Source organism: Corvus brachyrhynchos, unplaced genomic scaffold (genome assembly GCF_000691975.1).
Source record: "Corvus brachyrhynchos isolate BGI_N302 unplaced genomic scaffold, ASM69197v1 scaffold6, whole genome shotgun sequence".
Lineage (NCBI taxonomy): Eukaryota > Metazoa > Chordata > Aves > Passeriformes > Corvidae > Corvus > Corvus brachyrhynchos.
In genome coordinates, this window is record NW_008238632.1 from 2,693,539 (window position 1) to 2,765,627 (window position 72,089).

General features: G+C 36.4%; 1 protein-coding gene across 4 annotated transcripts; it reads right to left on the minus strand.

Annotated features, from left to right (window-relative positions):
* Positions 1-6,220: 6,220 nt before the first annotated feature.
* On the minus strand, positions 6,221-52,093 carry REPS1 (RALBP1 associated Eps domain containing 1). Of its 4 annotated transcripts, none has more exons than XM_017737259.1 (19): positions 51,934-52,093; positions 47,856-48,055; positions 39,264-39,417; positions 33,055-33,182; positions 32,420-32,582; positions 32,049-32,112; positions 31,042-31,196; positions 26,441-26,580; positions 21,680-21,760; positions 18,637-18,724; positions 17,751-17,852; positions 16,192-16,264; positions 13,798-13,916; positions 12,961-13,025; positions 11,736-11,921; positions 10,439-10,534; positions 9,701-9,806; positions 8,890-8,995; positions 6,221-7,841 (listed from the first exon to the last, which is right to left on the minus strand). In XM_017737259.1, exons 1-18 carry the CDS (start codon positions 52,052-52,054, stop codon positions 8,916-8,918), a joined length of 2,121 nt encoding a protein of 706 aa, XP_017592748.1. In that variant the 5' UTR covers positions 52,055-52,093; the 3' UTR covers positions 6,221-7,841; positions 8,890-8,915. The 4 variants fall into 4 exon arrangements, with proteins under 4 accessions (XP_017592748.1, XP_008634201.1, XP_017592747.1 ...); XM_008635979.2 differs by having other exon boundaries at positions 9,658-9,806; positions 16,192-16,261; positions 26,441-26,562; positions 51,934-52,092; XM_017737258.1 differs by having other exon boundaries at positions 9,658-9,806; positions 51,934-52,092.
* Positions 52,094-72,089: the final 19,996 nt, after the last annotated feature.

Consider the following 72,089-nt stretch of genomic DNA (forward strand, 5'->3'; position numbering starts at 1 on the left):
AACTGCTTAGGCTTACTGTTTCAAACACATTTCAAATCACTTACAAACACGTTGGATGTCTTGGATCTCTTGTTTCTGTAGCAATTTATGCAAGGACAGAGCCTTTAATTTGAGATACAGACATAAATACCTTTCTCAAGGAGCTGTTTAGAATTATGTAATAATTAGCCCCTTTTTCTTCAATCTCTTTATACCCATGGGCAATTATAAGTCACAAAGAATGCATTAATTACAAATAATTGAGAAATTAAGAAATTCTTTTTCCCTTACCTCCTCCTGGATACAACTTTGTGTCTTTGACACAGTCCATTAGTGGTGGGTGCTTATTAACTTCTGGATCCATACAAGAAAATTGTGTAGCAAGACTTTCAAGAGACTGAACTCTTTTATGTGGTAATGAACTAATCACATTTCTGGGCTCCTGCAGGAAAAGAAAAAAGTCTACTATAACGTATTTGTGGAAAGTCTTTTGTAAATAGAGAAGTATGTAAGTGGCTGGAGAAAACGAACTCCTTTTCTGTTATGTTGTTTCCTGAGGAGCTGTTTATGGAGATAGAAGTGTATTAACATTAAATGTTTAATATATTTATCAGTGTGAGTTTAGGCCAGTGTTGTGGTTTAAAAACACACTGATAAATGGGTTTGGTGCTTGAAAGAAGTTGCTCTTTGCTGCGTCACTGCGGGGAATCTGGAGCACAAGTTACATTCTCCTCTGCACTTCCAGCTGAAGGCACCAACATTAGAAGAAACAGATGGGCTGAATCATGGCTTCATGGCTGGTGTCACTGCCAGCATTTTGGGGGTTTTGACAATGCAATGGCCTATGCAGCACCAGGCATGCTGGCATTAGATGGGATTCATCCTTCTCAGCAAGGGAGGAGAGTCTTTGCTCAGGAAGTAGCTCACTGGCAGAGCTTTACACTAGATGTGATGGGGGAGAGGTTCAGTACCAGGCTTGTCCCTGGCAAACTGGGATGAGGTGCAAAGGTCAGAGGGACAAGGTGCTGGCAAAGGTCCTCTACTGCTCTCAGCTGTACTGGCCACACTGGAGCACCCTGCAGTCTTACAGAGATGACCCAGGGACTCATCTGGTAGCAGAAGCCAACAGGAAAACACCAAGGAAACATGTCAAAGAAATTAAGGAGTATTCCCTTGGGAAGGATTGAGTCTGCAATGAGACCAGACATGGCAGATTTCTGTATCAGCACTGACCTTTGCTTTACAAAGAAACTTGTGGCACACATCCACAAGAGCTGTAAATTTCTCTAAGTTAAAAAAAAAATCCATATATTTTTAGTAGTTGATGTTAGATATAAATTTTGAATCTTAAAAATTAGTCATTGTAATAGACCATAATTTTCCCACTATTTAAAAATACTAAGATTAATATGAGCCCTCCAACTTACAGCTCTTTAATCATATTAAACCAACAAGAACCAGAACATGAAATAACTAAGAACAAACAATTCCCCACAAACTGGAAGGCTGGGACCAGAGTGAATGAATTATCTTATCACTGATCAGTGCAATATTGTAGCATCAAGCCAAAATACTGGAACAGATACAGTCTAACAGTTAAGCAAGTGCCAATACAAGAAATATTTATATGGAACTCTAAAAATTGCAATGCATATGTGAAACAAAATAGGTGCATGTTAGAATAAAAATCCATGCCATCTTCATGAAAATTTTAAACCCAAAATCCTACCTTACAATCCAAATTACATCTACTTTTGATTTTAGATAGTACTAATTTTGGGTTAATTCAGATCAGGACAGTCTTGAGCTGTGACAGTTGAAATGCAACCTCCCTTACATCAGTATGTAAAATTCTTTTCCACAACTGACAAAAAAAATTCTACTATTCTATATGAAGAGGTATTTGCAAAAATGAAGTTTTAAAACCTGAAAGGAAATCAATGTTCTTAAAAGTTACAGGAAAAAAGGATAAAAAACACTGACAAAATTAGAACTTTTCATGTCAAAAGTACCGAGACATTATCAATTTTAGCATGTTTTTTGGTTAGCAAGTCCACTATGGAAGCAATGTGGTAAAAACCACAGAATCCATCAAAATTACCAGCCTCTTAATTTTGAAAAAAATGACATGTGAGCTAATACTGCTTTCCCACAGGACCATTCTTGCTTTAACACTACTTTACCCCAAAAGACAAAGTGCAGAGTAAACCAGGGGATTTGTTCCTTTTAGGTACCCTTCTACAGCAAAAGGACCTTTTGATTCTTCTATGATCCTTGGTTCCTTCTGATGAGAAGGCAGGTGACCAAGTTCCTTCATGAGGGCAGTGGAAGACAATGGATTGAAGCTCTAGAAGAAAGGCTTGTTATAAACTGAAGCATTCTTCTTCCAAAGGCAAGATACATAACAGAAAAAACAAATGACATGCTCGAGGCATGGCACTTCTGCATTTTCTGATAGAATACAATGAATTACAACTTCCTACAAAACTACTTTCATCTTCTCCTTGAAATACACTCTGAATTTCCATACTTAAACTAACTCAAGCTTCCTATCAGCTCAAGCTATGCAAAATAAGGCACAAAAGCACGTAGTAGAGTGCTGAATTTCACAGCATTTTAATGAAACACACATCTAAGTTACCATAGGGATTCCCAAAGTATTTCCTTTGACTTCTACAGAGAAATCTCATACTGCTGAAGCTCCTTACTATACATAACTTTCTTGCTAACTCTGACACAGCCAGTCAGGTATGCTAGACCTCCAGAAGCCCTTAGGCGAGTGATCACAGCAGCTGTTGTAATGCTTATTCCACTTCCTGCTCCCCCAGCTGTCAGGAAAATAACTGATTTTCAACATGAAATCAATTTATTTTCTCAATATGCAACTGGTCTTTCAAATGTTAGTGTTCCTTACTTGCCTTTTGATTGGATACCAAAACCACAACGTGTTCCACACCATGGAGCATCCCCTCTTCTGTCAGTTTAAATGCAGCTGTACTTGAGCCAAAGAAAGACAAGCAGTCAGACCTCTGAGTTAAGCGACAGAAAGCCAAAGGCACCACTGCAGCTCTAAGGGATACACCAGAGTGTACATGCACTGCAGAGCACGATGTATCTCCGACCTCTGTGAGCTCCTCTGCACACTGGGAAACAATTCAGTCACATATAGTTCAACAGCAGTATTGCCAAAATTTGGGTTTCCCTCAACTTACCACTGAAGTCAGCTTAAATTGCTTTTACTACTTATGTTTTGTTAATTTTGTAGGCCTCTCATAAACAAGATCAGTCAAAACAACAGAGTAATTTCAGCTGCTTCCAGATCAAATGCATCAATGTCTGTAAGAGTGGAAGTGTCAAGAATATATTCTACCAGGGATGAAATTGAATTCATCTAGATTTCTGTAGCCCAGTATGCTGGTGAAGTGTGATAAATAGTACTAAGAGTCTTCTTAAAGCTTTGGATTTAAGCTGTGAGATCACAAACTTTCTATTTCATAGTCACAATTCCAAATTTTTTAGTATTGTAACTTAGCAAAGGCTGTTTTGGACAATAATTTAAATGCAGGACACTGAAGACCTATATACCAGTGTCTTGGGGTGACTGGAAAGAAGTACTGTGAAACCACTTTGAAACACACTAATAGTGTACAACCAGATACAACTAGTGTACAATCAGTATATGCTTTAGATACAAAAATAACATACCATCTACCTTTAAAGGAGAAATTTCACCTTTAAAGTCCATTTTGCCAATTTAAAAGAAATATTACTGAAAGGAATTAAACACAGTATTAAACTTCCCCCATGCCCCCAAACACAAGCAATTAATTCAAAGACTCCTGTGAAGTTAAAATTTTGCTTGTGTACTAATTATCAGGACAACCCTCTATTGTCTCATTTGGTTATTGGTACATAGACATTATTAACATCTTTCCTATACAATCCCTAGTTCGTTAAGACTATTAAGAGAACACAGCATTTAATTTTTTTTGTTTGTTCTTAGATAATGAAGTCCTTGGTTTTCATGCGTTTTCTGCTAGAGCTGTATGATAAATGATTGGTGCATCAATATACACGGCAAGACAAGCTGCATAAGCATGCAAATATATTTAAAATACACAAGTTATTTTTTCATCTTCCACACAGAGTAAGAACTACATTGTTATTACTCACTTGGGAAGTAATGTGCTTTTGCCACACATTACAATTTCAAGAAACTATGTTCCACTAGAAACTAAGACTAGAATGAGCTAGGAGTCAGGAGGCAGTGATTTACTATTCTTTACCGTTTTAGGAAAAAGTGATTAAGGCTAGGCCACCCATAAAGTGACATTTAGAGACAAACTGCACAGCTGAAACCAGAAGAGTAATTCTCAACTCTGCCCTAAATGTAGAGTCAAAACACAGCACACCTCATCCATAAGGGACAGAGACATGTCACACAAGAAACAATGCTGCAAATTTATTTTCTTTAGTTTTACGTTTTTATAACCTCAACTTTGTTTATCCCACATAAGACATTTTCAGAAATACGAGATCATCTAGTTCATCACAATTGCAAGGAAAATGAGGTGCATGTGAAGTACAAAAAAAATCGAAAATACTCGCTTACATTGGATAGACTTAGAATACCGCTCCAAACAAAGCGGCTTTTCAGCTTTTTACCTTTGCATTTTGGAAATCTTCTCTGCAGTCCAAAGATAGGCAATGAATGGAGAAAAAAGCAACTCCAAAGCAGGTGGAATGAAGAAAGAGGCACATTATTAGGAGATACAAAAGAAACACACACCAAACGAGAAGACACATTCTTCCAATGAGAAAGCCCAGAGAAAAACATTTTCCAGGTGTTTCAGAAAGGCATGCTGCTGTCCATCCATCACAGCTGGGTACATGAATCACATTCCATACTATTTAGTAGTCTACATTTATACTTGCCATAGAGAGAGCACCTCTTTTGTACTGTACATAATTCCTTGCCCCAAAGAGCTTACAATCTATGATCATAAAAAAGGATGCATCAAGTAGCTGGATCAAGATCAAACAAATGGAGAAGACAGGGAGATAATTTTATAAGGGATTAAAGTTGGGTTACATTACTAAGTGAGGTAACTTCTGAACATCATTGGCAGTGATGTTCTTAAGACATTAAGTAGCTTTTCAGTTAGAACGTCTTCTGATCATGAAAAACTGGTTTAAAATGTACAGAATGATGCATTAAAAGTAATCCACAAAAATTCTTAAAAATAGACTTGTTGCCAAGACACAAAAATGTTCAGATTGCCGAAGTTCTTCACTTGAGACACTAACTTGTTATTCTACTAGAAAGATATGGATGTTAGAGAAATTCATATGTACATGTAACATTTGAATGTAAAAGGCTTTTTACATTTAAGCTTAAAATGTTAAATTTTGATTTAAGAATCCTGTTGCTATAAACATAGGCTTAATACTTAAATATTAATATGAAAATAGTGCTATTTTAGAAATGTATTTTAAACTTTAAAATAACCTATGGACAAGATACAGTCGGTTCAAAAGATCAACATTCTTTAACTGCAGTGACTCACTTTTCCCACCTTTTAAAAAAGGGAAAAACTTTTTCCCACCCTGTTCCTGCTACTTGTCATTTATAATAGAAGTGATCGGTCCATCAACTTAACGTTTTTTAGTTTACTTTTGGGGGGGTTTATTTGTTTAGCTGGGTTTTTCTTCACATTTCCCTATTTATATATAGTTTTCTGAATTCCAAGCCTTGCACTTTATATATAATTTATACATCACCTTTGTGCCCATTTAGCTATCATTTCTTAATCCCTTTACATGCAAATAGAAACTACCATCTTTCATGCAACTATGACATTCTTTCATACCAGAGAATTTTGCTTTGGACTGTATACATAAACCATCTGCACCACTTCCATGACATCTGAAAAAATGTTGGAATAGTTATAGTAGCAAAAATTCACCCCAATTATCCAGTCTGTTTATGATAACCAAGAAGAGAAATACGTGTTTTTCACCGTAACAGCATAACCAGTGGTAAGTCTGACTTGACCTATCCTTTTGGAAGGGAAGCAGATGTTAAGAGAATTTCATTTATGCACAGAAGTGAGACAGCAGTGTTAAGGACTGCTAACAGAGGATGATTTATCTTTAACTTTTAAAGGCATTCTCAAGAAAATCAAACCAGATATTAAGACTAAACAACTACAAATATATTTGACCCAAGTCAATACTAACATTTACTTTTTAGAAATTACATTTGTATTAAATTTGCTTATAGGAGGATACAAAAGGAGTATAGCCACAGATTACCAAGAGAATCACTTCTGATCAACAGCTAAAAATGAGGGAAGAAAATGGCCAAAAGATTACAATCAATCACTTCTTGTACATGCCACAAATTTACAAAAAATTCCCTGCAAACCTGTAATAAACCCCTCCCCCTTATTTGAATGAGTTTCAATTCCCAGATAAAGATGAATCAACAAAATTAAAATATTGTGCTGTTTTATTGGTGTAAAAATCACACAATTGCTAGTTCTGATTCTGCAGAGATACATCCATGCAGTTAAACATCTATGATCCCACAGCCAGAAGAAGCCATTAAATAGAATATCTGCTGTTAGTCAGCAATTAATGCAAATTTACATATGAGATCAAAATGTGTGTATTGTACAATATACAACAAATCCTAATACAGTACATCAACCTGAATAGCAGGATACACTCAAGGAACTCTGTTAATAGTGAAGCCTGTCTATATGCCAGAGAAGTAAGGCCTGGAAACAAGATGACAGAAGGTACCCCAGAATTCCTAAGAAGCAAAACTGTTCATTTTTTGTTTTTTGGTGTTTTTTTTTTTTTTTTTTTGTGGGAATTAGAAGTTTATAGAGGTATTGACACATTACTTGACAATACAATTTGTTATAGTGAAGACTGGTGGATGTGATCTGCTATTAAAAGGTAATGTGTGAGACATGCAATTACAGGTGGTGCTTAGATAATGTGCAATTAATGTTTGGGATCTACATCCAACTCTTTTCACAAAAGGGAGAACTAAAAAAGACCTGTTTGATAGACTACCAATTGTGCCATAAATGTTTCTATGCATGCGGCTGAATCAAGATCATGAATGGGTAAAACGTGAACACCTGGCAATCTGTGGTTACATACTCTATAATGTATGCAACAAAAATCACAAAATCCAATCCAGCTGATATGGCAAATAACCTGCAAGAACTCTCCCAACCTGAGTAAGGTGGTGAATTGCAAAGGCTTTCTAGAATCGTGAACAACTTTCCAATTGTGAAAGGCAGCTTGGGAAATAACACTGGCTAATGACAGATTAGTAGTTTGTCTCTTTTCTGGCACAGTAAAATAAATGCCATACTGAATGAAGAGTTTATGTGCTTAGAGGTTAAAATCAACTGATGAGCAACCCTCTTCTGCAAAGATGTTTCAACAGGAAAAAAATCCCACGAAAAAATTCCAGTTGGAAATTTTGGCGACAAACTCTGCAAACTCAAGTCCAACAAAGATCACAGATGCCCACAGAAAAAGCTGTGAGAGGCAGTGTCACATTCAAGGAAAAAGTCAGTTGTTTTCTTTTTTTTTTCTCTCTGTACTGAAATTAAAATACTTAAAATACGGAAGTGGACAAACTGACAAAACTGAACCACAACATTTAATGTAGAATAGAGTGCACTGAGCTAGATGCATGGATATTTAAATAGGCCTTGAAACCAATACCCCTTTCAAAATTAGTAAATTCACAGTTAACGGCAGTAGGCTTAGAGGTGAGAGAAGGGTCGAAGTTGTTCCAGTTGGACTTCCAGGGAGATTCTCTCTTCAAGAACATCCTACAAAAGAAAGATTTTCTACTGACTGTCCACAGAAAATGAGAACTAAAAATTTCCTCATGCAATCAAAATCTGCTTCAGTTTGAGAACTAACTTACTTTCTAGAATCTTGATAACTCCTCCCATGATCTGAATAGAAGACTGGCTGGCTAGTAATTAGTAATTGCTTATCATTGAAAATCAATACTTTGCTCCAAGGTGATGCCATTTAATATTTTTTCCTTTCTTTCAAATCACCCAAACCCAAATTTGTAACCAGAAGCAAACCCAACTATAATATTTCCAAATGAAGTGTAAGATGTTAAGGGGGTAAGCTCTCACCTGAAATAAAAGTATTGGAAACTCACAATTTTTTCCCCCAGTTTTTCCTCTTATGTGAATTTTATGCACCTTGACTCTCATAAACAGTAACAAGTGAAATTCAGGCTTGAGTTTTTAAAATGGTCTAACGTCCATTCTGGACAGTATCTTATTAATTTATGTTTACATTTAACATACTTTTTAAAAATTATCTTGATAGCTAAAATTAGATCTCTTAGGCAAGAAAGATGGCAGGCAAAAGACAGTAAGATGATAGCTGACCTAGATAAACAAATGACTATTGTTGCACTAATTATTAAACTGCAAGTTTTGTATTTCAGATTATTGTATTTGTTTAAAAACATTTACAATTTAACTAAGACTTTAAGGCTTGCTTTTTCCTTCAGAAGGACACAAACCGTTTCAGTTGCTCTTTTCGGTACTGCTTTTAAAGTATGTGATGACCACAACAGATAACTTAGTATTAATAATGTGAGGTAAAATTTTAGTGTAGCTAAAAGCAAATCAATACGTTGAAAAATGTGCATTGTAGTAGCGAAAGCGTCATTTGTAATTTCACAAAGCTTGTCACAAATAGGTATATTCTATTATCTACAAAAATAGCTAAATATTTCATATCAATATTCTCTACTACATTTATCATTGGTTTGCAGAGATGCCTGTTACTGTGCATCACTAACATCTTGCTCTCTGAGGCTTTTCTCTTACACAAAGACTAAGGAATTACCTTTAGTTGCTGCTGTAGTTCACTGTTCAATCTGGCCAAAACAGTGTTGGTTTCCTTGTTACGTCTGATTGATGCCTGAATTGCCTTCTTGTCTTTCCCCACTGATCTGAGAATATATTACAAGTACAGTAATAAGTCATTTTGCCACTTAGCTGAACATCTCACTTACAGTCCCCCTTCTTTAAGTGAGCGGAATCCTCTTTTAAAATTTTTTTTACTTGTTACACTGTTAAATTTTTCCTCATCTGTCTGGTTTGATTAACCATGTTTGTTTGCACAGAAACACACATATGTAAGTTTCGTATATGCACACATAGTTGGTTTCAATCAAAGAGCACGCGGTGCATTTTAAAAACTTGTCATGATCAACTTTCTGAAGGCCCAGCACAGCGAACCACATTCATGTGCCTCAAAGTGACTACTGCAACAGAGTACTTCCATGCTAGGACACACAGACTGCACTTTTTGGACTGTTCATAGCAACCATTTAAAATTAAACACCACATCTTAATACTTCCACCACTTATTTCCAACATACTTGCAGAAGTTAAAAAGAGTTCACACTCCAAAATTCAAAATCTCTTAAAAGTCTCCCAGTAGTAGATGCTTTGGGATGACCTTCTTTAAAAACCAAAAACTTTTAAAATTGTTGAATTAATCTAAATTAAACACAATGAAATTTTTTGCAACTCCTGGAACAGAAAGTGTGTATGCTGTTTAAATGTAAATTTTCCAGTAACAGATGTATTTATATACTTCTTGGGTTACCTAGGAATAGATGGCTGTGAAGCAAGAACAGCAGCTATGACACCTGTTTTCTGTGTATGTTCCTCAGCTTCGGGTCTTAGCTCATCTTCTGATTTTAATCTTCTACGAATAGGCTTCGGTGGTGGAGCAAGTGGGGTAGTGCCTTTACCCTGAAGAGGAAAACACAGCCTATAAATTCTCTGAAACTACACTTTATTTGGATTATAACCTGGTAACTTGTGTTTCATATTCAGTTACTAAGGCAACTGAATTTACAACCCATCAGGTATTTGCTGATGGACATCTAGCTGCATTTTCATAGAGTCTGGAAAAAAACTGAAGTACTAAATCCTACCACATGGTGAAAGGCCAGTAAGTTGCTACACACTGACAAATAACTGTGCAAGCAGAAACACCTCCATACAACTGAGTACTGTAAGCACGTACAACTGAGTACTGTAAACACACAGCAACTCAGAGAACACTTTCCCCCCAGTAATTATATGTCTGTAACCAAATAAAAAGCTACTGTTAATCAAGTTCTGCACTAAACATTTTGATCTGTTTAAAAATTCTGAAGTTACAAGTATCTTAATTTTCTGCTGTCTCAAGAATAAATCTAATCATCATCATCTGCTGCTGCAAAAATTTACCATACACATGCCTATTTCAAGCACCTACTGGGCCTAAGATAACTGGGTTCAACTGGACACATATAAAACTGCTGTTGCAAATCAAAACAGACATTTAATGTCATATACATCAGACAACTGCGCTCTTCTTCCAAGGGTACTTTGCATACCGCACTAGTGGGGACATTAGCAGGTGCTTTGTCGTCAACTCTTCCATCTGCTTTGGCAACTCTAAGAGAACTTGCAGATTCAGAGGGCTTTTCAACCTAAAGGAATATAAACTGTATTTAGAAATCTGCTTCTTAACAAATATTTCATTTGGCAACAACTGGAATAAAAAGTATCCTGTGTTTTGATATGTGAATAGAGTTAACACCTAAAACTCTAGTTCAATTCCCGTTTAGAAACACAAGTCCCATGTCCTGAGGCACTGTATAGCACAAAAGAGGCCGTGGCCTGATCACAAACTGCTACAGCTGTTTCTGCTATTACAGTACCACCGTTATCTATCTGTCACTGCCAAAGGTTAATCCCTCCAATGGAACACATTGTGACTGTTCCCCATCCACCTCAATGCAAAACAATCACCAAGCTTAACCTAAGCAGTTTTCAGTGGCAGCTTAAGCTACCACAGCTGGTTTTGCAATGAGGTACATGGAGAGTGCTCAAATGGGTCTGTGTCACTGACCTTCCTGAACACGGGAAGAAAGAACATGCTGCTGACAGCTGGGAGAACTTTAAAGCACCACAAGGACTTTTTCAAGTGAGGATGCAGAAGTGTCCCAGAGAACTTACAATCTGGATAAAAGCTATAAATTATGAAAGGAGAGCAAGAAGTAATTTCTGCAATAGCAGCTAGCTATGACATTAACACTAAGGCTTCCAAACTTTTAAGTCCTATGTCTGTAGCAGAAAACAAGGTTTTGTAAACATCTTTAATGATAGAAGGACGCCAGAGCTCTATTTCCTTTAGCTGTTTGTCCAATGACTTTGAAGAAAAGCAAAGTAATGGAATTTTAGCAGATGTTTACAATACTTGACAGTCATCTCCTTTATTAAGGCGTGTCTTTATTAAGACATGATTTAAAAATTACCAGCTAGTCATTTGGAAGGCTGGCAAGAATGAGCAGAAAGAAGGTTTTGCCTGTGCTAAGTCTCAAATGCACCAATGCAATTATGTTTGTGCCCATGTATGCTAATAAGCACAAAAATCTTTTCAATTATAATCAAGAACTGATACAAAAACAACTCCTTCTACCTAGGTGTTTGGTGATAACTAAGTAAGTGCTGCAGTGTGCAATGTAATTGCTTTCTAGCAATGGATTGAGACATCATAAAAAACCAAAACAGAACAAAAACCCAACAAACAACACACCACTGACACTAAACAGCAGAAATAGGTTTTAACAAAGTCTCATAACTGCTGGTGGTATTAACGAAATTGACAAGATCTTCCTTTCTACTCACCTGCAAGACTTCTGAGTGCGTTTCAATTTCATCTTCTTCCTCTTTGTTTACACCTGAAACAGCAAATGCCTCAAACTGGCTGAAGTCTGCAAAATTTGGCTGTTCTGGTATTTGTTGAGGTGAGGTACTGGTATGAGCTATTAGGCCTTCAGCATCCACTGGGCGATGCACATGAGGACCTGCACCCTGCAATAAAACAACAAAAACATTTAGGGACAGAATGCTAAAGATTATTTGCCTTTTTAGTGGACAAAAATTTATGTCCCATCAGTAGAACAATGTGCATCTCATGCAAGACATACATGGAGAAATACTTAAGAGAAAAGAAAGTTCAGATATGCTATTATCCAGGGAGTAAGACCAAAGAGGGATGTAATGCAGCACCAGCTAGACTCATTGAACAATAGATCCTTCTGCTGTGACAGAGCCAGCTGGGCCCTGAGGGCCTGATACAGACTCTTTTTCTGTCTAGTTTCATAGGGAAGCATGTAATCTTATGTTTGTCCTTGTACCCTCCTTTCATCCCTCCAGATAATTTCTGAACCCTTGTATATGATTTCTGAATCACTGACTGACTTCAATTGCTGGTAACTCAGATTCTAACAAGCAACTGCTGGTGAGAAACAAAAAAGAAAAGAAATTTTATCTGTCCCATGTCAGATCTGCACAGCAGTTGAAGGATTCAGCTGGCTGAGACAAAAACCAAACCTTTTCAAGATGTGCTTTCTACCAAATCAGCTAACTGAAATCACTCAGACTGGGACTGCAAAGATCACCAAGTCTGTGACAAATGAAGAAGTGGAATCACTCCTTTTGGGAGCATGCATGTTACATAAAATTCTACCCTGTGCCAGACAAATAGAAGACAAACCCTTATTTTGCAAAACTCTGGAAGATGGCTTTTGCAGTCTTTGTTATGGTCTATGCACTAAACAGGAATAGATAATGAAATGTGAAAGGGTAACTTTTCTTTCCTTTCTACAATTCAGAGCTCCAGAGGCACTCATTCCTCCTCAGTATCTACTATCTATCTGGTTCAACTAGAAGCATTTTTTTATTCAGGAAATACTAACATTTGGCTATAGTCTAAGTTTTGCCATCATTCACATCCTGGTGCTTTCAAAAATATATCAAGCAATGATACTCATTTTAGAAATAAATTAAAATTCAGTTATATAAAAATAATGCACCAAGTTAGAATATGATTTTTCAGAAGTGAGATCACCTGTGAAGGCTGTGGTCTTGGAGGCACTGCAGGGGGATAGGCAACAACCCCAGCCTGTTGCTGTCCTGTAAAAGATGCATCACATTTGGCCAAGATTGTTACTTTGTACATTACAGTGCTATCAAATTTTCTTAACTGTCAACATGAAGAAATGTTGCATTTTGCCCACATATAACCTGTCACATTGGGGCTCATAACTGTATTGTCACCTCCTTTCCATCTGGCAAACAGACAAAACCAGGATTAATCAGAACATGGATCTTATCCTTCCCTGTGTTCCAGCTCAAAGTACAGACATAGTCACTCTTCTGGTTTTAGTATCTTAGTCTTTTTTTTTTTTTCCCTCTTTATAAGCTCTTAAGATTTTCTCATACTTTGTGATCCTGAATTTAAAAGTACTGACAAGTCAGAAGTCCAATAAAACTCCTTAAGCAGGAGAAGTGACATTTAATCATTTCCTCTGAAGTCAAATACTAAATACCCATCTCTAATACATCTGATTCCAAAAAGACTCCCCTTGAAAATTTACTGGCAGATGCAATTCATTGGATGTGGGTATACAGCCAGAATATTCTTTCTTGACTTTGCTTCCCACATTCATCCAAAAAACTAGAATGCCAAAATTCAGAATTGACTTCTAAATTAGCTACTTAAGTAAAGTGCAATATAAATTTTAATACAAACAATACAGTAAGAGTGACAACATTTTCAAATTTTTATGCAGAAGCAATGCTTTAAAAACCAACTCTAAATTGCTCCTCTGAGAAAAAAAACATTGTCTGCTTCAGGAATACACGTGCTGAAAAATAATATACACTCAGAACACGGCATATGTACCTGGGGTAACTGAAAAGGATCTGTTCATATCTAAAGACGATGACCGAGAATGAGAAGCATGAGGCCTTGGAGGGGGTGGTGGTGGTGCAGCATTATCTGGAGATGTTCCTGAATGTGATCTGCAAAACACATAAGCTTCTGTAGTGATTTTAGGTGGCTACAACAGAACTAAAAATCAAAAGTTCTTCAAAGCATGCAATTAAAAAAACAAATTTGACAGAGGTAAAAAAGCCTGATTGCCACTCATTTTCAAGATTGCCAAATTAGTTTCAAACTTCCAGTATTCTTTGATTTTACAACTGTTTTTATATTTCCATTTACTTAAATATCCCGTATCCAAATTATTCTTGTATTATCACATGTAATTTATGTTTGGGAAACCAACAGCTTGACACTTTCACATCCCAAACAATGATAGTTCAGGAACAGAGAATACTAAATATGGTAATTCCATCCAGATGGTAGTCACTATAATTTTTAAGATGTAGGCAACATCCTGTTTAGGTTAAATGGGGTAAGTTCAATTTCATAAAAGAAGAATATTGAGTTTCTGTTGGACCTGCCTCCATGTATATTGAGCTCAAGAAGTATTTCAGTGTATGAGACAGCAATTCAATTCTCTGCCTGAAATTTTCCAAATCTATGTACTTGGCAGAATCTTCAGAAATTTTGAGTCATTCTTGGGTAGGATCACCATCTAGTGGATACCTGTTGCAAATTCATGGAGAACACATGCAGAAAGGATAGAAGGATAAATTACTGCAGTAAGTGCCATTTAAGTGGGATTTATTGTATACGGAATTTTTGTACAATTCCTTTTAAAATGTTTGCAGAAGCTTCCTAACTACTCTAATTTGAACAAGACAGATTTACTGAATCACTGACATGAATACAGCTGCTTTTCTATTCAACTTGTGATAAAATCTTTTCTATGACTGACCTCTGCAACATTCTTCTGTAACTACTGTTAAGATGTAAACTAGGAGAGGTAAAAGGTACCCAAATTACATGCAAAACCAGGAATTCCTGGATGTTTAAGTCCAGACAGAAAACTGAGTTATCACAACAGAAAAGTTTATTTTCTTAATATATTCTCTATGGCAATGCTTCTGTAACACTGTGTAACTCTCCGGGTGATGAAATTAGAATCTAATTATACTGACTCCTTGGGTCATCCCTCTAGCTACTACAGTAAAAAAAACCACAAGTAGAATTAAAAACAGGAGAAAGTGGTTTAAGGACAATTCTGAAGTATCATTATCTGACACAGCCTTGTCAGTTTTTGCTTATTGAAAATACAAAGAAGTAGTTTTGACTAATGGTAGGAATAAGGACAATGTCATCTCTATACAAAATTGCAATTGGTAGAAGAGATGCCAGTGGAAGGAAGTAGAAGGGTAAGTGGGACAACAAATTTCCTGTGTGCATACTGCCACAACTAACAGGTCAGGACAGAAGCTCCCTGTGCCATAACGTGGGAACTCATCAGAAAGCTTCATTCATCAGCACAAGTTCAGCAAGAGAACCCAACCCAAAGAGGAAAAGAACATGTTGAAACCATCATGTTGATAGTGCAAAAACATACATAAAAGCACAACAGAATCACATTTTCCATTAAGTAACAATGGAGGAAAGAATTTTTCAAGCTGCTGTACTGACAGGCAAATGGAAATCTTTCTTTGCTACTGAAGTCACCCTAATTATTTTTGTTTTGAGACTTACCTCTGAAACTGATTGTAAGATGGTTAATGGCGTAGCTGGTTTTAATCCTATTCAGGCAGATTTAATGGGAACAATTAGCACCAGCTAGTACAGCACATTCTCTTATGTGAAATTATGCAGTTGTTTTGTGCTTGCATAGCTTTCTTCAATCCCTTCATTTGCACTGGGCCTATGACTGCTCTTTATTTTATATAAATCCATTATTAAAAGAGATTGAATCACTGCCATGGTATTCCTAATTTGTGCTTAATTCTTCTTTTAGGCTACAGTGTTATAACATTCTTCTCCAATAATGCCTAATGGATATTTTTAAAAATACAAAAAACTGCTTTCAAGTAACAGCATGGTCTCGTGTACTTACATTCCCTTGTGTTTAAGGGGAAAGTATTAAGATTTCTGACTGAACATGGAGCTTCACATGGAGCACTCGATTGGCCAATCTCAAACAAATTTTTAGACAACTGTCCTTTTTTAATTTTCATTTTACACACTAACAAAAGCAACATACATTGTTAATGCATTAGAAAACAGACTGTCTCCAGATTCCTGAGTGTTAAAGTAAGGAATCTATTTTGCCATCATTTTGTAAGCTAGTTGTCAAATAACCAGGAGCTGAGAACACGCTTCTTTAAACACCTTTTACTTATTTTTTTCAGTTGCTGCTCTACTTACCGTTGCCGTGTTACAGAATTTCCAATTTGCTCTGGATCTGAAGTGTAAGAGTCCGAACTGCTGTAACCATCTGCTGGGAAAAGAAAGTACAGTTTCATATTTGCTTTGCATCATTAGCATACCCTAACAGACAAAAGTAACAAATAATTTCAAATATCCAACTTGTATTGTTAAAGAAAGGTGTATGTCCTTGTATTGCTTCCCTGTAAGGTATCATCTGGTCAAGATTCAAAGTCTTTGAGTCTGAATAGTTGAAGGATGAAATACAAACCAACTCCACTCACCCAACACTATCAGTCGTTGGTTACTACTGGCATGTACTGAAGAATAAACAATGACAGTAACATTGTATTTAAAATAAAAAATACCAGTTTTATAAACGATAAATTTTTAAACACTTGATTCCATCAATTCAACAACCTAGTGAACATGAGTAAGGGACATCCAAGGGAAAAAAAGCAAGGGGTAGGACATGCCTGATTTTAGATGTGCTGGAGGATTGTCACCAACCTTAGAAACCAGAAAAAGGAAAGGGTATGTACAGTACACAGATGAACGCACAGATTAAGCTACATTCGGACAAGGAAAAGAGAGCACCAAAAGACTCTCGAACTTAGATCCTGTACACAGTAGTAGATCCACATTGAAAGACCATGCTTGCTCATTCTTTCTTTTGCAACTGCTTAGTGAAAACAGAACTCTGCTTGAAAAGTGAGCCTCAGACATGGTCAGGACACTGGTCAGAACGAAGTGTGCCACTGAAACACAGTTCACAAGAGAAGCAAAACACTGCAAGAAGGTACTTTCTAAATTCCTCCTGTATTACAAACCAATCAAAATACTTCTGGTCTTACTAATGCAAAGGACTTAAAATAACAAGTTCTTTAAACTTTATTTTTACTGAAGAAAAGTTCCCACCTTGAAGAAAACAAAAAAAAAGAATCTCAGAAACACTCCAGAGATTCATTCAGGCTACATATAATCTTGGACCTCTCTCAGTATTAGACAAGTGGACTAATCAAATCAAAATAATGCAACATGCTTTGGACACAAGAGATACTGAAAATTGAAAAGGCTATTAGAAGGAAATAAACACTTGAAAAGCTGTACTAAAAATAGAATGTAGACGTCTGTTATATTTTCTTAGTAGCTAAACCAGATAATTTTGTGGTCAACACATTTTCACACATTTTCAGAAAACATGTTGTTACATGGTTTGGAGGAAGAACAATCAAATGCTACTTAGTCAATTCCACTTCATGTACATTACATTTTTCATTCTAGGATTAAAAGAGAAAACAGAAAGATGGAAAAGAGCTGACAAAAATGAACTTTCTTGAGCACATAGGGTAGAAAAACAACTCCAGTGACATCAGTAGAACTTTCTTAATTACTAATTCTAATGCATACTTTATATCAGAAATGTTTCTGTTCTTAGGATAAGTTTATCTCATCTTAGAGCCGCTACTGTCCAGCCAGTTTTCATTCACTGAGGGATATATGAGATCTACATTTTGTGTAATGTAAGAAATAAGATCAGAAAGCACTTTGATACTTACTAACTGTATTTCCAGCTGTAAATTTTACAGATGAACTCATTTTACTTTCTTCTGGGAGATCTGATGGTTTCACAAGTAGTGGGCTAGTAGGGTTAGCATGATCTAGATGGGAAACAAATCTAAATAAATGAACTTAATCAATCTAGCCTTTATTTCTGGTGACAAAGCTTTACATTGGTTTTCTGCCCTTTTCTAAGTGCTGCACTTGAGACTAAAATTGGTGTATTTTAACTCAGAAATAACACTATTACAATGTAAAACTTCAATTTCTCAGCATTAAGAGCTGTGAATCTTCAGCTATTTACAAGGCCAAAGAAATGTGTTGTTGATACTATTTATTGTCTTATGCTGAAGACTCTTGCATGAGTTCCATGACTTTAGGAAATACTGGCACAGAACTGTAAATTAAGATCCCTCTATTCCTCAAGAAAATGTATCAAACCACCTTGCTTATTATTGGCCAGAGTATTAAAAAAAGGCCTGCCAATGCTTCCAATAATAAATTCACTACTTCTGACCGCAGTAGAACAAGCTTTATGAATGCAGGCTATGATCTCCATGTTGAGTCTCCTTCAGTATTTAACAAGGTGACCCAGACATTCTCCTGGAGGTCCAAACCCAATTTTTATCATGATGCTCCTGAACTACTCTCCAAGTAACAATCTCCTAGAGATGGTAAAATCCTCACCGTAGCAAATGGCTGATTCAATCTCTGCACTTACCTGAACAGCAATTCTTAACTCTGAGCACCTCAGTAATGATTCTCGTTACAACTCCAGATATATTCATCTTTCGTGAAGAAACAACCTAACTATGTTCAAGGAAGTGAAGCCAACTCTAATTGTACAAAACTTCCCCAAATTAGTAGCAAGAGAAAATATCCTACCACTTCCAGTTCTTTTAAGCTCCATTTCCTGCATGTGGATTTTGCTTGGAGTCATTCTTATAGGAACTGGGTGCACAATTGCAGTGTCCTGTGGAAGAGATCACAGTTATGTTAACCTAGTTTAAATCACTCTATTAGGAGTCTCTGACACCATGTGAAATTTGGATTTTAAACAAAATTTCACAGATTTAGTTTATCTGCACAGTTCCAGGGAATTGAATATACCCATAAAACAAAAACTCCCTAAGCTGTAGTCTCTGTAATGATAACTTAGCTACTTTAAAAGGGCACTAGAATATGTTTCTATAGGTAACTTCAAGTAGGACCTGAATTTTACCAGATTTCCACCATTTTTGGCACATCAGACATCTGGTACTTTGAGCATATCTTCAAAATAATTTTACAATTTAAATACTGACTCCTCAACTTTACTTACAATGCCTCAAAAAATAATGGCCTCTCTAAACAGTATGAGTAATGCCTGATGAAATAGGACTTCATTGTAATTTCAGGTATTTTCTGGAGTCTTTAAAATAGCAAAAATCTTCTAACCTTCAGTATAATAAGCCCTATGGAACATACCTCTAGATGGGCATTAGCCTTACACTTAGGCATTTGTCATTCAGACCAGGGGCTCCATTTAAAGTACTTTATAGACAATAATTTCCATTTGGTTTGGAGACTGACTGCAGACACCTTAAAAAAATCTCAAAACTCAGAAGTAGCCTGAAAATGCTGAGTGGCTCCTCATGGCTGTCTGAGGATTTTTTACTGTCATCTATATTCAGAATATACAAATGGGTAAGCCAATGACAGCGCAAGAACACCCCCAGTTATATTCCATCCTAGAAATAACAAGAAGTTTCAAAACTACCCTTGTATCAGAATTTAATCTGTTCTGACTACTCAAGTAGATCAATTTCACTAGGTGTAATACATCTACATTGGTATTTTCTGCAACTATTTCAATGACTTTCACTACCCTTGTTGCAAACAAACTTAAAACCACTTTCTAGTCACAGCTCAAACACTCTTGTTGCAGGAAGCTTTTAGGAATAGTTACCACTTTAAAATATACTGCTTTTTTCCCCCTCTGTAATGAGATTATCATGCAAAGATCACTTCTGCTGCGGCTACTTCAGACCTCTGCTGCACTCTAATGTGCAGCTGTACAGAAGTCATGCCTGAAATAGTTAAATAGATTTTACATAATGCATTAATTTACATAATTAACCTAATTTTACATAAAACAACATGTTACCAACTTTGACCTACAAAAGGCATATTATGCTCCCCTACTAAGGGATAAATTTACTGTTTTACTCTTTCCACTCACTTTTTACCTCCAAAGCAGCTACTTTTCCAACTAAAAAAGAACTGGTCTGTGAATTTACTCTTTAGATAGTTATTAACAACTGCTCGAGAAAGCTGATTTTCTCTCCTCTTGGGAAGCAGTAGTTCCATAAATCATTTCTATGCATCACTACTGAAAATGCTAAAACAAAAAGTTTGCCTTCAGCTAAATGAAAATTTGTCATGAATTGTTCTTATTTTAATAAGGAAAACAAAGACTCTTACCCCAAAGTCTGTTACCTTAGCAAGTAACAAAGATGCTCACCATTCTTTTCTAGACTATAAGCATTTCAAGAAAAGGACTCAAGAATGTGATTGGCCAGGAAAAAATCTTGCATTCCCAGTGAATTTCTCTTTATACCTACACAGAAGCATATACTCTGTACAAGAGTTTTTCATATACCATCACTGCTCTACTTTTCAGATTATCAACATATGAAAAAATTCAAACCTCAGATTCCTGTCATTTGCTAATTATGTGTGAAAATAAATTACAGTCTTATTGTGGAAACAAGACAGTGATAGCTTGTTACTGTCAAGCATTATACACAGTAAGTAACAACTATAAACTGATTTACATTGTTTACCTCATTAAAACAAAAATACAGTATATTTAAAACAAAATCTCAGATCAAAGAAGGCTGGGTTTTGCTTTACATAGGACATTTTCACTTGTTTTGAAAGTTTGCTAAAGGTTAATTCTGAGCATGGGGAATAGCGCAGTTTGAATTCTAGCTTTCAGCATCTAGAAATGCTATTTCTACATGAACATCAGAGTTAGCTTTGACACTGGAGCTCTGAGGTATTGAAAACGTATGTATATTTATGTATTGTATCTTTTCAGAAGTGACAGGTTTAACAGTAAAAGCAGTTAAATGTGTATTATGTACACCTATAATATTTTGTTACAGAGTCACATGGACACCAACACTGTAATTAATTAAATTAAAATGGACACTCAGTGGTAATTAACGATGTAAAAAAAGCAGGATGAAAGCAGCAGCTAAATACTGCATTTCTAATGCATTTCAGAACTGCTTTAATGTCACATGCTGAAAAGCTTAAAACCAGCAGAACTTGAAACACTGTAGTTTATTTCTGGCTACCAAACTTGGCAAGACACTTAACTACATAATCCTTCAGAGCGCTCCTCACTGAGTAAAGCCTTAGAACACCACAGGTTTAGCTGGAGAACTACTAAAAGCCTTATTAATAAGTAACTTGGTAAAAACATTTGGAATATGAAATACCACACCCATTAAAGCCCAGTAGCTTTTTTTCACAGAAGTTGGCACTGGTTTTGTGCAAATCAGGCTCTGCAACTTGAAAAAACCAAAACAACACCGAAGACAAAATCTACAGCAGAACTGCTTTATCACAGGGCGTGGCCCTTGCATTGACTTACACATTTTTTCAAAAAAACATTATGTTTAAATTATTTGTGTATGACAGATTTTGACAGCAGTGTTGTATTAGGTCAAAATCAACAGGAAAAAAAGTATTCTTTGCAATCAGAGATTAAGCAGTACTAGAAAATTTATGTTCCGAAAATAAGCAAACAAGCTGAGAAGCCTGCCACCATTCCCCAAAATGCAGTCCATGGAATCATGCATAACAGCTAAATACAATGAATGGAAATTCAGTGTTAATAAAATTAATTTCAAACAAGCAAGCTAAGTGATTGACTTACAGGATCAGCTGGTGCAATGTTAGAATCAAATTGGGTCAGAGTTTGTGAGCTTGAAGAGCGTTCGCTAAATGTCTCCCACTGCTGAACAGACAGAGGAGAGAAGTCAGCATGATGAGGAAGATGGGAGTAAAAGATCACTGAGGAGATTTAGCATAGTAGTTCAGAGGTTGCACTGGAAAGTACTGTATTTGCACAGGAGAGTACGTCACTTGGGAAGCACACTAATATATATTAAGCATTTCTATTTCAGTCTGAGATTGTTTCGGAACCAAGTTTGTTATCTGTCAATATTAATCTTTACATCAGATTTTCTAATGAAGATACAGGTGCACAGGCAACCCAGAAGTACCTTCAGAGTTCATGGTTGCCAATGAACACCATACAAGGAAAAGAACTGGTTAAGCCATTCGTATACTTTATTATACTTATTATATTTATACTTTTATTCGTATAAAAATCAGAGACACATTGTGTGCATTTGTAGTCATAAAATCCACAGAAAGGTTCCTCAGCTTTGTTGCTGCCAAGTTTCAAACATATTTGGTAAATGCTGATTTTCTTACAAAATCCCAGACAAATGAACAGTGAGCAGAGTACTCCAATCACACCAGTTTAGCTTGCCAGTGCAACCCCCAAGAAGTGATTCTAAGCTGTAAAAGAGCATTTTCACAAGTCTAAATCACTGACAAGGCAAAGAATTAAATTCAAACATACTGTTGTGATTGCTAAGAGCAAATAAGTCAATTTCTGAACAATTTTATAAGATATGGGCATGCTGTATCAATACATGGCTGTCAAGAATCCTCATGCAAACTGAGTCAAGTTACAGCCACAAGTGGATCAACAAAGCACCAAAATACATTAAATTAGTCTGTGATCTGGAAACCAGATTAAAAATCACACCAGGAATGCTGAACTTGTTATATTTTGGCAAAATAACAAGTAAATATCAAGCATGTTTTAAACACTACAAATACATGTTTCAAAAACTAAAAAAAAAAAAAAAATTTAGCGCTCATAAAATTTGACAAAAGTTATGTTAGTTTAGCTGTGGAAACTACTTGGGTGTTTGACTCTACGACCCTTGTGGGTCCTTTCCAACTCAGAATATTCTGTGTGTGATATTTTTGTCCCATCTCTATAGGTAAATAAATCTAAATGATTCCAGAAGATATAGGACAAACTATATGGTGTTAGCCAACCTAATCTCATGTTCTCCTCTACACCAAACTATATTCACTGAAAAGCCTGTATGTGAACCAAGTATAAAACAGTTATTTCAGAAATAACTTCTTAAGGAAATTCCCAAATAACTGTTTACAATCAGATGAAATTCAGAAAAATATTAACTAAATTTGTAAGTGCTGTCGTGTGGTAAAAATTCTTGTAGAAAAAGAGCCTTATCTCCTCATTTCAAACTTTAAATTAGGGCAAAGATTATGGAATTATTCATATGGGCACAGGTATTTTTTCTGGTTGTTTTTTCTTGTTGTGGTTTTCTCTTGGTTTGAAGTTTTTGTTTGTTTGTATTTAACACAGAAAACTATCCTCTTCATGGACAGAATCTAACAAAACCTTTTTTGTAAGGATTCCAAACTGCTCTGTCCCTGTTTAATACTCCCCATATTAAACAGTTCATCTCTGTGTCACTCCCTCCTTCATGAAGGGGCAGCATTGCAAGTAGTTCGGAGATACACAAAGCGGTTAGTGAGCCAGTTTTTACTAAGTCAGAAATTTAATGGCCAAGTTCTGACAGCCTTTCTCCTGATTTGGCCTCTTGCATTTGCACAGCTGCTCATTTTCATGAAACGTATTAATATTTATTTTAGGTCTACCACTACCCTTTTAAACTTGATTTGGCCAGTGGCTTCACAGTTACTACTGAGACTGGCAAACAGATCATTTGATTACAGAACTATTGTTAATTTTTAAAAAATTCCATAGGGCATACAGCACTTACATTATAGTTAAGATAAATGGTAGAATATTATTTGTTACAGATGGATGCTTAATCTATTTTACTGTACTGCTCTGAAGCCAAACTGCAGGTACCTTTATTACTTGTCCTTGGGCTCCCTAGCTGGACACAGACAGATAAACACCAACTGACTGCTCTAGGAAATGTGCTGTTGTGCTCCATCCTGAAATACTACCAGAAGCCAGCTACTGCTAATTCCCTTGTTAAAAGAAAGCTAGATATATTAAGAATCTACTGGACTGCATCTCAAACTCTGCAAAATTTAAAAGCATTGACAGGGTAAAACTCATGCTAGCTAAAGCTAAAGTATGTCTTCTACCACTGCAAAAATGTTTTTAAATTACTTTCAAAAGGTTAATTACAGGAAACTAAAACTCACAGCAACCTGAACTATTATGAGCAGAACATCAAGACATTTGAAACATGGTGTAATAGTTGTGAACTTAAAAGCAAATCTCCTTATCTGTGTTAAAGCTAATATGACGGCTGCATGACACTAGACAGTTCTCAACAAAAAAATTGTGTAGGCTTTTCAATTATTTTAAGCTTCCAGAACTAAGTGCTCAGCCTTGAGAACTGGATGGAAAGGATGTCTGAAGTGAGAAAGAAGTGATGAGTGAAGAGATGAGAATGTGAAGCACATAGTAATCAAAGTTAGGTAGATTTTCATGGTGCTCTTTATTCTGAAGTTTTAAACTGATGCCTTGGTCTTTACTTGGGAGCCTCCAGTAACTCAGCCTGGCAACTGCATTCTATAAATCAACTATGAGCTAGCAAGAACAGACTAACCAACAGTTTTGAGACTAACAGGATGAGACTGCCTGGAATGACAGATAATCAAAAGATGCAGAGATTTTAGAAACAATTCATTTGTTGATGACACTTATAAGAGGCTGAAAGAGGAAACAATTAGACTGGTGCCTGCAGCAATACCAGAAATTTTTTCATGGAATTAAAACCTTGAGGACTTTGACCTGACTCATGCTGAAAAGAAAATGCTGAGAAGAAAGAAATGTGCACAGCAACACATCTGAAAAATCAGAAATTCCTTTGTGTTAGAACAAAAAACTAAACATTTAGTTCAACTCTTATTTTAGTATAGTTAGTATCCAGTAGTATAGTACTGTGAGAACTTTTTGAAACCTCTTAAGTTTTAGCAGACTTTCAAAAAGAAAATACCACCTTATCTATGTGAATGGATAGTCAGTTTCATAAGACAAGATTCTGGCTGACAGAATTGTAATTCACATTTTTCCACTAGTGGAATTATCCTATTCAACTGTTTGAGTTGCATTAGACACTGAAGGAATCTGTTCAATTATCATGCAGGTTACCAAATGATTAGCTTAGTAAATCTTTACTGAAAACACAAGGGAATGTATCTGTGCAAATTTTAATGCAGATGCAGACATTTACAGCTTTTTAGCAACAACGGAATGAATATCTGCTCCACCTCCCTCTTAAAACATAGCTTCCTACCAGCAGTCTTGAGTCCCTCGATCAAACAGGACAACTAAGAATCACTAAATAATTTCCAACATTTTTTTATTTGGTAAGGATGTGACTATAAGGCTAGCATTTGCCCTTACGAGGAACAGCAGACTTTATAAAATCCTTCCCTCCTGAGAACTGAAGGAAGCTTCCCCTGCTCCTAGCTTTAATCCTAAAAATGTGCTTATTTTCCGCTTCATGCTGACTTTCCTTTTGTTTGTCTAAATCTTCTACTACCAATTTTCTATTCACTTGAAGTCTAATGAAGAAAGAAAAAAATCCACAAAAAGCTCTTTTAATAGAAGGTAAGACTCAGCTACTGACAGAACTATCTTACATGTTAAAACAAGTTTTCAATTTCTACTGAGTCCCAGATAATCAAAAATAGTTTTCAAAAAAAAATTTCATTACTTTTTCCTCCCTCATAATGAAAAGTAAGCCTACATCATCTTTGTGTATGGCTGCAGTCAGAAACTCATTGGAGGATCTGAAGTAGCTCTTAGAATAAAACATGGGTTTATTCTAAGTCAGAGGCAAAAATGTTAAAACGAAGCAACAAGTAAAATCTAGGACTCAATCCCTTACAGGCCTTTTAAGCAATGGACATTTGTAGGAAAAAAAAAAATAATATACAAAATACTGTTTGCTAACTTTCAAATTCTGACGAAATACAGCATTACTACAGAAGACCGCTTACATAGCAAATATGTATGCTTAAGGGTGATGAAGCAGAAGTACATAACATTAACAATTTAAGGTTTAAATAAATTTAGCCAGTGGCTGGATTCAGACTCAACTCTGAGTCTCTGCTTCTGAAACAAACCCAGGGCTATGAATTCTCTATATTACTGGTGATACTTCAGGCTAAAATCACTTCCAGAAATAAGTCTCAATGTCCAGATCTGTCAGAAACTTATTCTGTAGTTTAGCAGAAGTGTTTGCTAAAAAACTTCTTCAGAGGTAACAAAAACCCCAACCAAAAACCTGCCCTAATTGAAAAAAAATCAGGAATTAATTCAGCTTTTCCAAAACAGGCTATGAGATAATTTTGTGATTAATATAAAGCTTAATCACCATTAATGACAACGTTTTAAATAGTAGCTCATCTCGCAACGAGACAGAAAAATAAGAATGAAAATAATTTTTTTACATTTTAACAGAAAACCTTCTTGTGTCTATTGTCCTGCTGTTTCATGATTTGTGATCAACAATTCACTTACGACAAATTATGGATGCATATGAAATTTAGTTATTGACTGGCAATGAAATAACTCTTAGATAAAAGTGCTAACCTCACTGCTCTGATTCAATTCTGGCCAGGTCTGGTTTAGCGATGGCATTGATGGAGACTTGCTTGGAGGTGCTTCTGCTGGAGAGCCGGAGTAACCTACCTCACCAGTCTGTTCCCCAACTTCTGAAACGACAGGAATCACTATAAACAAAAATCATAAATTGCATTCAGTTTATTTTTAGAAGAGTTGCTCACATCTCATGGAAAGTGCAAAGTACCCTTTGTTTTCATCTTTTTCAAGTAAATACTTAGCAGCAGACAAAACCCAAAAAACCCAACAACTCTGATTAAGTTCAATACCCCGTTTATCAGGTACTACTCTTATTTTAAGGACGTTTCTGAAAATTAGACTTTGAAGATTACTCTGTACCATGCTATCTCCCAGCACTTCAGCTTTTAAATAGCTTTTTCAGATTTTGATTACATATAGAATTAAACAGTTTTTCTTACAGTACGAGAAAATAACTTCTATTTCGTTAATGGATGTTTATTACATCATATGTAAATATGTATTACATCATATGCACTGAGCATTTCATGTTACAGAAGAAAATACTTCCTTGCATGAAAGTTCAGAGCAAAACCAGTATCTCAATGAAAACATACACAAAAAAAATTGAAAACACATTAGGAAAACCATTCCCTTAGATTAGTCCCCAAAGAATATTAGTTTCAAGCCTCCTTACTAGAACAATGGTGTTTCCATTCACATTTTGCAAGCTGAGTAAATCTAGTAGCTGTCACATTGCCCTTACTAAATGGTCCTTTGGCACTGTTTAGTTTTCTTTCAAAGTAAATCTGAACAGCAGATTAAGCATTCTGCCTAACACAGCAAAATCCTGCTTACAATGTCTCCTATTCTAGATAGCACAATGCAAGCTAAAGCAAGGCATTGAGAGCCTCAAAAAACCTGAAAGTTCCAATTACAACTGTTCAGAGTATAAGTAACATGAACAGCTGAAAGAGTGACTGATAAGTAGCTAGACATATCAACATGATATCAGCAGTACACAGAATTAAAACTCTGAACAAGACAGAATACTAAACAAGCAAAAACTGGTTTAATTAAATTATCATTAAAAAGGACTGCTTCATGGGTATGTGATTGAAGATGACTGCCACAAGATGATGTTGTACCAAAAGTTAATTGAAATGTACAAAATGGATTGGTTTCAGGTTCCTAAAGAGCTGAACTCTGCAGCCTTCTCTTCTGCTAAGACAATATTCTGCCTGGCAATCTTCATTCAGAAGAAGTTAATAACAAATCCAATGCCAAATTGAACTGAAAACCGTTGAATACTTGAATAGTCAGTGGTGACCACCTGTACCTCTGAGAAGTAACAACCCATTATTGTCTCCAGACAGCAACAGGCACAGCCAAAACACTGAAGAGAAATTAATTGTGCCACCTTGAGGTCAGGGGCAACTGAGGTGCTACTAACAAGAAAAAAGCCACACAGAAAACATAACTCATCAGAATCTCAAAAGTCTTGTAAACTTCTTTAAATAGCCAGACATGAGGCTGTTTCTGTAATGTTTCCAAAATTATGCCCAGCACCTAGCATCTTGTACTGCTTTCCTCTAGGGAAAGCAATAAAAATAGGTTACATCAAGGTGTCATAAAGTCACCAAGTAATCAAGCTAACATGCTGTGGTCATTGTACACATAATAACATTCTAAGCCCAAAATATATCAGTGGCAATATTTTGGAAATACATATTGCATGTTAATTGCTCTGAAGTGTAATAAGAATAAAAATTTTCTATTAAGTTAAAAACCTCAAAATTCTCATTTCACTGACAGTACTCTAGCTAACTGAACTAAAAGTCAAAAGATAAGGCTGAAAGTTGTTGTGGATAGACTACACAGCTGCCTGTAATTCAAAGAATTCTGCAAATACCTCCACAAAACATGCATAAGACATTCCATGGAAAATTTTAAGGGTTAAATTAATTGTGTAAGACATAAGGCATGGCAGATTCTTTTTCTTACAAAGAAATGGCATTGTGGCAGCAAGCCAAACAAAAATTCACAGAAGAGCAAAACTTGCTTTTCAGCTTTTGTAAAGGTTGGTAGCTTTTATTAACAGAGATGAAATTGAGTTCAAAGGAATTACAATTCTGTAGAGATGTACTGCTGTACTAGGAAAATAACCAACTGTACAAATACTTAATAATACAATAAGTCTGTGCCATGTGAGAGAAATACGTATCTCTAGTCATGAAACCAGATGTAAAGCAAGACCATATCTCAAACAGGTTTGGAACACCTGCAGCTCGTCACATACTGGATTCACAGGGGCTGATGAGGGAGAGGCTGCCAGAGCAGCTCACAAGACTTCTTCCTCTCCAGTCTGAACACAGCCAGAGGGGGCAGGGAGCCCTCTGTTACTCCTCCTTCTGCTGGCCACTAGTTCAGAAGTCAAAATGGAAAAAAGCAGCACTTTTCAAGTGCAGAGGAATAGTGCAGAAGATTAATGGGAAACTTTCTAACAAAGGAACAGGATTAATAATGGCGCTGTTAACACTTTTGAAATAAAGTTTCCTATCTTGCACATTGTTTTCAAAGACATCCAAGCAATTCATCTTCTTCAACAGTTTGACTGCACATTATTCATATTGAGGCATGTCAGCAGAAGATCATCAACCATTTCTTTCTTTGACAAAGTTTTATCCCGTGCAAAAAGTGCACTCAAAAAGACACTCTGGTGTCACACTTTATAGCTTCTATTTCTAAGACAACTGTTGGAAGAAAGCTTTATTGAAATATAACTTTTACAGGAACTAAAAAGAAATACTATTACCAAAATTTAACTGGTTCATCTTTCCAGGCTGATTGACAGTCCTTAAGATAAACTCATATAATTCAGCACGTCCAATAGACAGACCTATCACTAACTTTCAAATTAGTAAATGTATACTGGAGATTTAGACTATTGTAACTAAACATAAAACTATAGCCACTTCAATAACTTAGTCTAAGGTATTTTATTCAACATAGAAGTTTTGGTGAAAAATCATATGTGCTAGAGAAGATTAGCTATTTCCAATGCTGTTGACCAAATAATATATAAATAAAATAAAGCTATTTGGATAAAACCCCACAAGTTTGCAAGAACTTTAATTTTTCCATTGTAGCTCTTAATAACTGCAGAATAAAGTATCAATCAGATTTTCATATTTTCTAAGCATGGCTTACATAGCAAGGTAACCTTTTAACATTCACTAGAACAGAGCAACTTCCCTTTAATACTAGAGGGAAAAACTTTTAAAAGCAGTTTTCCCTCAAGTTGAAAGACCACTTTGTACCTCATGAAAATAAGTCAGAAGTTTTATATGAACAAAGTTGCCTGTAAAGTGAGAACAGTAAACATACACATAACACCTTTTGGTTTAGTGTCTGATGTATAAAGTTTCCAGACAACTTCAGCTGAAATCTACTACCAATAAAGGTAATAGAAGATCAAGTACAAATACTACAGTGGTTGGGTGTGGAGTTTTTGGGGTATTTTTGGTGCTTTTTTTCCTAGTAACAATGGTTTATACAAATAAATGTTATTTCATTTACTACCAAGATTTTTGCTTGATCTCTACTTTAACACAAAAATAGAGAGAATGGGAAGGTTTTAGACATTTGCTAGGTATTAGACCAATTAACTGCAGCTATTTCTTATGAATATCTTCATCATAGCAAAATGAATACTGAAAACACTTCAGTGGCAGCTCTTGGAAGAGCAAACCTACTCCCACAAAAAATGGTTTCATTATTAAAGGACAGCTAAGAAATACAGTATCTAGTTTAAGAACTCATCAATAATTTCGAGATTAAAATCTTTGACAACCTACACACACAGTATGAAGAATACTTGGAAGTATTTAGTGAATAGATATAAAATTCTAGCAAATCATAGTACCTGTACACCACTTTTACGTGGAACAGTAGTTTGTTTTTCAGTTATAGGACTGAGTTTTTGGCACATATTAACAAGCAGAACTCACACATCCAGCGGTTTTTCTGGGAGTACCCAAAGGTAAAGGACAATGTGCAGAACAACTAGGTGCCAACACAATGAAGGATAAATCTGCTTTCAAGTCAGGAGTTGAATTTAAAAAAAAAAGTCTATGGTAGTGATCCTGCACTTTTAAAGACCTATCCTGCCCTTAGCATTGAATCTGGGAATATTTTCTAAGTGCCTTCGAGACTTAGAAACTCATGCTGTATTTTCACAAATGAGGGTGAACAGAAAGCATATTCATTTCAAAGCGAGTCTAAAGTATAGCTGGATTGGGAAATTGGAATAAAATAGCTGGTCATGAATAAAATCCATACTGTGACAATTTTGTTTTCCTTAACCTTTAAAGGACACAGTCAGTATTTCCAAATGTAATAGTGTATGTGTACTTTTCCTAAATAACTGCCCTCTACAGAAATATGTACATGCTCAAATTAGCTTTGAGCACTAAGACTTCTAAAAACTGCACAATGCTTTACTTCATATTGACAAATGCTTTCTGCTCATACAAACAAATATCTGCTGATATAATGTAACAATTAGACCACAATCTTAAAATACTGATATTTGTGTTGAACCCATATCTTACCCGTTGAGTCTTCCAAATCAATCAGTTTGGGCATTAAACTTTCAGGTAACTTTTCTGGCAAATCATACCCATTCTTCCTAGCAACTACCAGATGAAATGCAGCACAGAACTCGTCCAATGTCAGTGCACCATCTTTATCAAAATCTGACAGCTCCCTATGGAGGAAAACTTGGTATAAATAAAATTTCTAAAGGTTATTTTATTTCCAAAAGACAGGCTTCTGTTTTGCTACTTGGATGAGCAAAGTTTATCATTCACTTTATCCTACTAAACACTTCATATTAGCACTACATGCTTTACTCTTCAAGATGATGAGCCTTCATTAGTAAGAGTTTACAGATCATTTAAAGTGACTTTTATTTCTCACTGTTTTTAACCCATTTAAGACAGCACTACACAATATGATTGGCCTCAGATTTTTGGCAAAGTATACTACTGAAATTATAGCGCTAAGGCAACAGGATTTATTTTAAATGGGAAAAATACCTGAAACAGAAATCATTACACTGAAAGGAAGATAGCACCTGCTGAGGTAAGCCATGTAATGATAGCATGCAATGATGCAGTACAAATTCCAGAATACAATGAAATAGAAGATTTGCACAAACTCAAAGCTGAATTTGTCATCGTGTAACACAAATTGTATTTAAAAATATGTGAATGTGTTTATTTTATTTAAATTTACTTAGACATAAATGAATAAATAATTATAGATAAGGAATTAATTATTTAAATTTGAATGCATTTTTGACAATAAAAAACTCAAATTGCTTCTAACTGAAGAGTTTTAAATTTTCTCGAAGTGCCTTGTAAATAGTACCAGCCCAGACCCGTTAAAACCCACTAAAGCAATACTGGCATAAATATGAGCAGGACTGAACATACTAATGTGGTAGTGAAGTTTTACTTAACCTTTCTAGCAAGTAATTATTAGATGTCTACGAAGTAGCTGTCATCCTTCTAAACAGTTACCATTAATAATTATTTTAAATAATCATCACACTTACCAAATATGAGAAAGTTCAAGAATAGGTAGTTTTGACTTAGTGAAAAATTCTTTAGCTGCAGATCCTGAAAAATGGCAACAATCTTTTTTAATATTTAAGGTAAGTGAAATCATTAGAAGACTCAGACTTACTGTAAAAGTGAGGAGTTATTTAGCAAAGGTTCTGGGGAAAATGGCACTAATTACTAGGGTTAAATGAAGGAAAAAGGTAAATCAGTTTCTAGTCTTTCTTGAATTACACTGAACTATAATACACTATCATCAGCAAAATGCAGAGCTTCCTTCAAAATAGTATGCAAGTCTAAGTACAAAACAAAGTCTTTGTAACAGAACTGATGCACCCACAATTATATTTCGTAAAGAATAACTTACCTGGTATAAATCCATTTAGATCAGGTTGAATGGTTTTAAACTGATTAACATAATACTGCCTTTGTTCATCAGTTATTTTCCAGGGGTCATCATAACTACTTGATTGCCTACGAATTTCATTTGCTGTTGTAGCTGATGCTACAGTTCGTACTGTTGTCTGGTCCTGAAATGAAATATTTTTCTTCAGTATTATCTATCTAAAATGCTTCTACGAATTCTCAACTTCTTGCCTTCAATATAAAGCATAGTTAAATCTCACAGTAGTTTAAAAACTGCAGGAAGCCATTGGCAGATTGCATCTCCAGGATAATGACAGGGTATTTTTGCACACTGATACATATGGAATGACTGCAGGTATGTAAGCAGAAAAAAAAAGTATGGCTCATGTGCATAAAAAGCTAAATACAAATGTTTTAAAGTCATAATTGTTGACATTTTTAAAATTAGTAGCTTTCATTTAATCATTCCAAATTAAGGCAACTCAATGAAACAAATATCTGTTGGGCAAATAGCACTGAATAGACTACAGCACAGATACACAGTAAACATCTGCAATGAAAATTATGAAGGAAAAAAAACAAGGATTGCAACATCGATCTGAATGAAGCAAATCAAATACCAATAAAGTGTCACACCTGGACAGAAGCAGGATGCATGGCTAAAAGAGCACTGGTTGGTGGGGTATCTGCAAAACTGACCCAATTTTCTTGATGGGGTGGTGGTGAATGGCCAGACCATATGGGATCACTAGAAGTAGATGAGCCTGAAAGTAGAAGAAACATTTCCTTTTCAAAAGACAGTCTTGAAAACTGAGAAAGAACTATGGATATGGAAATATCTCCTGTAAGGGAGATACGGTCTAGAATCATGAGAAAAATGAAAACCAAATTGCACCAAGGTGACAAAGTTAATCTCCTGACATCTCACTCCTGTAGATTTTTACATTAGGTTAGCTTCAATCTGCACTAAAAAGACAGAATTGAGGAATGTGCTTATTGCAACACATGGAAAATGTAAACTGGCTTTTACCCATTTAATGGGTTTTGAATGAGTTAATAAACACTCCACATTTTCATTTAATTGAAATGAGCAATGCTTATATGGACAAATACTATTTGAAAGTGGCACACAATACTAGCATTCGACTTCGTTGTCATTGTTGAACTTTTTTCTATGTTTTAGTCTGCCATTCAAAGAACAAAGTCTTGGGAATTCCTTTTAAGAATCGGGATTTTGGCACAGATAATCCTTTTCATCTACATAATTTCTGCACTAACTTAACTCAGTTGCTAAAAACAGGCCAAGAATAATAAAAAGCATCCATACAGAATGCTAATATCTGCTATGTATTAACTATTTGGAGCACAACAGAGATTCACCCAGTGCCCTGCTATAATCTACTTCTGAAGTACTGCCAACGTTCAATGTCTTATTATTAAAATAACAATGAAGCAACTACAGAAAGATATGGCCATCCACTGCTCTACATACAAAAACATCAAGATTCTTTAAAATTGCAGTTGCAAATTAAAAATTTAAGGAACTCTCTGATCAGAGAGAAAACAAACCATTTAGAACAAGTCTAGAAGAATCCCAGGACTCCATTCTACTCCTCGTTTCCTGAAAGAAATGCTGAACTCCTTAAATCTAAACAACATTTGTGAAACTGATGAATCTACTCTTCTTGCACAATTAAATGCTTTCTCTTGAAGTATGCCAAATAAAGTCATACTTAAATAAGAATTTCTGCCTTGTATGTAGAAATAGACTTCCTTTTAGAAGACAAGTCAGCTTCTTGTGAGTTTCTGTAAGCCCTCCACACAAGAAATAGGACACTGATGTCATAAATTTAATCCTGCTAGTAAGATTTACTTTCAAGCAATAAACACCAAGAATTTCTTGTCATGATGCTGACACACATCAACCATTTCAGGTTCTTGAAGGCTTTATGAAACTACACTGCAATAAACAGAATGAAGGAAATCTGAGAATCTGTGAGGCACGCTGAGGACTAACATCTTAAGTGACAGTATAATTGTTAGTATACAGTGCTGCTATCTAGTATCTTGCAACATGCAATTACTCTTTCATTCCATAAATGAAAAGTAATAAGAAAAATGCTTAGAACCGCTTTATCTTTGCTCTTTTCCTACATACAATAGTCATAATTGTGCAGAACACATTTAATCTTGCATTACATTGAGTAAAAGGTAGTATTTGCAGGAGGAGAATTTAATCAAATTATTTTTTCATGGGAGATTTTTTCTTTTTAAGTTAGCTTGAATATGATAAAAAGGCACTATTAACTATTCCTTTTGCCCAAATTCATCCTCCACTTTTGGAATCTCCTGATGTGGCCTGGAGCTTCTAGTGACTTTATCCAAAAGTGCTGAGAATAAAGGTAATGCATCAGACTATGCTTTATTTGCTTTGAGGTTCTTCTTCAGTAGTTCACCTCTCAAACACTAGCTCAGTCTCTTTCCACCTTGTGTCTTTCAGGACTAACAGACAGTCAGATGCAGACAAGACCTTCCCATCAGTCCTATCGATATGCCACACTCAAATTTATTTTTGATACATTGGCTTTCCCCTTCTCTGCCTCTCAGACACTGACATTACCACCACTAATCTTATATATATTTACTCCTCCTTCACTTCTCCCAACAACTGGTCTTGGTACAGTTCAATTCATATCCCACTTAGCACAGTATCTGTTCCAAAGCAGTACTTTGACAGCAATGGAGATGCCAGCAGCACCAAACTGTGACACCTTCAGAGTACTTTACAAGTATTGAAAGAACTGTTTCCTTTCTTCCCTGTGCAAATAATGCCAGCAAGAACATTCTTGCTTTACTGTTCCTGTTATTTACTCTCCAATGCAATGTTTTAGGATACAGAATGGAATGGCTGGAGAACCTGGAGAACACTGGAGAAAGATTACTAGTAACCATAGAGACCTGGATCTACACACATACTCATGGACTACCACCAGCCAGTAACTCAATTTGACAAAACCAAACTGGAAACAGAGAGGTGGAAGAGAAATTGGAATTTCTCTGGGTCACAGAGAAGACTCAAAACCATTGATCTATTTTTATCTTATGATTCGTAACCCAGTGAAGAAAGCCTTCAATGGTCTCTGTGCATCTTCATCAGTGGAAACACCTGTAACACCACTTTGAATGGAGAAGAGGCCTAAGACCAATTATGAGATTTGAACAAGCTGGTGAAGTTTAATGCTCTAGGTTTAGTACGAAGGCCTAACAAATTCCTGTAGCTGCTCTGTATCTTCCTATAGCTTGAATATCTTACTAACACATTGATAACTGATGGAAAATGATCTCATTTCCTTTGGAATAAAAGTTGCCCCCTTTGAGATATAAACGGTCTAGTTAACACATACTTTTGAATAATGAGATAAAAATGGGTTTACTAGAACTACATTTTCAACTAACTCTGTAAACTAAGAAGAGCTCTCCTTATCATCAGTCTGTGTTGAAACAAAACCAGAAGCTGAATACAATTCTGACAATAAGATAAAATGCCGGAGAGCTCTTATGCCCAGGTAAGAGTAATACATAGCTTGTAACAAGGCCCTTTATCATCAGTTATTGAAGCATTAACTAGGGGACAAAGGACTTTTCAGTCCCCTGCAAGCCTGGTAAGTATCTTAAGGCCCTAAAGATGCAAGGGAACATACAGCACAGTAGACATGTTTCCCTCCTATCCCTGAAGCATTCACAAACTGCTACAAAATCCCTCCCAAAGAGAAAAGAAACAAGTGTGGCTTAGGGCTGCAATTCCTCATACATATTCAGATATCACCACAGAACTCTGATGTCATGCCAAAGAAAGCTAACAAATGTCCTAGGACAGAACAGAAGATCTGAGATTTTTTTTTTTTACTTTTTTCATTATTATTACTTCATTGATTTTTTGAATACTACCAACATAAATATTCTGCTTTGCATCTAGTCCCAACAGACTACATGGTAATAAAAAATAATTTTCACATTCTGACATGCCACTCAACTATCATTTGAAGTAGGGAAGGGTTCTTTCTCCCACGTTTGTCAACATCAGCAACATTCTAGCAGCTGGAGCTGTAGTGCAAAATGAGGTGAAAAGGTAGAAATATGGACTATTAGTTTTTGCTCTCTTATAACCATAGGAACAGGAAGCTCACATCTCGCATACAATTCTGCTTCCTACAAGGTGTTCAGTCGTCCAGTGGATTATTCTGTGAAGATTTTTCCACATTGGAAATGCAAGCCAGAGTAGGGACATAAAGCTGTTAAAAAATCATGATGTTAATCTTAAACTGCTAAATCAGAGGCACCTGGAGGACCTGAGAGACTCAGGTTTTAACAGACTTGACTCTTGACATTTCAGGATGAGACCTGAGCTAACTATAAATATTCTACACAGGTAATCAATGTCTGTCACCAAACTTTAATTCCTGATATTAAAGTAAAATAGATGCACCGTTTGGGGCTCTCTCTACAAAAATTCTTGAAGGGAGATGGTAACAAGCCTTGGCTTCTGATTTCAGGTTTGTAAGCATACTGAGCTAGTTGTCACAGTGCCTCAGAAACCAGTAATATATGAAGCATCATTAACACTATCCCAACTGAATTACTGGACAACATAGTGACGAAGAATTGTAAAATCCAAATTCTTTTGCTCTGTTACCATGAGAACAGGCTTTCTTTCTTAAGAAACTGATAACTACAGCTGTAAGTTATGCTTTAGATTTCCAATGCAAGACAAGATTTTTAAAACCAACAATTGAGTTATTATCTAATAATTATTCTACAGCCCAATTTAGCAGAGAAAGCACTGTTTAACTTTGTTCATAGTGGGAGTATGAGGATGCAATGGAACATTTACTATGCATAAGTCAGAATCTTCCTGTTTAAATACATCTTTCTCCAACAAAAAAATTAAATTTGAGATTTGATTTTTGCCCTTCTGTTTTAAGGCAACATGCTGTTTATTATCTGACCCTCCAGAAACATTTTCACACTTGAGGTTTCATGATTACAGTTGACAGCCTCATTAGATGAAATAATGTTTGAGAACAAAGTGAAATACAAGCAGAGAGACCTGGGTTCTCATTTTTCTTGGATCACAAGTGAAATGGCACAGTCCTACTGAAACTATAACACTTCACCTGGTTTCTCAAAAACATCTTGCACTGGAATCAAGATGAGTTTGTACTGCTGATTTTAAGAAAACTAACCAACAGCCTGTCTGGTTTTATCTAAATGTCATGAGAACATAATTTGCTATAAACACTGTCCTTGAAATGTAGGATCAAGAGAGGGGGAAAAAAATATGAACTGCCTACAACAGCTCAAATTCAAAGCAATAATTAATGATCTGCAGTGCAAAAGGATCATCCACAGTAAATTATGATGACAATTTTTCTTAAACTAATATATGAAAAACCACTTTATCTTTAGCATTGCCAGAACAGACAATCCTTCTATAATAGCATCTTCAAATTACTTTAAATAAACTATGAATGTGTTCCAGTATGGAATGTAAAATTGGGGAATACTGAGCTTGTTCAGAAATATGCTCAGACAATATCTAAGAAATTAACCCATTAAACATCACAGGGAAACCATTACCAAACTGAAATATTAACATGGTATTACAACTTTATTTTTAAGATAACAATATTGAACTCTTCAACACTAGGAAGAGTTTGCATACTGTCCTGGAGTACTTGACTTTTTAAGTTAGAAAAACTTCTCAAGTTAGAAATCAGACATACTTGTATTTCAGCCTTAGAGAAACACAAATCAACTGAACTATAGGAGAAAAAACGTTGAGAAATTGAGTGCTGACAGTGCTTGGACTGAACCCTTAGAAGGGATTATATATGCGATGAGTAGACTAATAATTTTTTTTTTTTTTAATTGTAAATTGACTGGGACTTACTAGCAAACAACACTGGCATAAACCTCTGCATACAACCCACTTCACTTCTGAAGTTTTATTTTCTCATCCAACCAATTCTAGTAGAAGTCCTGTTCCTCCATGGATGCTTAGAACTACAGAATGACAATGGTTGAAATGTAACAGACCAATTTTGGAATATCATAACTGAAGTAAACCAAGCAATCACAGTTCGATCTCAAACTACAGCCTATAAAATGCAACATCTTATTCAGCAGTATCACCAAAGTCAAAACTTGAATTACAATTGCTCCCAAATTTATTAAGACTACCAAGTATCAGAAAAGAAAACAGAACTTTTTAAAACATGAGATACTAAGGGAGAAAGCTTTTAAATCTGAACACAATGATACAACAGGGAGGGTCTTCAGGTTAAATGAAGAACACTAAAGGATGGAAAGCTTCACTGAAACAAGCGGTTCTAGCTTGACAGATTGGAAATGCAGAAGCTTCAGTTGTTTACATTAACTTTAAAGAAATCAAATTAATTGTTCTAGCAATTCAACGAATCTACCAGAAATATAATTCAAACAAACAAACAATCTGCTGCTTTCCTCTGAGCTCCCCACATTTTCAGGTATACTGACAGCTTCTGCACAATTTCAACAGGATTTGGGTTTGTTTTTAAAAATTTTCCACTGGAAAACTTAAACACTCTCTTTTCCTCCCTCCAAACCCTTAGCATTTCCCATGTATGGATCTGCCATACGCAAGACCACAGATTCTACAGTGCTGCTATCAACACAGACACTTGAATCTGGAAGAAATTTCCAGGATTGGAAAGCACAAAGATAAACTGTCCTAAGCTCATTTATTTTACTTACTTAAGAATTCCACAACTTTGAGTTACAGCAGAAGCATAACAAGACATTTATACCTGGTTGTACTTCACTAAATGGAGCCCAAAAAGGCCCAGGTCCAGCAAGAGGTCGCTCATTATTCCCTCCGCTGGGATGGCGGTTGTGCTTCCTCCATGTATGTGGAGAGGTTGGTGGGGATTGCTGTGGTGAAACAACTGGAGAGGTGGACTCCTAATAAAACAAAGGAATCTTTTAAGTTTTTTACTACATAACTGAATACATAAAAGCCTATCTAAAACCATTATTTCTAGAAACAACCATCACTGCAGTTAAACTCTCATTTTAGAGAGTGAAAATTTTAGTACTTACTAAAATGAGGGAACAGGAGAAGTCAGATACAGTATGACTAGGACTGGACACATTTACATAAAAAAAAGTCATCTAATATATTTTTAACTTGGCATTCTTAACACAACAGCAGTGCTGAGTTAAATGACTTAGCTACAAAGGAAACTAGATTGTAAGACTCACTTTCACTTGTGATAAAAGTTACATTTGAAACCAGGTCTCAAAAGAAATACTTACTATACATTTTATTATCATACCAAATGTTCATTGAAGGATTCACAGTCATTTATTTTCATTTAAAAAAAACAGAATCAAGGATTGTTGAAAAAAAAAAAATCACCAGACAGGACACTTGGTTTTTTAATATACAAAAATATAGATGCAATTTTTAAAAAAAGAATGATGCCATCTAGGACTTCTCTGCTGTACAAGGTAACGTTGCCCTGATGCTAAGGTTCATGCTTCTCTTTAATCCCGTATTGTACTATACTCTTCCTGAACAGGTGGGAAAAAAGAGAATCATATGTGCAATTTCTACATGGAATCAGTGCTAATGAGACATGCAGATTACCACTTTATTTCATTTCAAATAAAATACAAAGGAAAAATTATTTCTATTGTACAAAGTATTTATGTAGTAGAAAGTAATTTCTCCACTATATCTTTATCTTTTGACATTCTTGTTTGCCAGTTCTCCCAATTTGAACTGAACTGTATTAATAAAAACAAGTACAAGAAAGCAAATCTTGAACTCCAAATATCCTGAAAAGTAATAACAAAGCCAAAAATCTCAGAATCTATTTCAGCAGTTCACAGAAAGTTTGGCATTCTATGTTAACAGATGTTAACATACTATCAAGTACCAACAGACACACTGACTGCAGGCTTCCCCAAAATTATCCAAACTGATTTACTTTGCCTAATATTCAAAAACCATTAAGCTTTTTAAACAATATTACATCTACGAAAGTCTGAAAGTCTTTTAAAAAGTAAGAAAGTGCCATAAACAAGCTTTTCTCCAAGCAAGGTATATTCTAAAAGTACATGCATCCTAACAAAAAAAGCTTTAGAGCCACAATGATTGGTTATGTGTTGATGTAAACTTTTGCCTTTTTTGGCTCTCTGATTTTCCTATTCCCTGTGAAGCAAAGCCACCTTGGTTGGTTCTGCAGATGAGGTATTTTCTGGAAGTTCTGACCATCAAGTCAGATTTCCCCAACTAAGTTTCTAGGCCACAAGATTTCCATTCCAAGTGTTTAAATCACGCTCATACACACTGGCAAAGAGTTTTATTAAGTGGCTGGGAGCAATACTAATTCACTTCGGCTTTTAATTGAGGCATCAGCTGACTGCACAGTCTGAGTTACTGCTCTTCCACAGTACCTCCACCAACTCAAGACACCTTTTTTGTTGCAGCTACATGCCTTTCTGAAATTTGCCTGAAGATTTCTTCTTGCTTCGTTTACTTGACAAATCTGTTTTCAATGGCAGAGCGTTCTTATCCTCACAGGTAGATGGGGACAGGAGGGGAAGGAGTCAGGGTACTCAGAGTGCCACTTGCAGGCTGGAAAATGGAACTGAGGTTGAATGGCTACTATGCTTAGCATTGTGCAACAGGTGATAGGAAAACCATGACACTGCATTACTTAAACCTACAAAAAGCTTCCTCTTCCATTGGCTTTTATACAAGCCATCTTTTATCAAACAAGATTTGAAGGATGTTTGAATTTTTTAGACAAAACATCATGGAGCAAACCTAGAGAAAGCTAAGCTTGGACACAGATGTTACTCATTTAATCCAGTACTCTTACAAAGCAGATGGTCCAGAAAGACACAGAAGAAAACCTGAGGCAAATGTATGATAGTCTACCTAAAGGAAACTACTCACTATTTGTAGTAACTGCATGTGAACATTAAAACTTGACACACAGTCCTCACGAAGCAGCCCTGCCCTAGGCTGAGCACTGTGACTCTTCAGTAAAAGCCTCTGCCTAACAGCTGGTCTTATGCTGGTACAGGAAGAAATTGTAAATATGATTCTCAACTTCAATTTTTCTAAATCTTTACTTCACATGTGGTTCATGTGATTCTGTAAAGCATGTAATAACAGTAATCAGATCATGAGAAGCACAAATTACTATAGGAAATAATTAACTTTGTTCTCAGTGTGGAAGACAACATTATGTTGGAATTCTGAGCATTTACAGATTTCCCGCAACTGATTTGGAGCTTACACACTCCAAAATTTTTGAACAGCAAAAGCACGTCACCGGCTCTGATATCAAAAAACTTCTGGAAGGGGGACAACACACATCTTCAGCTTTACTGTCATCACAAGATAGACATTCTCAAACCAGTTTAAACTCAGTTTAAACCAATTTAGACAGCATTACTGTGGCACCATCTTTCCCTTGTGCAATCCTAGTCACTCACAAATAGCACTTGTGGTATTCATTCACCCAGCTTACTAGAATCTTAAGAGATCCTTCGTTGTTTTTTTTTATATATTTATATATATGCACACAAATATGTGTGTACATATCAAATGTCTTGGCCAAAATACTGATGGCTTGATGCAAGTGTAAAGAAGGAAGATGAAAAAGGCTGGGGAAGAGGCAGGACAGTAGAAACACTGACTCCCATCCAAAAGCAGTCATGGCAAAACATGAGTAGAGATTTACTGAAGCTGCAACTACACACAGGTTCATTCACTCCCTGTATATAGGGTAATAACTATGTATCTGCCTCTGCAGTGGATAAAAAGCTATCATTTTCATACACTTGTACCTAGAAAACGGTTTGTTGTACAGTTTCCACTTCAGTTTTGTCTTGAGCTTCACACTTTAGTAAACAGAGGCAGTAGTTCCATCAGAACCAACTCTGATCCTCAGCTGCAACACACATTCTCATAAATTGAGAGTGTTTTGAGTTTATGAGCATGTTTGTTGCAACTGAGCAAGCAGGGCTGTTCGTTTTCACCTGTCTGATCTATTAATAAATTAATTTTCAAAGCCTGAAACATCCAGAATCAGATTTTTAAAAGGTAATTAGGATACAGAACCTAACTTATCTGCTCTTCTAAATCATAGCATGTAAAAACAGTTTGCATTATTTAGGTTACTGGTAGCTCAGGCATTTGAAGTTACCCATCTAATCTTTTTGGGGACTTTGAAAATTTTACTCAGTGTCTGCACATTGCAGTAGATGTTTATTAGATCAGCTACTATTAAAATTATATTTTTATAATTTTTTTAGTGTTTTCAATGCAATTATATTTAAACATTTAAACCACTACCTTATTTTTTTCCCTCCAGACAAATCTCAATAAAAATCAAAGCAATTAAAACATTCTGTCTTTTACTATTGTTAAGCCACTTATTTTACCTCGTTAAATGATTCCAGAAAATATCTAAATAAAAGCATGTTGACATAAATGGTTAATGTTTTCATGTTAAATCAAACTAATGAGAACATCTTTGTCAATAACTGATCAAAAAATAAGGTTATAGCTACCAGGCAAAAATTAAGTAGTGCATCTTAATTAAGAAAAAAAATACCACATTTAAAAACATTGTAAAAAAGCATTATTTTTTTCAGACTGGAATTATAAAACTGAGACACTATACAGTACTTGTAACTTGGATATTTTTTAAATGACAAGAAGTTACTAAAAATAGCATGTTAATTAAAAAAGGTTAAAAACATTTTTCAAGGGGGACGTGTGGTTAAGCCAATTACAAACTGGCTGGTCTGACCTCAGCGGTTTGAAAAGTTTTAGAGGATTAGATTTTTGAAGAAAATAATAATTAAACCAGAGACAAATGAAAAAGGGATCAATCACAGCATGAGAAATGATACGTAAATTGGCTAGCATTTTTGTGATTTCCTCAACAAAAGAACTGCACTACATTTAACCTGAAGTTAAGCATACCTCAGTGGGGTGTCATACAAGATAGTTCCAACAATGTGGAGATTAATAAAAGGATCTAAGGTGTAAAATAACTGGCTATAGCAGGGGCAAAGCTGGATTGTATTAAATAGGAATTATGAGATTGAAGCGAAGTCTCTAATCATGCTCCTGAATGACTGATTTGGGCAATAACCTTATTTGATACTTTAGGTAACTGATTATGCACACTACACAGCATGCTTATGAATTGTGACAACAAATGCAAGGCAGCAAACAGATGGATCCCTTTCAGGACACAGGGAACAGTCAGCTATTAAATTCTAAAACAGTAAATACAGTTTTTCTTGCATAATGAAAGTTAATACCAAAGGCCATAATGAGAGGACTGGATGCACAGGCCAACTATGAGACCCCTACATTATGTCAAGTATGACAGATTTGCTTCATTCACAGCTGCCAAGGTATATGAGGTGAGATATATTGAGCAGAAGCAGGAAAGAACCCTACAAAATAGTATTAATACTGGTGAAATACCATTTGGAACAAGAAATACAAATGTAGCAAAATACTTTCAATAAGTGCAAATTCAAATTGGATCACAGGCAGAGAAGGATTAAGGATTACTGGTAACTATTTTATGAAATGAAACTGAGACTGTGAATTGTTTCGTCAAGTAAAACAGAGCTAAAGTGGAATCCAACAGTTTTCCCATAAATACTGGTAGAGCCCTGCAGCAAATACTAATGACAGAGTTGGTAAATGAACAGGCTGAGCTAAGTGGGAATTCCCACCATATTCCCATGAATATTTCTACTAAGGCTCTAGAATAGTTTTCCCCAACAAAGCCAGTGTGGAACAAAAGGCTTTGCAGTTTCAAGAAAGAACCCTGATCTTTTAAAAAACTCATTATCCAATACAATTTCTCATAATAATAATAAAGGGTTAGATGCAAATGAGCTCTTGTCCAGTTCTGTACTTGTAAACAATTTAATACCAGGTATATTTTATCTGAAATTACCTGTTTAATCTACAAAACAGAAGTGCACAGAAATAAACTACTGGCAAAACCTTAAAATAAAGTCACACTACTTTTCATACAGTTGAAAGAATTGAAATGATCAAATTCTGCCTGCTACAGGTACCAAATTTGAGCTGTCTCCTCCTAAGGCTGCACTGACACAGGAATAAATCAATATGATCTGGAGTGCCAGTAATACACTTAATGCACCCATAGGCAGAGGGGTACCTTCAGCTTTGTCTTTTATTTTTACCTGGATATAGCAAGGTTTAGCCTGTAAGTGTCTGTCAAATAGATACATGTCTTTCAGATGTTAGAGTCTCAATATCTATTGAAGCTAGATACTCCCCTTTCCTGAAAAAGAGGTAAAAGTATCCTGAAGCAGTATCTGATCAACATCTGGATCATACCTAACAAAACTGGAAAAAGTATTTGCTTATTGGCTTTAACAGCAAAACACAAAACGTCTCCAGGATTGAGAATATTTAGTCACATGTGAGCTACTTTCAGAAGGCAAAAAATTCTTCCTAATCTCAACATTGCTACCTCTTCTAAGAAAGTTTTCAGTACACTAACAGTTTTAGTAACATAGCTGCTACTATCAAGGTATAGATATGTATGTACACTGTGCTAGCATACTTATGTCTCCAAAGTGCTTGTATAGATGTCACAGTGTCATGAGAAGTGTTCAACTCTACCTAGCCTCTATTTTATAGGAATAAGAAATTTTGTCAGAAGGAAAAAAAAAATACTTTCACCCAGTGTTTTATCTCCACCACAATGTGCAGTTAACATGCTATCCAGTGAGTGAAGGCATCTTTTTTTATTCAGCTAGACTCCTAAAATCAGTTCTGTAGCTTCCATGACAGCTGGGCATGACTTCAGTCATCTTCTAACAATATTAAAAAGATATAAACTTCTGCCCAGTGCTATATTTATAAACTACAAAAGCTACCACAAAATCATTTATAGCTACTCTTTGGAAACACAACCTGACTGCTATTTCCTGATTCCCTGCCTCCAAGTAAAGTTCATTGAGGGAACTGCCAAAATTATGTGTTGATAAAGAAATAGTTTTAGCTAGGACATTTCAGTAGACACCATACTAAGTGGAATTCTTCTACATAAATTATTTGTGATTATGAGATATTATACTATGCACGACAAATCTCACTAATATGGAAAGTTGCATATAAATGAACCCAGTTTTTAAAGATGAAGATTAAGATACCTTATGATTTCATACAAATAATATTTCAGCCATAGCATTTTAAGAAATCAATGTATTTTCAAGTGCTGGGAACATTCTCAAAGCAACAAACAGTTTAAGAAAAAACAAACCCCCAAATTTGTTAATGGAGTATCTAGCAACTACATGATAAGCTCCATGAGTGAAATATCCAAGCTTAACTCACACATTCCTCCAGAAAGAAGAGTGATCCCTAGGAAGATGGCACATTGTGATTTATTTCTCAGACTTTGTCTCTTCTCATACTCATCGCTCAAAAAGGTGGCATGAGAATTCAGAATCTGAAACTTTTTCTAGATTTTATAAATCTGAATGGTATCTCAATGGTATCTCAGGTGAGGACAACTAAATCAACAATTTCCATGTAAACATGGATAAAAGCTGTACTCATCTTCTGGAAAATAACCCAGTTAGAGTATTTATGTGGTTAAGTGAGAAACCTGGGCTCAAGCCCCTTTCTCAGCTTATTTCTAAGCTGGTATCCTAATCAATTATTATTAGATTGGAACAAGACAGCTGCTTGGATGGGTTCATTGTACAGTCAGAAATGCAGCATCAGCCATAGAACATTCAGTTTTACAATAGGGTGCAAAACTAGACAATACTTCCCCAATGTTCTAGACCATGAATACAACTTAAAATTGCTGGACTCAGCACTGTGTTGTCTGTTACATTTGTCCCAAGTCTGTTTTCTGGGCCAGATGTCTCAGAGGACTTTTACAGAGTTTCTTTATGCTGATGATCCCAAACACACTTGTATGAAAAAGAGATACCAAGTTGCTTCTACCAGCCAAGACAGAGAAATGGAATTGGGATGATGCACATACACCTTTGTGAATACGTGACTTCTTTATCCTCAAGACCTCAAACACCGTATTTATTTTTCATGCCACTACAGATTCCTGTATCAAATTACAACTGTTCACTAAATAAACTCTACATCATGATGGAAACATATGAAACGTAGTTTCAACTCAACTAAAACCTCACCGTAAGATCTAGGAAATCTGCAATGCGTGAAACGCTTGGTAGCTCTCTCAAGCACACCTACGCAAAACTAGACAGCAAAAAGGTATCTTGAGACCTACTGCTAGCTCTTTTTTCATTACATTCCCCATCCTCCCCTTGGAAGAAAGGAAGAGGCAGCCAAACACTGATTATGGATTTCCTCTACTAATTTACTTTTTCTTTATATTGGATCAGTCTGGGCTATTTCCATAGAGACTAATAAATGTTTATGAGTAATCCCTGGATTTCCAGCATGACTATGGGACATTTGCAAGTTCCTCGATTCTTCACAAAATAAGCCCAGATAAAAGCATACCACAGGGAAGAAAACAGGTCATTCAATACACACACAGAGCAAAATTTAGCATTTGTACTCGGTTTCTTGCTTGTAGAAAAGACAATCAGAAAGGATTTCCCCATGGAAAAAGAGCATAAAGACTGTAAACCCAAGGAATTATGTAAGAGAGGGCAGAGCTGTAAGCCTTTACAGTTTTCATTTATTCAGACATCTTGTCACTGAAGATCAAAGAACCAGTGAACAAAAAGAAACCAGCTTTCTCATTATTAAAACACAAGAAAAAGCTATTTGAAAACTTTGGTCTGTTTTTCTGGTTCTCATTGTCTCTCCTAAACAGTTAAACTACTGAACAATAAAATGTGAGACAGAGAAAAGCAACTGTGAAAATTTACAGATTTTTTTCTAAATACAATATTTCAGATTTGCATGTATTGGAGCATGCTGAAGGACTAGAAATTCAGTCTGCCACAGCACCTCAGTACCACTGTTCCAGTGACCAGGAAATTGATGGGAACTATTTAATAAATGAGCTGTTAATATAATAATGACTACAACTTTATATGTGCCAACCTAACTTACACACTGAAATTCTTTGCTGTCTCAATTCTTTGTCCACTACCTCCAATATTTTAAACATAGATTTTAAGACTTCATAAAAAATGTCTCCTACATGCAAGTATTTCAGAGGCATTTATGGTCTTCATGTATATCAGTACGTATCAGTAAAAATTTATTTTTGAGAAACTATATTGAAAGCAACAAAGCTTAGAAGCCCTATCAAATTGACATCTACACAGCAGTGACTGAGAGTCCCATTTAATCTTTTAAGTTAATTTACCTGTTGGTCAGTTGATGTACGCTGCTGAACTGCATCATGGCTCACAGAGCCTTTTTTGACTTGTATCCTGCCAGGTGGAGGAGGAGGAATCACACCTGAATATGAAGCTGGGTTATCAGCATCTGAAGAATACAAGGCTGTGTGTCTTGACTCTTGTTCATTCTTTGACACAACAAATCTGGGAAGAGGGAGGTCCTTTACTGTTAAAAAAAACACAGCAGGACATTTACTATACATAAATACGATGATTAGAAATAAAAACACTGTTCAATTTTGAAGTTAAAATTGCACACGTGACTCAATTCCTTACACACTGAGACTGCTGCTACAGTCAAGCCAACATCTGGCAGCTGGAAAAAGCAAATACCTATTCTGCATTAGACTCCACAATTCTGCAACCCAAGTTCTGACTTTGGTACACAAAGATGACTTCACATTGCTCCACTTTGCACTTCACATTGCTTTGCACTACAGCTGTGCATTAAATGCAGCAATAATCAGATAATCTGGATTTAGCTCATTTTTTGTCAGTTTTTTCAACATTCCATTACTGAAGTGTGATTTTCAAAATATCTACCAAAGTATCTACCATTTCTAGCACATACATAGAATTTGAGTCTTCACACAGGAGGCTCATCAGCAAAACAAATGCTAAAATACTGCAGTACATATAGCATCATCTTTTGGCGAGATAATGTCATGTTCATATTTACAACAGATAAGATAATCTAGTCATATCACAACTGTGCGACTACTGCTTTAACACATCTGCGCATGCTTTTCTACGACAAAAGCTAAATTAGCTAATTGGGATACAACTGGAAACATCCCAATGTCACCCCACTTTGATATGAACAACTAAAATGCAAAGTTTCTACAATATGCTAGAAGCCATTAGCTTTATGTACCATGGTTCAGAGTAGCCCAACATAAAAATGAGCCTATGTAAACCTTTAATTTCCCACTGCAAGATTTCTACGAATAAACATAAATTGTGAATTTGCTGTACAGCTTACTTGGAAATTATGCTTCCAACACAACACAAAACAAAATTACAAGCATGGCTCAAATTTAATTTCGCTTGCTGACTGCTTACGTAAATTACTTCTGGTACTGAGAATGAGTCAGTGGTACTACAGCTATATTAGAATATGAGATGAAATTGCATAGTTTATTACATTGTACCCCATGTTGCAGCAGGAAAGTAACATAACTAAACAGCAAACCACAGCCAGCCAGAAAGTGAAAAAGCCATTGCATACACATGAAAATGTGTATGCTTGCAAAACCAGGAAAATACAGACACCAGATGATCCAACTGACACAGGGGAAGTCTGTGCAATCAGCTGTGCCAGCACGAGTCACAAAATAATAGAGGACTCAAAAGAAACACAAAATACTCTACTGTCTTCTTTAAAAGCAAGACTAGATAAATATAGGTTTGTTTAGCTGTACTAAGTTCCTATGTGACTAACCTGCTATTTTTACCTCTCTCCTCTCTGACTTTTTCCCATAACAGCAGAAAAATCTCATTTCAACACTACAACATTTGTTATCATTCAGAAAACCCTCAATTATAAGTGTGAGAGTTGTCATGAATGGAACTAACCCTTGATATTGAATATACTAAAGAGTTCTCTGTACTTTTTATGCCCACATCCTTCCTAACATTTTCTTCCACCAAAGCCTGCATTCCATACTTAGAAAATAAATATTATTTTGAAATAGACACTACTCATTCATGTCTCAATTTTTAGCTTCGTGGATGGAAAATTTTCTGGGACAAAGGAACAACAGCTTTAGAGGCTTGTAGTATAGTAACTAATGCCAGTATTCTTACTCTACTGCCCATCTGAGTAATCAAAAAAGCACTCACTTAAGAATCAGTTGGACCACACTTATGCTAGACTTAGTATTCAAAATTTGACTGAGTTTCCGCTCAGCAACTCAGATAAAGCAAGTTTCTTGTCTACTGACAAGACACACACCAAAAAGCAAAAGAAACAAGTAGGAAAGTGAAAGAAAATCCCAAGATAAAAGAATGAAGAAAATTAAGAAAATCAATGAAACATGTATAAAATGAAGAGCTAAAACGTAGATGTCCAAAAATAAAAGCTTTAACTAATTTAAAATGTTTGAAGAGAGAAAGAATATACATCTTAGTTTGGGATGGCTCTAACAGTTCCTCTTCAAGACATTTTAGAGATGGACTGTGGGCAGAATTAAGTTTGCAAAGCTCAGAATCATTTTATGAATCTTCAGCCTGCTGCATTTTACTTGTTGAGTTAGCTGTTACAACAAGAAGCAGGAAATTCATAGATAGGACTGGAACCACTGCAACCAAGGCAACAGACCATAGCTAAAAACAGTTAGGATAAAAATAAATGTTCTCTCTATTGTACTTGGTGTATTTTGTAGGCTTGGAACCAGTTACAGAAAATTATTCCTAGAAGTCCAGAAATCGTTACAAGTATTTGTAATATTGTCATGAATCAAGGAAATTATCAATGTGAAATTATAAAAATTCCAATCACTGTTAACTTTATAGCAGCATATTTTATATTTTGGAATTAACTCTGTACCTTCATTCAATTCTTTCCTTCAAATTTCTTGTTATTTCCCATTTTTTTTAAATAGAAAAGCTCCTTCTGGTTAAGGTATCTTGCATTAAAATAAAACCAAGCTTATAAAACCCCTGGAAAAAGCCTACATAGGGATTTGTTTTTCCCTTCTTCAACAGGCATTTGATGAGAGATTCCACAGTTGTTTGATCAAGTTCCAGTTTAATCAGTATTAAAAGTCGAAGGTTCTTTTTCCAGCTTTCTGATTTTAGGGCATTCTGCTACAACTTGCTAAAGCTTTAGATTTGGGAGCACTCATCAGGAAAACTAGGGAAATGGTTTATAAACACACAGTGGATTATAAACAGAAAGGAATTTGAATACTAGCAAAACATTGACTAAAACAATGCACTTTTCCAAAAAGCTACAAAACCCCATGAAAGCAGTATAAACAGTTTGTATAAGCCTAGAATAAACATAACTGTGAAAGTATACACAGTGATTCCTTTCTTTTTTATAGCTTTGTCAAATACTTTGGTCATATCAGATTGTTTTTAACAGTCTCCTTAACTGCCGTTTAATCTATATCCTTTAGACACAAAAACCTCCTAAGACTTCTTTTATTTACTAGCATATAAAAATCATAACATTATTCTACAGACATGAAATCTACTAGGAAAGTCACTCTAAGTCAAAACTGTGCTCCAATGATATTTTTAATTTGTGAGTTGTGTACTACAATGCAAGGGCTACAGTGACTTAAAAGTCACTACTTCATCTTCCTAAGTCTCTTTCCATCTTACAGAACAAGGACATGGATCCACTTATCTCATTCAGAAGGCTACAGGAGGGCCTCACATCAGAGCTCTTCCTGGTGCTCTAAACCATCTTCCTAGAATATGTCTTTCTCCTGTTTCTATTTGACCACCCACACCACAGCTGACCTTTGAAAAGTAGGGTAACAGGTGATTTGGCTGATTACAGACTTCGAAGATGTTTTACAGATCAGGTTTTTCACTAGGAAAGAATCTTAAACTAATCTTCATACCTGCTCTAAGAGAGAAAACTGTCAAACCAAGTGCAAAGAAATGTAACGTTAGAAAAGATAACCTTCACCTTGTCACAGTCAAGGCTTCAGAAATGCAGCAACTACAAAAACCTGCAAATGCTGCATTCTTCTTCCAGTTTACATTACTCCTCTTAGTACTTTACTCAGAGGACCCAGCACACAATTTCTCACATCAGTAATCTATAGAATTAACTTGGTCCTATGTAGTAGGTACAAGTTGTTCATTATTCCCATGGTGAATGCAATAGTTATTCAGTACTTATTTCAACTCGTATTTACTGCACAGTAAGAAAACACTCTCTCAGTCTCTCCACATTTTTAAATTAGCAACATGTATAAAAAGACATATCACACTAATTTACAATGTTACTCTATCAGAATCTGTGAGCCAACTACCACTAATTGCACTCAGCAACTCAATCCCCACTCCGCCGATCCTGTAATTTACCTGTATTTAAGCTCTCCACTCTTAGAGGGAGACCAGATTGGGCCACAGCAACAAGTTTCAAAGCAATGTAAAATTGACTTCTTCCGAAATAGCCAAGTCTTGTTGCACCACAGAGCTCCATAATCTGAAATGAAACACAGTTACTTACAGAAAGAAATTTTAAACACAACTGCTATACAGATTTCATACATTTCAGAGTAGCATGCCATGTTTTCAAACATACTGACTGCATCTTCCTCCACAACAATGACCTGCAATCTTACTGAAGGGCATGCCAGCTTGTGCCAGGTCATTGTGCTAATCAGACTCTCAGAGTTAAATGATCCCGACTGCCTTTTTACCTACTGAGCAGTCTCATCTAGACTGCGATATTCCAAACGAGACACAAGGATGCTCTTGGAACACCACAGTGAAACCCTTGTTGAAGTCAGTATAGATGGCATCACTCCTTCTCTCTCCTCAACCACAGTTCCAGACAATCTGGTGGAGAAGTACTCTTGGTAATCCTAATTACTGTTTTCACATTCATATGCCTAGAAATGGCGTCTAAGCAAACTGGCTCCACAATTCCTCACGGACCAAACTGCAGCTGACCAGCATGCAGTTCCCCAAATAAATCTTCCTTTATACTCCTGAAGATGACTGCAACATCTTTCTCCAGTCATTGAGACCCAACCCTCAGCTCCATAATATTGGAAGAGAAAGATGGCTTGCAACAACATTAGCCAGCTCTCTCAACATGCTCAGAAGGATCCCATCCAATCCCATGGATTTGATATTTCTCTAGAGACTCATCATCTTTTTGTAATACTACTAGTTTGTCTCCTTCAATCTCATCTCAGGCACAAAGATTCATGAGACTTTGCCTGTGAATATCAGTGCAGAGAATCTCAGACTAGTTTACATCCGTGGGCATTAGTTTCTGTCCTTGCCCTTCCCACCTGGGCTCAGTCATGTTCCCTTGCTGGAGAACCTGGTCTTGTCACATCTGCTCATTTTGTTATCTACTGGGATGCACTACTGGACATAGAGAAAGCTGTCCTGAAAGGTTTCCCAGCTTTCAGAGGACACAGTTCCGAGTGCAGAGGAACCCTGCTCGCAAGCAAGTTCCAGCTGAAGAAGTGAATTACGTTTTCACATAGCAGTAACCGAGCCACCCGATGCACAAGCTGTTAGCCTGTGTGCTTCAGCACCACTGGATCAGAGAACATATTTCAGTAACTACATCCAATGAATCAGATGAATTTATCAACCACAGCTGAGCTAGATACAGGCTCAACAAAAAACTACTTGGATATCTCCTTGCCATGCACCAGGATTCTGGAACCTCATGAAAATAAGCTGATGTAAAACCTGTCACAGGAAGGTGTGGGAAGTTGACAAACACTTAGTTCCAAAAAAGTCCCAAGAGGATCAGCAGGTCTAGGGCTGTACATGCAGCTAAAATCCTGCTGGACAAAAACTACTGCATTAAATCAGTTTTCTGCGTCTGCATCACACTTCACGCATTGTCCCATAGCTCCTCTGTTATTCTTATTTTCCCATTGAAGTATTTCTGCAGCACGATGTCTGGAGAGAAGTCAGGGGATTACAGAGCATTTTCCAAAATCCATCACACGAAAAAATAATTCAACACACTTGAATGCAATACACTAATTTCAACAGGTTGGTTGGACTACAAAGTGCCACCAGGAAAGAAGGGACAGTGTAAATTGACAGATGACAATTCAAATAAAAACTGAGGCATCAACATCTAAACCTTTACTCAACCTAATGCCAAAATAATTATACTGAGTCTAAATACCTAGCAGAGCTAAAGCAGTGGAGATTCAAGAGACAGCTACCAATCAAAACCAGTGTGACAGCAAAAGCAACTTCTTTTTTTAAAGCATTGTATGCTGGAAGACTGATGGAACATCCACATACTTGACTAAACCCAAAATAGAAAAAGCTTGTGGATTCAGTGGCCTAGCACCAACAAATGAGTTAACTAGACTCTCATGGGTCTTACGAAAAGAAGCAATGATATGGGCATTTTGAGCTTATGGAATCATTAGGCAGTAATGTCTTTGTGCAATTTCAAAGCCACTGCTCAACTACAAATTACCTTCTTTTGGAGCTTGTCAGTACTGCCAGACAGGAAAAAAAAACTTCAGTTAAAAACTGAATTAATAATTAAGCTACTGTGACAGGTAAGTATAAGAAAGGAAAGGCAAGCATGGATTCAAAGTAAATATATATAAATACACCAGACATAAGTATCAAGAAAAGCAAAAAGCTTAAGGATACAAAAAACCCCAAACAAACCCTCACCTGCCCCCCCACCCTTCCCCCAAAAAAGAATGCTCTTCTGCTGCTGAACAAGTAGGCATCAAATTCACTAAAGGAGTCCTCTGTTTCAAATACAGAATAGAACCTAACTAGAAACATGACTGAAGGTTGAGTAAAATCATTAGATGCAAACATCTAGTGGTAACTCCTCTGCTGAGCGACAGCATGCTCAAACATACTCAAAACAGTGTACCTGGAATTTCCTTGAAGCAGGATTTAAACATGCAACAGGTAATAAGCTATACTGAAGGGGGGAATAATAATCAAAAATTATCAAAGGATTGCTTCTCTGAGATTTAGGTTTAGGGCTTTCATCTGCTTTAGAAGAGAGAGGATAAGGAATTTCCCTAAATTCTTCAAGGAATGTGGAGCCATCTTCAAGACAAAATGCTTCACAACAGTTTTAATCTCCTTAGATATGAAGAACCTGAGGTCACACTACTGCAATTAACTAGAATAAGGCCAACATCTCTGTGAAGCTCCAGAATTGCTGGAAGCCCTTGATATAAAAACCACCAAAGAACCCCCAAACAACAAACAAAAAACCCACAAAAACACATCTCTGTGCAGTAGCTGTAAATTATAAAATTGCATGCTCAGTCATCATAGCACAGAGATGTAATAACAGCATCAGAAATACCAGGCGTTGGCACAAACCAGACATGGCTGGGAAGTAGTATGTTGTCAAAGGGCACTGTTTCAAGCAGGTACCTTCTAGAACCCTTACAGGTTTCAAATAAGAGGCCCTTGGAACTTGGAGAGGCTTGTGAACCTTTACAAATTCCAGGTGAAGTGGAATAAATCATATCTCTATCAAATGCAGTGAAACACACTTCCCAGAACTTAGAAAATCTCTCTGGGAGAGTCTTCCACAATATCAGTCTCCCTGCCCCCAGGTTCTTCTACAAGGCAAATCAAGCCCATTATCTGTAAATATTATTCATGCAAAAGTACAACAGTATTTAAACAGGGATGACTACAATGCTAAAACAATAAATGAAGCAACATGCATGCCACCTACACAGTAAAGATAAAAATATTTCATATGCTTGGAGAGAGTACTGAAGTACCTACTGTTCCATACCAGAGAGTAGCAAGAGGCAAGACCTGAAGACAACTTTTGCAGGCTGGAAGTTACAACACACATGGTGAGTGCTAATGGGAGGGGGAGTGAACAAACTTAGAGGAGGACCTTTCGTATCATCTCATCCAAACTAGGACAGTGTTGATTAAAAAGTCTTACACCAAGAATATAAACATGAAAATTGTTAAACACAAAGAAACCCTACATGGAATCATGGAACAGTTGTACTTGGAAAGGTCTTCTGGAGATCATTTGCTCCACTCCCCCTGCTGAAAGCAGGCTCAGCAGGTTGCTTTGGACTGTGTCCAGTTGAGATTTTGAGTATATACAAGTAGGGAGACTCTGCAACCTCTCTAGACAACCTCTTTAAGTGAGTGATCACCTTTACAGTAACAAAGTTTGGTCTTAGGTTTAAATTAAACAACCACCATGAACAATACAATGTAAACCACGCACCAGAAATATGAAACAAGTTTTCACATTCATTATACAATATTCAATACAAACTTGAGTTAAACCAAACCATATGAACATACTTGTGCTTCAACATTTAGAAAACGATTTTGAGTTTTATTGTGCATATTAACAATAACCTTCAAATGAAAAACAAGAACTACATTTTAAAAAGTTGCTTATTTCAGATACAAAAAAGATAAAAATTAAATATAATAACTTGCTTCAGTTTTGTTAGTTAACAAAAATGTAACTGATTATGGATAGATTTTAATTCACAGTTTAAAATTAAAAAATTTATCATATCAATAATGTTATTTCTGTGTATCATACACAGCAGTTCATTGATGAGAATTCTCTCTTGCTCTTTTCAAACTTAAAACATATGACAGAATGTTTTCCAATTTAAAAGTTTATTGGAATACAACCTCAAACTGGGTACTAGAACACACTGTCCTACAATAGTGCTCTCCTCAAGTCATGTAATCCACTCACGTCAGCTACAACAAAAATTAGCCACATCTCTACAGTGGAATGTAATTCAGGGATGTGTAATATAAGTTAAAAAAATGCTTCTTAATCATTGCTATTGTAGCAGAAAAAACCTGTGACCATCACTACACAACGAAGAACTATGAAAATCTCTTTCATTTGTTTTTTCCTAGCTTGAATACATTTTTTTCCCCCAAATTCATTACCTTCTAATCATGTTATTCTGCATCTGCTGTTAGATCAAGTCCTGTCACTTCATTTATCTCAATCTACCTCACTAATTGCTGACTACGGCATGGCACAGTTTTCCAACTACAGTCTCTCACCTAGTGTCAACTGGACAAAGCAATACCGATTAGTCTGCTGGTACTAGTTAGAATTTTTAACTTCTCTTCAAAAATCTCACTTGACAGGTAGCTTCTCAGATGCAACAGCTGTTGACAGCACTGTGCAACAGGAACAAGACAGAGAACTGACAAAGATCCTTCTTTTGATGAGTTATTTTTAACCAAGTCAAGTCTCTGACCCAGTTCTCCACACAGCTCCACAAAGCTTGGCACAAGGTGGGACACAAATAAAAAAACTAATTGTAGACAGGACAAAAAAAAGAATGCCACTAAAAGAAACAGTCCAAGTATTGCTCTGAATTCTATGTTTCAGCACATTGCAAACACTTAAACAGTCTTACACCTATCCAAAGATCATTTGCAAAATGCATCTATGAAGGATAAAAAATACTGCTGTATTTAATATTCAGGCAGTGTGAAGCAGAAAATGTTCATGTACTGAACAGCAAGTGTAAAATTACCTCTAATACATACATTTATCTTATTAGGTACTTAGGCATTGTAGTAAATATAGTTAATCAGTTGATACTAAGAATTCCAAGGCACAGGGTACATTTAGGACATTGCTGTTCTTTGTTGCATAACAAATAGTAAGGTTTTAGTGATCGTTCCATGAAGATGCATATCAGTCAATTCCACAAAACTGGCTTCAGAACACAGGCTTTGAAAGAAATAAAACCGATAGCGCTTGAGGACTTCCAAGACAACACACACTCTCTGGTAGTGAACTATTTAGAATCTCTTACTGTCTGAGCTTCTCCTAATACTTCTGTGCCCTTGATTTTCACACTGCACAGCTCCACAGTGGAAGCAGACCGCTAAAATGCCATCGGGAAGAAAAAGCTACTCATCAGCTCAGACAATTAATTCTCTATAGATACTTAAAACTGAAATTTTCCATTCCACAGGTCATTTCAGGGTCAAATATACATCTGTTTCAGTTAAATGAAATTTCAGAACTAATCACATCAGAAATAATTAACTGTTCAAAAAATGACCCAGTATTTTAAGGCTCAGAGGAATTATTCTGCCCCTGTACTTTGGGATCTGTTTTACAAGCATGCCCACTCCCCGAGTAAGGGTTGCCAGATTTGGAGTCATGCTTTCACTTTGTTAATAGAAAAGCAGCAAAAAGCACTGGAAATTTAAAACTCTGATTTATGACAGATAATAAATTCTTAACAAGTGAATATGCTGAACACCACACACACAAAAACCTCATAGAACTTTTATTACTGGTAGTGCTTTTTGAACCAGTTATACTTTAGGTAATTCCTGACCTCAACCCATTCCAAAAGTGGTCTGCGACACGTCCTGTTGTTCCTGGTAGCACACAGTTTCACAGTGGATTAGCCTCATTTATTAAAGACACTTCCTATCGCAGTAGTAGCTTTTTTGATGTTTCCATCTGCAATCAAAGTTTGTGGTCTTACACTTCTGCAAAAGCTGTTAAAAGCTCTACACATGAATCTTACCTGCAGAACTGCTCATGAAAAGCTCCACAGCTCTCCAAAGACCAGCAACTCCCTTCTAATTTGGGAGTACGTGGCAACCACCACCCATCAATCCACAACGATGAGGCAGATGCACTCTACATACAACTACAAGATCCTTAGAGGGGCCACTTTTCCAAATATCTAGAGTAATAGGCTGTCCTACTTGACTACAACTCAAAGAAAATATTGTCAAGTACCCTCAAAAAGAGGGCAGAATAAAGAATTGTACACCCTTCTGGTATGTTCAATAGCACCAACAAAGGAAAATACAGGCAGCCAGATGAACACTCACTTAGAAAGCAACTACCATTCTCACAAGTAAAAAGTCACACCTGGAAGACCTCAAGGCAGAGATGTTCTTTGCTTGTATTAAGACTTTCTCTACTGCTGTTTTCCTGGCAGAGTAGGTGTTCATGAGAAAGACATATTACAAGCAGAAATGGTAATAAAGCAGCCAGAAGAACTGGAAATTAAAAAAAAAAATCTGGAAATCTGGAGCAGCAAAAGACAGCCTGGGGAACTACAAGAACCATTTCTAATTTTTGATGCATAAAGAGAGGCTCTTTGAAAGTGAGATATTCCACATACCTGTGTTCTCTTACTAAGTAATTTTACATTACTGCTTAACCTAAATAGCTCCTCCCCCCTCTACTCTCAACTGCAGTTCCCCATTCCTGAGCACTAACTGCTGCTCATCTGTCCGGTCACACAATAGGATTACTCCACTCAGTATGCCAGCAAAAAGTTACTGTGTTAGTTATTTTCTCTTTTATTAAACTGAATCTGTATAGCCACCAACAAACACCTCAGCACAACTTCAGAAGTTATGTACTCACAGGTTTTATTTACAATAGAAAAAGTACAGATTTTTATGAACAAACTGCAATGAATCTTAGAGCATACATCTCTCACTGGTCAACATCAGATAACTAGAACTCGTTTTTAGGTTTGCAGTTTATATTTTTGACAAGCAAACCCTAAAGCAGAAATAGCAAACAAGCCCCAGCTGGCACACATGGAATGACATTCTTCATCTGTAATATTTTGAGGCACTTGGTCTTATTCTTGCAATAATTACAAGTCCAGCTGAATACTTATGAAGACTAACCAAGTTTGCCCTTACTTTGTGTGTTGTTTGCTTGTTCTTATGGTTGAAGCTTATGTGAGTTAACAACTTCTGAAGCTCTACCAATCTTCAAAATGCAATTTATCTCCCACAGCATAAACAAATGAATGGAACTACTTGCATATAATTACCAAGAAAGCATCTAGCTTCAGCAGGCACTGGAGAGATACTTCACAGATATTCTAATTGTGGATACTCCTACCATGCAGCATTAAGTTGAATATTTTCCCCCATAATACTAAATGCTGAAGAGAGGAGCATTTATTCAGACATTTTCATTCTTTTCACACCTCCTCTATAACTGAAGCATTCCAGTGATTGATACTCTTTGCTAATAATTATTTTCTCTCTTTTTCAGTTTTAACATTTTCCTCACACATCACCTTCCACACTGCTATGCCAGAACAATGCTAACAAAGAAAAACCCCAAAGAATCAACACAAGCTTCTGGCTTTTTTGCTAACGTGAAATGAAGATTAAGACATTCTCTGATCCCAGTATTAGTGGTCATGCTGTGGCCTGGACAAATAGGACTGTTTCGGTCTGTTCCTGTTATTCCTGAGCACATCCATGTAAGTTTACCTGAAGCTACTGTGTCCATTACTTTACACTCATTTCCCATCCCAATCTTTTTTCCTCTGAGCATCAATCTGAGCACTGTTAATTAGTTGCTTAGCTTTGCACTGCTCTCCTCCTCCCACCGAGGCCAAGAAGCCTTAATGATGTGTCTATCAAAGTTTAAACAAACCTTGGTTAAAGTTCTAAAACCTGCACATTTACAGAGCTACACTTGAGACTCCACTGTTAACATTAGGTCTTAAATTATTTATGATGCTTCGAATCAGAAAAAACAAGTCACTCACACTATTGTAATAATAACAGACTTTTCTACAAAATTCCCAACTACTAGTCTGCAGCAGGAGTATGTCAACACCTGATGCTAAATTTTACACAGCTCAGTCCTGGTCACCCTTTTCTGGGATTACTGAAGTTGAAAGATATATTCAAAACTGAGCCTACTCATTGCTCTGTTACCATACTTAAGAAGCATTTTAGACGTCAGAAGTCAATCGTTCCAGAAATTCAGGTCAGACTGTCATCTTTTCCAAGTCTTTTAACCTATCAAAACACAGTTCTTATACACAGTCAGACATGCCTAAATTATGTTGTGTTTTTTGTATAACAAGTGTAGGGATAATTTAACTCTTCAGACACTAACCCCAGGTGGAAAAACAAGCAAGTCATGAACACGATCACCAACTTGGTACATTAATTTAGAAAGAATGACATTGCTGGCTTCAGAATATCCTTATAGTCACCAGAAATGCTAAAGGAAAGAGAGTAAGAGGGAAATATATTCTTACATTAATCATTATTGGAACTCCAGTGAGAAAAATCTGACAGTCAACATATTTCTCCCACACTCACGTCTGACTTCAAACTCATTTAAACGAAGGGCAGAACTCCAATTTGATGTCTAGAAATTCTACAAGGACTAATCAAAACAGCAAATATTTGTGACCGAATAGGTAGGAAACTTGTCAGCAAGGACTATTTTTTAAAAGCTAGTAAGTACAATTGAAAAATCATAGAGACTGCCAGCAAAGTCCTATAATTTCACAGTATCTGCAGCAACATTTACTGAAGATTAGACTAAGATGAAGGCGTGTTTGCCATTTTTCAGTCAGTGAAGTACTTAAAACTTCTACTACAAAAGAATCACTTTTACCAGTAAAAGATCAAATTTACAATCCATAATTTTGTACAGCCAACTTGATTCTAAGACGTTGCCAAAGGCCCTGATATTTCCGATTATAGAATTCTATCCAGTCATGTCAGAAAGGAAATTAATCACCCCTGCTGTCATCTGACAGCATGTTTAAAAAGAAAAGAATAAACTGTTTTCAAACAAAGCTGAGCTGTGATACTTGAAATTATCTGAGTGCTGTGTTGGCATATGGAATTATGAAGGAATTATTTACCATGTAAGTGACTGCACAGTACGAATAACAGTCGATTTCAAAGGCTCAAAACCAATTACACCAAGAAATCCACTAAAAACAAATATAAGTCTAATAGACCTAAAGTCCTAAAGTTTTGCCATTAACTTCCTGCCTTTTGTTTCAATAACAATGACTGTTCTCTTCCTAAATGCTGCTGAGATATGAGACAACTCCAACTAATAAACTGTAAAAAGAAATTAATTTTCAGCCCACTACAGTCTCTGTGAAAGTAACATCACTAAAACAAACATTTTTACCAGAATTCTGCAGAAGCTCAAAGCACAATTCACAGGATAAACAGCAGACTAAAAGCCAGTCCTGGCACTAACAGAAAGTACGCTCTTAGGTATCTCATCAATATAGGGAATCAAACCTAACCTACTGCTCAACTGAGAGGAGAATACTCCATTACAGTGACATTAGAAGGGAAAAAATAGGTGATACACAAATCAGGTATTTTTAACTGCAGATCCAGGCACTGTTTCTATTTACAACAGGTTTTTAACAACTCTTGTTTACTAAATGAGGACTGGGATTCAGCATAACGTATGCACAAAAACATCTTTTATATGAAAATATATGAATATATGAAAATTATATGTAAATTACGTAAGATTATAACCAAAAGTCTACAGATTCATCAATTTTATGGTACTCAGGCTAAAAAAATACTACAGACGGGTAAGAAAATTGCTATAAAAGTATCTACACTGGAAAAATACCTTGATAATGACCTGTTGCGAATACTGCCTCAGAAGAAATCTAAACTAATTTAAAATCTTTTCTATGTGACATTTTCATAAAAGGTTTAAAATAATAAAAAACCCAAACAAAATGTATGAGTTGGATTAAGTAAAGTGATTTTTTTTTTTTATTTTGGGCTTGCTGCAGACTAGTTGTAGGTTGGTATTAGGAGAAGAAAGCTTTTTACACAGTGTACATTTTTTAAAGATCTAAAAGTGTTTAGATAAAGCACTTTTAAATATAGTCCAAATTCATATGACTGAAGGGAAGGCATGAAATCTGCCATGTATAAGGAATTCTAATTTCTTACCCTGTCATTTCTGACAGGATAATAAATTCAGAAAATTAACCAGAATGAGTTTGAGTCTTTTGCATGTCCCCTACCACAAAGGCAATCCTAAGCATGCCCTGGCTCAGTTTCCATTCAAAGTCTGCATTTAGTAGACTCTACTGATTTGACAAACAGGTAGTCTTTCTGCGGGACAATTCACTGAAACAGTAACTGCAACAATAAAATAATTGTGAACAAGCTGTTATTTTCATAGATCCTTTTCTCTCTGCATCCATTTTCCAACAAAGAAGCCAACATTTTAAATCAAGAACCTGCAATTTCATTTTGCCATGTTCTGCCTATGGATTGTAATTCCATTTAAAACTCTGCTGTTTGTCAGCAGATGAGCTCTGGCATTTGAGGAAACACCACTGCATCTTCTGTTCCCTCTCTTTGCCAAAAACTACCACCCCAAGAAGGCCGCATATGCCTGCAGCTCAGTCTGGACTTCTCAACGAAGCAGCCGCATCACAGCATTTCCTTACAACTTCTGATGTGACGGCAGCAAACTTTGACAGAGAGTTGAGGTAGAAAACCAGAGTGTAATTTTTTCCTTCAATGAAACAAGAACAAGCAAAACTAACCTGTCTGTCAAGACTCCTTAAAAACAAACAAAAAGCTTGAAAGTGGCTAACAAAAGCCAAAAATAGCTTTACAGTAGGTTTTTACTGGACTAATGAAAGCCTACTGTCATTAAGTAACTGGGCATAATTTTTCAATTCATCTGTCATTTCAAAGACTTTCTAACACTAAATTAGAAATCAGGTAACATTGCTGTACAATGCCAGCACTGCAGATGACAGTTCATTAATTTTAGAGAAAATAGATGCCAATACTCACATATTTGTAGTTTTATTGTAATGTTGTATTTTAAAGCAAGATGCTTTGACTCAATTTCAGATGAGTATCATATGCACCACTGACTTGCTTCTTGCCTAGTGAAGTTTCCATGATTCATAATCAAGAGTACAAATTCAGAAAACATTCTATGATTAACTGACCTAAATAAGAATTCTACAAATCAAACAAATGAAACAGCTACTATATTCATTCCATGCACAAGTAATGACTTTCACAATAATTTTTGGGCTAACCGTAGGTTAGCAATTTCACCACCAGTTCAGAGACACCAAAAACTGACTTTATTAGCATACACACATGAGCATTTTAGGTCAAATGTGAAACATGCTTTTGAAGCCAATTTCCTGAGCATACTCCTCTATGCAGCCACTCCAGAACAGGCAACTACGTTTCTTTCATATGAAGATAACCTAGGAGATACACCCTAGGAGGGCATATAATGAATCCCAGCCAACATTCAGTGCACAGGACCAGGCTGGAACTCTAGCAAATGGAAGCTTCTGAAGTGCATAAATACCCTGCTCCTTGGGGTCACTTGTGTTGTGTCACATTAGTTGCACACACAAGCACCAATGCACACGCAACTGAGCCACAAGCTGAGGCAAGTGAAAACTAAATTTGACCAAACCTTCTAACTTTTGGCTGAACAAGCTCCCTGGACAGCGAACTATCTGTTCAAAGGAAAGCCAGAGCCAGCTCCATCTTCCAGTGGTTTAAGCTACCACAAACCCCATGCCAGGTCACAACTAAAATACCCAGCCACTCTAGACCAATTACTAAGTAATTTTACATTACTGCTTAACCTAAATAGCTCCTCCCCCCTCTACTCTCAACTGCAGTTCCCCATTCCTGAGCACTAACTGCTGCTCATCTGTCCGGTCACACAATAGGATTACTCCACTCAGTATGCCAGCAAAAAGTTACTGTGTTAGTTATTTTCTCTTTTATTAAACTGAATCTGTATAGCAACCAACAAACACCTCAGCACAACTTCAGAAGTTATGTACTCACAGGTTTTATTTACAATAGAAAAAGTACAGATTTTTATGAACAAACTGCAATGAATCTTAGAGCATACATCTCTCACTGGTCAACATCAGATAACTAGAACTCGTTTTTAGGTTTGCAGTTTATATTTTTGACAAGCAAACCCTAAAGCAGAAATAGCAAACAAGCCCCAGCTGGCACACATGGAATGACATTCTTCATCTGTAATATTTTGAGGCACTTGGTCTTATTCTTGCAATAATTACAAGTCCAGCTGAATACTTATGAAGACTAACCAAGTTTGCCCTTACTTTGTGTGTTGTTTGCTTGTTCTTATGGTTGAAGCTTATGTGAGTTAACAACTTCTGAAGCTCTACCAATCTTCAAAATGCAATTTATCTCCCACAGCATAAACAAATGAATGGAACTACTTGCATATAATTACCAAGAAAGCATCTAGCTTCAGCAGGCACTGGAGAGATACTTCACAGATATTCTAATTGTGGATACTCCTACCATGCAGCATTAAGTTGAATATTTTCCCCCATAATACTAAATGCTGAAGAGAGGAGCATTTATTCAGACATTTTCATTCTTTTCACACCTCCTCTATAACTGAAGCATTCCAGTGATTGATACTCTTTGCTAATAATTATTTTCTCTCTTTTTCAGTTTTAACATTTTCCTCACACATCACCTTCCACACTGCTATGCCAGAACAATGCTAACAAAGAAAAACCCCAAAGAATCAACACAAGCTTCTGGCTTTTTTGCTAACGTGAAATGAAGATTAAGACATTCTCTGATCCCAGTATTAGTGGTCATGCTGTGGCCTGGACAAATAGGACTGTTTCGGTCTGTTCCTGTTATTCCTGAGCACATCCATGTAAGTTTACCTGAAGCTACTGTGTCCATTACTTTACACTCATTTCCCATCCCAATCTTTTTTCCTCTGAGCATCAATCTGAGCACTGTTAATTAGTTGCTTAGCTTTGCACTGCTCTCCTCCTCCCACCGAGGCCAAGAAGCCTTAATGATGTGTCTATCAAAGTTTAAACAAACCTTGGTTAAAGTTCTAAAACCTGCACATTTACAGAGCTACACTTGAGACTCCACTGTTAACATTAGGTCTTAAATTATTTATGATGCTTCGAATCAGAAAAAACAAGTCACTCACACTATTGTAATAATAACAGACTTTTCTACAAAATTCCCAACTACTAGTCTGCAGCAGGAGTATGTCAACACCTGATGCTAAATTTTACACAGCTCAGTCCTGGTCACCCTTTTCTGGGATTACTGAAGTTGAAAGATATATTCAAAACTGAGCCTACTCATTGCTCTGTTACCATACTTAAGAAGCATTTTAGACGTCAGAAGTCAATCGTTCCAGAAATTCAGGTCAGACTGTCATCTTTTCCAAGTCTTTTAACCTATCAAAACACAGTTCTTATACACAGTCAGACATGCCTAAATTATGTTGTGTTTTTTGTATAACAAGTGTAGGGATAATTTAACTCTTCAGACACTAACCCCAGGTGGAAAAACAAGCAAGTCATGAACACGATCACCAACTTGGTACATTAATTTAGAAAGAATGACATTGCTGGCTTCAGAATATCCTTATAGTCACCAGAAATGCTAAAGGAAAGAGAGTAAGAGGGAAATATATTCTTACATTAATCATTATTGGAACTCCAGTGAGAAAAATCTGACAGTCAACATATTTCTCCCACACTCACGTCTGACTTCAAACTCATTTAAACGAAGGGCAGAACTCCAATTTGATGTCTAGAAATTCTACAAGGACTAATCAAAACAGCAAATATTTGTGACCGAATAGGTAGGAAACTTGTCAGCAAGGACTATTTTTTAAAAGCTAGTAAGTACAATTGAAAAATCATAGAGACTGCCAGCAAAGTCCTATAATTTCACAGTATCTGCAGCAACATTTACTGAAGATTAGACTAAGATGAAGGCGTGTTTGCCATTTTTCAGTCAGTGAAGTACTTAAAACTTCTACTACAAAAGAATCACTTTTACCAGTAAAAGATCAAATTTACAATCCATAATTTTGTACAGCCAACTTGATTCTAAGACGTTGCCAAAGGCCCTGATATTTCCGATTATAGAATTCTATCCAGTCATGTCAGAAAGGAAATTAATCACCCCTGCTGTCATCTGACAGCATGTTTAAAAAGAAAAGAATAAACTGTTTTCAAACAAAGCTGAGCTGTGATACTTGAAATTATCTGAGTGCTGTGTTGGCATACGGAATTATGAAGGAATTATTTACCATGTAAGTGACTGCACAGTACGAATAACAGTCGATTTCAAAGGCTCAAAACCAATTACACCAAGAAATCCACTAAAAACAAATATAAGTCTAATAGACCTAAAGTCCTAAAGTTTTGCCATTAACTTCCTGCCTTTTGTTTCAATAACAATGACTGTTCTCTTCCTAAATGCTGCTGAGATATGAGACAACTCCAACTAATAAACTGTAAAAAGAAATTAATTTTCAGCCCACTACAGTCTCTGTGAAAGTAACATCACTAAAACAAACATTTTTACCAGAATTCTGCAGAAGCTCAAAGCACAATTCACAGGATAAACAGCAGACTAAAAGCCAGTCCTGGCACTAACAGAAAGTACGCTCTTAGGTATCTCATCAATATAGGGAATCAAACCTAACCTACTGCTCAACTGAGAGGAGAATACTCCATTACAGTGACATTAGAAGGGAAAAAATAGGTGATACACAAATCAGGTATTTTTAACTGCAGATCCAGGCACTGTTTCTATTTACAACAGGTTTTTAACAACTCTTGTTTACTAAATGAGGACTGGGATTCAGCATAACGTATGCACAAAAACATCTTTTATATGAAAATATATGAATATATGAAAATTATATGTAAATTACATAAGATTATAACCAAAAGTCTACAGATTCATCAATTTTATGGTACTCAGGCTAAAAAAATACTACAGACGGGTAAGAAAATTGCTATAAAAGTATCTACACTGGAAAAATACCTTGATAATGACCTGTTGCGAATACTGCCTCAGAAGAAATCTAAACTAATTTAAAATCTTTTCTATGTGACATTTTCATAAAAGGTTTAAAATAATAAAAAACCCAAACAAAATGTATGAGTTGGATTAAGTAAAGTGATTTTTTTTTTTTATTTTGGGCTTGCTGCAGACTAGTTGTAGGTTGGTATTAGGAGAAGAAAGCTTTTTACACAGTGTACATTTTTTAAAGATCTAAAAGTGTTTAGATAAAGCACTTTTAAATATAGTCCAAATTCATATGACTGAAGGGAAGGCATGAAATCTGCCATGTATAAGGAATTCTAATTTCTTACCCTGTCATTTCTGACAGGATAATAAATTCAGAAAATTAACCAGAATGAGTTTGAGTCTTTTGCATGTCCCCTACCACAAAGGCAATCCTAAGCATGCCCTGGCTCAGTTTCCATTCAAAGTCTGCATTTAGTAGACTCTACTGATTTGACAAACAGGTAGTCTTTCTGCGGGACAATTCACTGAAACAGTAACTGCAACAATAAAATAATTGTGAACAAGCTGTTATTTTCATAGATCCTTTTCTCTCTGCATCCATTTTCCAACAAAGAAGCCAACATTTTAAATCAAGAACCTGCAATTTCATTTTGCCATGTTCTGCCTATGGATTGTAATTCCATTTAAAACTCTGCTGTTTGTCAGCAGATGAGCTCTGGCATTTGAGGAAACACCACTGCATCTTCTGTTCCCTCTCTTTGCCAAAAACTACCACCCCAAGAAGGCCGCATATGCCTGCAGCTCAGTCTGGACTTCTCAACGAAGCAGCCGCATCACAGCATTTCCTTACAACTTCTGATGTGACGGCAGCAAACTTTGACAGAGAGTTGAGGTAGAAAACCAGAGTGTAATTTTTTCCTTCAATGAAACAAGAACAAGCAAAAACTAACCGTCTGTCAAGACTCCTTAAAAACAAACAAAAAAGCTTGAAAGTGGCTAACAAAAGCCAAAAATAGCTTTACAGTAGGTTTTTACTGGACTAATGAAAGCCTACTGTCATTAAGTAACTGGGCATAATTTTTCAATTCATCTGTCATTTCAAAGACTTTCTAACACTAAATTAGAAATCAGGTAACATTGCTGTACAATGCCAGCACTGCAGATGACAGTTCATTAATTTTAGAGAAAATAGATGCCAATACTCACATATTTGTAGTTTTATTGTAATGTTGTATTTTAAAGCAAGATGCTTTGACTCAATTTCAGATGAGTATCATATGCACCACTGACTTGCTTCTTGCCTAGTGAAGTTTCCATGATTCATAATCAAGAGTACAAATTCAGAAAACATTCTATGATTAACTGACCTAAATAAGAATTCTACAAATCAAACAAATGAAACAGCTACTATATTCATTCCATGCACAAGTAATGACTTTCACAATAATTTTTGGGCTAACCGTAGGTTAGCAATTTCACCACCAGTTCAGAGACACCAAAAACTGACTTTATTAGCATACACACATGAGCATTTTAGGTCAAATGTGAAACATGCTTTTGAAGCCAATTTCCTGAGCATACTCCTCTATGCAGCCACTCCAGAACAGGCAACTACGTTTCTTTCATATGAAGATAACCTAGGAGATACACCCTAGGAGGGCATATAATGAATCCCAGCCAACATTCAGTGCACAGGACCAGGCTGGAACTCTAGCAAATGGAAGCTTCTGAAGTGCATAAATACCCTGCTCCTTGGGGTCACTTGTGTTGTGTCACATTAGTTGCACACACAAGCACCAATGCACACGCAACTGAGCCACAAGCTGAGGCAAGTGAAAACTAAATTTGACCAAACCTTCTAACTTTTGGCTGAACAAGCTCCCTGGACAGCGAACTATCTGTTCAAAGGAAAGCCAGAGCCAGCTCCATCTTCCAGTGGTTTAAGCTACCACAAACCCCATGCCAGGTCACAACTAAAATACCCAGCCACTCTAGAACAAAAAAAGTTCTCTATTTCCTGTCTCTCAAAGAGTCTTTCTGCCTCCCTTCTTGTGCCAGCAGTGACATTCATTCAACCCCACTGTCACCTGATACAGAGTTGTAACCAACAAAAAGCTGTGATTAATTTTCTACATAGTCCCTGATGCGAGCGTACAACAGCACTGGACAGGCATGAGTGTCTTTTCAAGGAGAAGGAACACATGGCTGAGGGAAGACAGAACCACCTTCACCTCACCACTACATTTTTGTCAGCTGCAATGTGAAAGCACACCCTGAGAGTGATCTAAAGACTCATAACTGTTCTGAAGTAGTTGGACTTCTTACCCCAACACATGTACTTTTATTCACTCTTCTATGCAAGTCTTCTACCTTAATGCTCATTTCAGAGATGAACATAAAAAAGAAGAAACGTGGGTTAATAGAGACTGGTGTCTTTATTGTATTATTATATATTACATGGAGACTCATACATGCATCTTTGGTGTAGTATTTTTACTCTGATAATAAAGCTGTCCTTTTATAGATGTGTACAAAATGGATATCTAGCTTTTCTTTCCCAGGATGCTACAGCTTTGTATACAACACCCTTATATTTTCTGTGACTAAACCGCTTCAGTCTTCTATATGTTCATTATCCCCACTTAACAGGCAGCTGACAGTGTCCCTCAGAGGAAGAAATGCAATTGATTAAGAACAATGACACACACGTATTAACTTTTGCTCCTGTGAGACGGATCTCTCACAAGGACGCAACTCTTTGCAACAAAGGCTGCACGTATATCCAGCCTTTAGAGAACAGATTGCAAGGAAAACAAGTTACAAGTCGAAAAATGCAACTGTCAGACATTTTCATTTCCAATGGGATCAGTTCTGAACTACTCAAAGTTACCTACCTAACTGTCATATTGAAGAGCAAAAACCTCAAGTTAGTTCCTCAGGACTACTTGGTCCCCTTGAGCTTGAAGAGCGACAATTTTCTGCTGTGTTTTGTAAACCTACAAATTTACTTAGCATTCATGTGACCAGTACTATACTTGCATTCCAGGATTATGTAAGGATTGGGTAACTGAATCAAGCTCATTTCCCCACACGCATCAGGTGGTTCAAATGAACAGGTAACAACACAGCACCCATGTGGTCAAAAAAAAAAAAAAAATTCATCTCCTTCACAAGGTTTTTTTATTTCTTAAGCTATTTCATCTTGAGGTTTAAGTTACATAGTGTCAGCTTCCAAAGCATCAAATGTGTTTTCTCTTTGAAGAACCCCAATCCAGTATATTCATGCCTGTGTTAACCTGGGGTAGAGCCATACTTCAAGAAGAACATAAAATAGCTAGACAACTAAATTCTTTTCGAAGTACAAGGTACTTTACAGGTGACCAACTGTGATTGCACAAGGTACTCATAATGGGCCAAACTGCTAAGGGCATTTCAACTTTCTTTGTACTATTTACAGTCTCATTCCTCAGGCAATCTAATATCTTGTTTGCCATTTTAACTGCAAGGTTCTCCTTGAGATCACTACAGTGATAAGCCAGGTCTGCTTCTTGAGTTAATTTATTTAGGACCCATGGAATGATGCCCGAGTAGTCTCTCTTCTTCAGATGCAGTCTACTTTGCAGGAAAATATCTGACCTCCTCTGCAAAAGATAAGGATATAATCTGTGGACACTTGTATTCAAAATTCCAGGTCTTTTCAAGTTCTTGCACTAAATTCCTGCATTAAAAAAATCTCTAGCACGAGCTTACTATACACTGATCCAGACAAGTTTTATGCAAAAGAAACTTTTAAATACAGCAAAGATGTAAACATTCACTTTCCCTGGGATGATTTTTCTGAAATTGGTTGGCCACACACAAAAAGCAGCAGTGGGTGGCCCTTGAGAAACTTTACTCATAATACTGAGCGTGCAGACTCTCTTACCATTAAGTCCAGTCTAGTAAGTCATCAAATAAGAGATTACTGGTTTTACCAGGAAGAACCATTTCTTATTCAGCCCTCTCCCACTTCATTGTGTCTTAAATTCATTTCAACTAACCAAGTTGGGAGGCCCAAAACACACCAACAGTAACCCTAGTCAGTAAGTATTCTCCTGCCACTGAATTTCAGTACTCTGCAATTTGTGTTTCTACCAACAGTAAGTTTAATACTTTGTTAACAGGCTGCTTATCTCACTAGGCTGAGGATGAAACTGCATAAAACGCGGCACGACTTTCTAAATACAGCTTTACCCACAGCAGCTTAAAAGACTACGTAAACTTTAAAGCACTGAACAATGACAGAGAGAACTGCAGAAGCAGCAAATTATTACAAATAGCTGTTCATAAGAACGGTTCACTGGGAATACATTCCTCAAATAATCACATACACACACCAAAGCAGACTTTCCCTTTCCTACACAGGTAGTTCAGCAGTACTCCTACACCTTTTAGACGTAACCTGGCCAAGGAAGTGCTAAAACTGTGCACATACATATTGCAAGTACGGGCCCGCGTCAGTCTTAACACCACATTTTTCGTTGTTAGAAACGTTTGGATGACTACAGTTAAGTTAATTCCTGCCGGCAAGTGACGTCCAAAAAAGACTGCATGGCTTAGGCGAAGTGGACCAGTGTCAGCAGCTCCCAACGACGCAAACCTAGATTTCCTTCTGTGTTGCTCTTCATCAGCAGACTGTGGGGACAATCTCACCCACCTCCCCAAAAGATTCTGGGGTTCTCACGCTGCGGATGGCCTCTGTCGGCACGGAATAGTTTCCTACCAGTTGCTGGACGCCGCCAGCAGAGATACCACGAACCCCTTCCCAGCCCTGCAGTCGGAGGTATATAAGGGGAGGGGGGCTGGCACAGGATGCACGGCGCAGAACTCGCTGT

What these genes read in the sequence shown, in the direction of transcription:
- REPS1 (XM_017737258.1), bottom strand. Translation starts at nt 52,054, where the DNA reads ATGGAGCTCTGTGGTGCAACAAGACTTGGCTATTTCGGAAGAAGTCAA. An exon ending in TACAGCTGGAAATACAGTTA is followed by an intron (nt 16,265 to 17,750) that starts GTAAGTATCAAA and finishes TTCTTTTCCCAG; the next exon opens with CAGATGGTTACAGCAGTTCG. An exon ending in CGCACTCAGAAGTCTTGCAG is followed by an intron (nt 10,535 to 11,735) that starts GTGAGTAGAAAG and finishes ATATTCCTTTAG; the next exon opens with GTTGAAAAGCCCTCTGAATC.